The sequence below is a fragment of the Bombina bombina genome, chromosome 6, assembly GCF_027579735.1.
Source record: "Bombina bombina isolate aBomBom1 chromosome 6, aBomBom1.pri, whole genome shotgun sequence".
Classification (NCBI taxonomy): Eukaryota; Metazoa; Chordata; class Amphibia; order Anura; family Bombinatoridae; genus Bombina; species Bombina bombina.
Genome location: NC_069504.1, coordinates 392505122 through 392577210, shown reverse-complemented (window position 1 = coordinate 392577210; position 72089 = coordinate 392505122).

The window sequence follows — 72089 nt, the reverse complement described above, 5'->3', positions numbered from 1 at the left end:
GTGTGTTACATACATAAGAAACAGTTTACTCAAAAAAATGTATTTCCTTAAATTTGTTCCCAATGATCCACTTTACCTGCTGGAGTGTATTAAATGGTTTACAAGTATTTTCTTTACCCTTATATTGGCATTTGAAATAGTTCATTTAGCATGTGGTATCCCCACTGAGTCTGAAAGTTTTTGGCCTCATCATGACCAACTATGAATAAGCTGTGTAAACACAGCCAGCAGAAGACATTACACTCTCAGTTTTATAGAAGAGATAAGGTAATAAAATGTTATTTTTCCAATGTTCTCTACAAGTATTGGTGATTGTTTTACGGACAGATATAAGAGAAAGAAGCATGTATATGTACACAATGTGATAAAGCAATGAGATCTCATTATACCTACAAGCTCAACCCATTTTATTAGGTTGTGGCCTCAAAACACAAAACCAGCTAATTCATATACACAAATAAATCGTAAAAAGCTAATTCTCATACATTTTATACTCTGCAGCTGGTAAAAAAAGTAATTGGAAACACATTAAGGTAAAACATATTTTACAGTATACTGTCCCTTTTAGCCATGCAGTTTTTTGTCTTTACTATAGAGTATCGGGTAAATGAATGGCACTGCAATATTCAATGAAACACCTGCAGAGTTGATTTTCTAGTGGCCAACTAGTTATCAGGCTTTTTACAATATACATATCAATAATTTAACTAACAGGCTTTAAAGAACATTTTTTGCAGGAAAAAAATAATCTATAATAGCATTGACATTTATTAAAGGGAAATTACCAGACACATGGTTTAAAAATACAGAAAAAAATAAAAATGTGTCAACTATTTATAACTGTGTAAAATGTTTCCACAATCACAAAACCAAGTCAGATTGTATTATCAATGTAGAGGATATTTCTGTTAAAACTGAAATTGCTACTAAGGTTTTTTTTTTCTTGACAGATTTAATTTTTATCTAGGCAATAGTAAAGATAATAACAATTAAATAATTAATGCAAAAAAACGAGAGTCAAAAACACAACCACATTTAAGATTATAGAATGTACTTCAAAAAGCAATAAAGGAGCTTATTTTTTTTTTTAAATAAATTAAAACACATTAAATCACCTTTCTTTAAAGTAAACACAAGTTTTAAATAAGAATAAGCATAATGTTTAACATAAAGTGATTATACTTTTCAAAATAAGGAACTGCTATGGTAAATAGTCCATATAACAATACAGCAAACACAATTCTTAAATTAAAGGGACATTTTTTTTTATTCCTGAGAAACTAATCATTTAATTTCTAAAGATCTACACCCAAAATATTGTTTTGCAGCCCAGGACACACCTTGAAAAAAATTTGAATGTTGTTTATTTCCAATGCTGTGACCAATAAGGTAGAATTGTAAACATGTTCCTGCACATGTCATCAGCATACAGCCTTTCTTGAGGGAGTGGAAACACTGCAATTTTCAGAACTAAATTATAGGGAAAGCAGTCAAAATATAAAATGAAAGTGCATTGCAAAGCTATATAAAAATAAGCAACTAACTTTTTATTAGGAGCACAATTTTGAGTTTGTTTCTTTAACTAGAGATGTAAAAAGAGGACTATAGATGGGAAGTGACTAAAGTAAACTAAACATCATATACTCTTACAACAATGATATAAAAAGTTACAAAATAACTGAAACAAGCAGCTGTTACTCATAATCATATATTTATTACTATATTATCCTGAGGTATTTTTTTTAAAAACCGAGAGCATTTTACAACCATAAGTTACATTCTATATGCATTAACAATAAAGCATTCTCATTCTCAGAAGCAGATATATGCTGAGATGGTAACAGTATATGCTGCCCAGCACAATTTTCTAGATGCATTGAAGAAACTATAGCATTCAAATGTACATTTCTAAGTCAGATCCAATACTTACAGTAGGGGACATTCTTCATTAAGAAGAAACATGCATTAATTCTTGCTGGGGGTCTGATCATAATTTAAACTATTTTTTTCATTGTATCCCCATCTGTTCTTTATATTATGTGTATAAAAAAAATGTTACATCAAATAGCCCTCCTATTCCTTAAAGGGACATAAAACTATTTTGTCTTTCATATAAAAGTCCATAGGAATTCTCTAACATGTAGTATATACTTTGTCTCTGGGGAGATTAGGCTTTTTATAATCTGAAATTGCTACTAAGGTTTTTTTTTTCTTGACAGATTTAATTTTTATCTAGGCAATAGTAAAGATAATAACAATTAAATAATTAATGCAAAAAAACGAGAGTCAAAAACACAACCACATTTAAGATTATAGAATGTACTTCAAAAAGCAATAAAGGAGCTTATTTTTTTTTTTAAATAAATTAAAACACATTAAATCACCTTTCTTTAAAGTAAACACAAGTTTTAAATAAGAATAAGCATAATGTTTAACATAAAGTGATTATACTTTTCAAAATAAGGAACTGCTATGGTAAATAGTCCATATAACAATACAGCAAACACAATTCTTAAATTAAAGGGACATTTTTTTTTATTCCTGAGAAACTAATCATTTAATTTCTAAAGATCTACACCCAAAATATTGTTTTTCCAGCCCAGGACACACCTTGAAAAAAATTTGAATGTTGTTTATTTCCAATGCTGTGACCAATAAGGTAGAATTGTAAACATGTTCCTGCACATGTCATCAGCATACAGCCTTTCTTGAGGGAGTGGAAACACTGCAATTTTCAGAACTAAATTATAGGGAAAGCAGTCAAAATATAAAATGAAAGTGCATTGCAAAGCTATATAAAAATAAGCAACTAACTTTTTATTAGGAGCACAATTTTGAGTTTGTTTCTTTAACTAGAGATGTAAAAAGAGGACTATAGATGGGAAGTGACTAAAGTAAACTAAACATCATATACTCTTACAACAATGATATAAAAAGTTACAAAATAACTGAAACAAGCAGCTGTTACTCATAATCATATATTTATTACTATATTATCCTGAGGTATTTTTTTTTAAAAACCGAGAGCATTTTACAACCATAAGTTACATTCTATATGCATTAACAATAAAGCATTCTCATTCTCAGAAGCAGATATATGCTGAGATGGTAACAGTATATGCTGCCCAGCACAATTTTCTAGATGCATTGAAGAAACTATAGCATTCAAATGTACATTTCTAAGTCAGATCCAATACTTACAGTAGGGGACATTCTTCATTAAGAAGAAACATGCATTAATTCTTGCTGGGGGTCTGATCATAATTTAAACTATTTTTTTCATTGTATCCCCATCTGTTCTTTATATTATGTGTATAAAAAAAATGTTACATCAAATAGCCCTCCTATTCCTTAAAGGGACATAAAACTATTTTGTCTTTCATATAAAAGTCCATAGGAATTCTCTAACATGTAGTATATACTTTGTCTCTGGGGAGATTAGGCTTTTTATAATCTGTTAACTTCTGTGTCTGCATTATTTTTAATGTCCCTGCCTGCATAAGATTGTTTTCTGAGGGGGTGAGTACCCCCATAAGAGCTGCAGAGGTGGGTAGGAGCTAAGTGTGACAACATAGCTTAAAGTGAACCTTTCACTGTTTTCTCTCATTGCCTGTTCTTATTTAACCCTGTGTCTGAGGTGTATTTGAAAGTGGCTATAGTAGTATACATGTTTGCTATTTATTTATTAAATAACACTTGCTGTTTGTTAGTCACTTTGTTATAACTGAACAGTTGTGTTATTTTTATGGAGTCTAATATGTATGTTCTCCTTGTGATCATATCAAATGTAATTGAAGGTAGATCTACAAAAAAAGGCCTCTGTGCAGTACCTCTATGTACATTGCAAAAATGCTCCAGTCTCTAAGGTTAACCAGCTATACAATAGTTGTGCTACCTCACATTGTACATGTAAATCAGTCAAAAGGCATTGTCCCTGCAAAGGGGCTCTGTTCTGCTCAAGTGCATATTTCACAAAGACCAACCTCTGATCTAAAATCAATCCTTATTACATGTAACTTAATATACACAATATAGTTTCTGTTCTGACAGAACATACTAATTACATGTCCTGCGCTGGCTATTTACATGTGTTTTTTGTATGTAAGATTGTATGTAAGACTGGGTTTATCCAAAATCCTTACATTAGTATCAACTGTAATGCCCCTTGATTATGTGTATGGTTACACATTTATTTGTATTTGCTTCAGAACATACAATCTCATTACATATACACAAGCACCTTATAGATATTGTTTTGGCAATACATGATGCCTCAGGTGCAACAATGCTCACAATATCTTTCCATTTACTTGATACATTATTATCTATCTTCTGTATAGTAATTTATTGATGGTTTATACACAGTTTATACCATATAGTGACTATATGTATATCTGTTTTCTGTTTTTGACAGAACACTACGTAAGCTGTAATACCATGTGCATAGCTGTGTTTTAAATGATTACTGCATGACCAGTTTGACAGGGAAGGCATAATACATTAAAAAAACAAAAGAAAAGGAATCTGCTCTCACACAGTGATATGCAGAGTCTATTTAACACAGCTCCTTGTGTAAATATATATGAGCTCTGATAGAAGTTAAAGGGACATGAAACCCAAGATTTTTCTTTCATGATTCAGATTGACAATACAATTATAAACAACTTTCTAATTTACTTCTATTATCTAATCTGTTTTGTTCTCTTGGTATCATTTGTTGAAAGAGCAGCAATGCACTAATGGTTTCTAACTGAACACATGGGTGAGCCAATCACTATATATATATGCAGCCACCAATCAACAGCTAGAACCTAGGTTATCTGCTGGCCCTGAGCTTGCCTAGATAAACCTGTCCAAAGGATAACAAGAGAATGAATCAAATTAAATAATAGGAGGGAATTGGAAAGTTGTTTTAAATTGTATTCTGTATCTGAATCATGAAAGAAAATTTTTGTGTTTCATGTCCCTTTAATAGTTAAAATGGTAAGGTGGTCCAAGACAATCATATAGTAGGGACAGGGCGTTAAACTAAAACTTAACTTTTAATATTAACTTAAAAATATATAACTCACATAACAAAAATAAAAAGAGTTAAAATAGCATATGTACAAGCCTGCTGCCCTGCATACACAGACAGTTGCACACTAATAGAGGATGGCAACCACTACTGTGGGTAATTATCTCCATCGGCCAGTGTACTGCGAGTATAAAAGATACCTATTCTCAGTTGCCAAAAAGGTCTAACTGATCTTTCGCAGTACCACTGGCCGATTATATAAGAAGGCTGGGTGTTCCCGTGCTGTATCCTATATAAAAATTCTATTATCGGATTAATGGTTCCCCTTGCCTTATGAGGCTAACAATTACAGAACATTAGATATATGCAGGAGGGCAGTGCGATAATTGCCCACATTGTGTTGATTTTGATCCTTTTGTTTTGGAGTATAGTAGTGGTTGCCATCCTCTATTAGTGTGACACGGTTGGTGTATGCAGGGCGGCAGGCTTGTACATATGCTATTTTAACTCTTTTTATTTTTGTTATGTGAGTTATGTAATTTTAAATTAATATAAAAAGTTACATTTTAGGTTAACGCCTTTTTCCTACTATATGATTGTCTGTAACCACCTCACTATTTTAGTATGAGTGTGCCCCATAATGCTTCTTTCTCTTTCTCTAATCATATGTGTTATGCATGTTTGGCATTAGGCACTACCCCACTGGGGATGCACAGGTTTAACCTCAGGAGGATCCTAAAGGTGGATACTGATCACCACTCCCCTGGATTGGTCTTAGGGTTATTTTGTTGAGCAGTTAATAGCTGTCTGTATAATTAAAAAAAACAGGAATGCATATTATGACCTTGCGGACATTGCTCTACCTAATATTAAGTAGTGATGTCCCGAACTGTTCGCCCGCGAACGGTTCACAGCGAACATAGCTTGTTTGCGTTCGCGTTTGTGGGCGAACACATGGCGATGTTCGATCCGCCCCTATGTGTCATCATTGTGGAAACTTTGACCCTTTATGTCACAGCCGCCTGACACATTAGAGCCAATCAACATCAGACACTCCCTCACAGACACTCCCAGCTACTCGGAATCCGCCATTTTAGACTCATAACGACCTTGCTTTCTTAATGAGAGGACGTGTTGTGTTTTTGCTCCTGACATTAATAGGAAAAACATAGCTAGGCTAGTGTATTTAGTGTCCAGAAGGACTCCACTCATCTCTGCTGCAAGCACAGCACCCCAAAAAGCCCTTTTTAGGGCTATATTTCGTGCCTTTTTTTTTTTTTTTCTTTTTTTTTATTAGCATTTTCCTGGCTTTCAGCTGTGTGTTTAAGGCTCACAGCATATGTTGTGACTACTGCCACCACTGATATCTCCCTAACAACATTAGTTTAAATTTAACTAACCCAAAAAATTAATTATTTTTCTAGTGTAATTTTTTTTCATTTTCTATCAGGCCAGTGTCACACAGCATATACTCTGGTTCATTGCTCTGTGCCAGCCAGCAGCCAGCAGTGTTAATATCCATTTATAACATTATTTTAAATTTAAAAAAAATAAAAAAAAATATTTTGCTAGTGTAATCTAATTACATTTACTATCATGCCTGTGTCTGTCATGCTCACTCAGCATTAATATACCTCCTTTTTTTCAGTATTTTGGTTAATTGGTTTGTGCCAGGCAGCCACCCAGCACTCATATCTATTCTTCTTCACCTTAATTTTAATATATATAAAAAAAAAAAGTTTAAATTTGTTTGCTAGTGTAATCTAATATAATTTTCTATCTGGCCTGTGTGTTTTGCTGACATAGAGAGCCTACTGTGTTTACTTGCTGCCCTCCCTAGTCTATGAGCCACGACTCATATGTGTTTAACCTTTTTTTAATTTCCCCCGCCAAAAAATAATTCCAATCATTTTTCTAGTGTAATCTAATAGTATTTTCTATCAGGCGTGTGTGTATCCGACTTACAGAGCCTACTGTTTTTAATAGCTGCCCTTCCAAGGCTATCAGCCACGACTCATATGTATGTGCTTAACCTTTTTCTTAAAATTTACAACAAAAAGTCTTTAAATCATTATGCTAGTGTAATCTAATTGTATTTTCTATCAGGCCTGTGTCTAACTGTCTATCTGACTTACACAGCATACTGTTGTTATAATTGCTGCCCTACGTAGCAGCCAGCCAGTGCGACCACTCATAGAGTCATATGTGCATTGCACTTCTTAACATAATTTTAATATTAAAATCTAAAATTTTAAAATATTTTGCTAGTGTAATGTAACTTAATTTTCTATTAGTTCTGTGTTTTTGTCACTTACACAGCATACTGTGTTAAATTGCTGCCCTACCTACCATCCACGACTCATATCTGCCAGCCTGTGTGCCAGGCCCAACTAGCCAATTAGTGGCACCAATCATAATTCTTCAAACAGTATATTAAAAAATAAAAATCATTATTTTTTGGACTGCAAATATTCAGTCTCCTAGTGCCATTGAATTGCATTTACCTCCTGCCTGCCACTGCCAGCCTTTTGTGCCAGGCCGTCTAGCCAACTATTTACACCAATCATAATTGTTGTCACAGACAGTATAGTTAGTAATTTAAATAAAAAAATGTTTTTGTGTTGATCTTAATCCTCAGTTTGCTCGTGCCCTAGAATTGCACTTTTCTACTGCCTTCCAAGCCTGTGTGCCAGGCCTACTTGAAAAATATTTACACCAATCATAGTTGTTGTGACAGTATTCTTAATAATTAAAAATTAAAATTGTTGGTAATAGTTGTTGTGAATCCTCAGTTTGCTGGTGCCAGTGAATAGCACTTTCCTCCTGCCTTGCAGCCTGCTGTGTGCCCGGCCCACCTAGCCAATTATTGCCAGCAATCATATTTCTTTTAACAGTATTGCAAAAATTGTCAATCATCACTGTTTTGACTGTCAGTAATCAGTCTCCTAGTGTCCTTGAATTGCATTTACCTCCTGCCTGCCAGCCTTTTGTGCCAGGCCGTCTTTCCAACTATTTACACCAATCATAATTGTTGTCACAGTATAGTTACTAATTAAAATTAAAAAATTCTTGATTGTTGATGATCTTAATTCTCAGTTTGCTCGTGCCCTAGAATTGCACTTTTTTACTTCCTTGCAAGACTGTGTGCCAGGCCTACTTGAAAAATATTTACACCAATCATATTTGTTGTGACAGTATTCTAATAATTAAAAATTAAAATTTTTGGTAATAGTTGTTGTGAATCCTCAGTTTGCTGGTGCCATTGAATAGCACTTTCCTCCTGCCTTGCAGCCTGCTGTGAGCCAGGCCCACCTAGCCAATTGTTGTCAGCAATCATATTTCTGTTAACAGTATTGCAAAAATTGTCAATCATCACTGTTTAGACTGTCAGTAATCAGTCTCAAAGTCCTAGATTTAGAGTTTGGCGGTAGCCGTGAAAACCAGCGTTAGAGGCTCTAACGCTGGTTTTAGGCTACCGCCTGTATTTGAAGTCAGTCAGGAAAGGGTCTAACGCTCACTTTTCAGCCGCAACTTTTCCATACCGCAGATCCCCTTACGTCAATTGCGTATCCTATCTTTTTAATGGGATCTTTCTAACGCCGGTATTTAGAGTCGTGGCTGAAGTGAGCGTTAGAATTCTAACGACAAAACTCCAGACGCAGAAAAAAGTCAGTAGTTAAGAGCTTTCTGGGATAACGCTGGTTTATAAAGCTCTTAACTACTGTGCTTTAAAGTACACTAACACCCATAAACTACCTATGTACCCCTAAACCGAGGTCCCCCCACATCGCCGCCACTCTATTAAATTTTTTTAACCCCTAATCTGCCGACCGCCATCTACGTTATACATATGTACCCCTAATCTGCTGCCCCTAACACCGCCGACCCCTATATTATATTAATTAACCCCTAACCTGCCCCCCACAACGTCACCGCCAGCTACCTACAATAATTAACCACTAATCTGCCGACCGCCACCTACGTTATACTTATGTTCCTCTAATCTGCTGCCCCTAACACCGCCAACCCCTATATTGTATTTATTAACCCCTAATCTGCCCCCTCAATGTCGCCTCCACCTGCCTACACTTATTAACCCCTTATCTGCCGACCTAATCTCACCGCTACTGTAATAAATGGATTAACCCCTAAAGCTAAGTCTAACCCTAACCCTAACACCCCCCTAAGTTAAATATAATTTAAATCTAACGAAATAAATGAACTCTTATTAAATAAATTATTCCTATTTAAAGCTAAATACTTACCTGTAAAATAAACCTTAATATAGCTACAATATAAATTATAATTATATTATAGCTATTTTAGGATTTATATTTATTTTACAGGTAACTTTGTATTTATTTTAACCAGGTACAATAGCTATTAAATAGTTAAGAACTATTTAATAGCTAAAATAGTTAAAATAATTACAAAATTACCTGTAAAATAAATCCTAACCTAAGTTACAATTAAACCTAACATTAGACTGTCAATAAATTAATTAAATACAATACCTTCAATTATCTACAATTAAACCTAACACTACACTATCAATAAATGAATTAAATACAATATCTACAAATAAATACAATTAAATAAACTCACTAAAGTACAAAAAATAAAAAAGAACTAAGTTACAAAAAATAAAAAAATATTTAAAAACATTAGAAAAATATTACAACAATTTTAAACTAATTACACCTACTCTAAGCCCCCCAAAATAAAAAAATGCCCTACCCTATTCTAAATTACAAAAGTTCAAAGCTCTTTTACCTTACCAGCCCTGAACAGGGCCCTTTGCGGGGCATGCCCCAAGAAATTCAGCTCTTTTGCCTGTAAAAAAACACATACAATACCCCCCCCAACATTACAACCCACCACCCACATACCCCTAATCTAACCCAAACCCCCCTTAAATAAACCTAACACTAAGCCCCTGAAGAACTTCCTACCTTATCTTCACCTCACCGGGTATCACCGATGCGTCCTGGCTCCAAAATCTTCATCCAAGCCCAAGCGGGGGCTAGAAATCCATCATCCGATGGCTGAAGAAGTCCAGAAGAGAGTCCAAAGTCTTCATCCTATTCGGGAAGAAGAGTAGATCAGGACCGGCAACCATCTTCTTCCAAGCGGCATCTTCTATCTTCATCCGATGAGGACCGGCTCCATCGTGAAGACCTCCAGCGCGGACCCATCTTCTTCCGACGACGTCCAACTGAAGAATGACGGTTCCTTTAAGGGACTTCATCCAAGATGGTGTCCCTCGAATTCCGATTGGCTGATAGGATTCTATCAGCCAATCGGAATTAAGGTAGGAAAATTCTGATTGGCTGATGGAATCAGCCAATCAGAATCAAGTTCAATCCGATTGGCTGATCCGATCAGCCAATCAGATTGAGCTCGCATTCTATTGGCTGTTCCGATCAGCCAATAGAATGCGAGCTCAATCTGATTGGCTGATTGGATCAGCCAATCGGATTGAACTTGATTCTGATTGGCTGATTCCATCAGCCAATCAGAATTTTCCTACCTTAATTCCGATTGGCTGATAGAATCCTATCAGCCAATCGGAATTCGAGGGACGCCATCTTGAATGACGTCCCTTAAAGGAACCGTCATTCTTCAGTTGGATGTCGTCGGAAGAAGATGGGTCCGCGCTGGAAGTCTTCACGATGGAGCCGGTCCTCATCGGATGAAGATAGAAGATGCCGCTTGGAAGAAGATGGTTGCCGGTCCGGATCTACTCTTCTTCCCGGATAGGATGAAGACTTTGGACTCTCTTCTGGACTTCTTCAGCCATTGGATGATGGATGTCTAGCCCCCGCTTGGGCTTGGATGAAGATTTTGGAGCCAGGGCGCATCGGTGATACCCGGTGAGGTGAAGATAAGGTAGGAAGATCTTCAGGGGCTTAGTGTTAGGTTTATTTAAGGGGGGTTTGGGTTAGATTAGGGGTATGTGGGTGGTGGGTTGTAATGTTGGAGGGGGTATTGTATGTGTTTTTTTACAGGCAAAAGAGCTGAATTTCTTGGGGCATGCCCCGCAAAGGGCCCTGTTCAGGGCTGGTAAGGTAAAAGAGCTTTGAACTTTTGTAATTTAGAATAGGGTAGGGCATTTTTTTATTTTGGGGGGCTTTGTTATTTTATTAGGGGGCTTAGAGTAGGTGTAATTAGTTTAAAATTGCTGTAATATTTTTCTAATGTTTGTAAATATTTTTTTATTTTTTGTAACTTAGTTCTTTTTTATTTTTTGTACTTTAGTTAGTTTATTTTATTGTATTTATTTGTAGACATTATATTTAATTAATTTATTGATAGTGTAATTTTAGGTTTAATTGTAGATAATTGTAGGTATTGTATTTAATTAATTTATTGATAGTCTAGTGTTAGGTTTAATTGTAACTTAGGTTAGGATTTATTTTACAGGTAATTTTGTAATTATTTTACTTGTTACATCCTGTTTGGACCTTGATACTTTTTTTTTTTTTTTTTAAACCAGCTTTATTGAATGATCAGATATCACATTACAGCCATCATCACGCAACAGCATGTCAAAATACATAGTGCTCAACATAATACAAAATAACATTGTGTTGTGGGTATCTTAAAACAGTATGAGCATTACTTAATAACAAGACATCCGATCATTTTTTTAAAATCAGAATATTACTTAACACAGGAATCGGTTTAATCATCCTTAGCCGAGTGTGTCAGCACAACTCTTTTAGATAAAACAAAACTGTTCATAAGCTGAGGATTTGAATTTGCCTTATATCATCAGCTAGTGAATTATTCGGCACACTCAGCCTGGTCAGTTCTTTGTAAGGAGGTTGAGGGAGTGTTAAGTAAAGGTATATAGGGGGAGAAATGAGTAGGAGGGGTATCAGTAGAGGGACAAAGGTATCAATAGAGGGACAAAGAAGTTCAGGTCGGGAGGGGCAGGTGAGGGTTATGGTAGGGGAAAAAAAAAAGGGGGGGGGAATAGTTTCCACCCGTCACGGTCTCGCCTCATTAACTCATGCAAAGTAGGCCTTGCATACCCTGCCAGATCAGCAGTGGCTTATATGTCTCTACCTTCCCAAATTAGAGTCATGTACTCATGCAGTTCTAGTTTCCCAGTTCGCAGGTAGTGATACCTCTCTAGATTCAAGAGGTCCCCTACTTCCTGTCTTCATTCATCCAGACTTGGTGTCTGAGGTGACTTCCAATGTCTCGGAATGAGGCTCTTGGCCCCATTCAACATGAGGAGGAGTAAATGGCGTTTGGCTTCCATAGCCATCTTTGGGAGTTCGTGATAAATCAGGTAATTGGGGTTTAATGGGAGAATTACCCGGAGCAGTCTGCTACTTTCTCCAAGCACTTCCGTCCAATAATGCTGTATCAGTGGACACTGCCACCACACATGCAGTATAGAACCCTCTTCTCCACAACCCCTCCAGCATTCCCCACCAGCGTGGGGATATATTTTCTTCAGTCTCTGAGGGGTGAGGTACCATCTGCTCAAGAACTTAAAGTGCATTTCCTGCAACCTTGCCGACACAGAGGCTTGCTTAGCTCTGTTAAAGATCGTCAACCATGTTTTGGGATCGATCTCCACTCCTAGGTCTCTCTGCCAAGCAACTGCATAAGAAGGCAATGCAACCTCTCCACCTTCTATCAGGAGTTTGTACAGGGTCGAGATCAAATGGTGGGGGTGAGTTTCCGACGTACAGAGTGTTTCGAACAATGTTCTCTGTTTATTTAAGGAGTCTCTGCTCCCCAAGGTGCTGAGGTAATGTTTAAGTTGGGCGACTCAAAACCAAGAGGTGAAGAGCTCTTGATCCCAATCGGCAAGATCCCTCTGTGTTTTCAATTTCCCATTTATTAAAGCGTTAGAGACCATTGTTTCCGACAATGGGTAACATGAGCCTGTAGAATAAATTCTGTTAGCAATGCCATTATCTGGGTTTTCTCGGACGGGTATTAGTGGGGAAACTATTGAGCAGATATGACTCCCCGCTCTGAGTGTTCTATCCCAGTTCTGCAAAACATCTCTAATCAGAGGGTAGTGCGCTATTCGGTCCGGGCGGGAACTAGGACTAATCCAAGCCAGTGCTCCCACGTTCCCCCTCTGCAGGATCTCCCTGTCCAGGGCCAACCACGCCTTATCCGCCGATCCCCGGCACCATTCAACTATGCGCTGCAGTGAGAATGCTGTAGAATAATCACTCAGGCGGGGAACGCCCGCCCCCCCTCTGTTCCTGGGGAGGTACATTGTCCTCTTTTGTATTCTCGGTCTCCTTCCCTTCCAGATATATGTCTCCATTGCCACCTGTATTTGGTGAATTAGATGACCCGCGGAGGCCAAGGGGACCGCCTGCATTACATATAGGACTCTGGGCAGGACATTAATTTTAACAACGTGGATCCTGCCCATCCAGGAGATGGTTTTATTCTCCCACATCCTAAAGTCCCTCTGGATATCGTCTCTGATAGCTTTATAGTTCACGTTGACTATGTCTGAGATCGATGAAGCTAAGATGATGCCCAAATATTTCAAATGTTTGGATGCAACTTTTAAGGGGCAGCAGAAGCCCTGTGTTAAGAAAGCTTCTTGGGGCATTGATATATTCAAAATTTCGCGAGAAATCCGAAACCCGGCCGAATTCCTCAAATTCTTCCAGTGCAGACTGTAGGGACTGGGAGTTGTCTGCCAGTGTCAACAGAACATCATCGGCATACATTGCCAGCTTATGCTCCAGCCCTCCCGTTTGTATGCCTCTGATATTAGGGTTGGCTCGGATGTGACTTGCCAGAACTTTCATAACGAGTGCAAAGAGCAGGGGTGAAAGTGGACACCCCTGTCTCGTGCCGTTGGTGATGGGAAAGGGCTCTGAGAACAAGCCGTTCACTCGGACTCTAGCGCTAGGTTTGGAGTACAGGGAGAGGACAAAATTTATAAAACTTGCTCCCATGCCCATTTTTCTCATGGTATGCTGCATAAAGGTCCAATTTACCCGGTCAAAGGCTTTTTCCGCATCCGTCGATACAAGTACCAACGGTGCGGAATCAGCCCGTGCATAGGAAATCAGCTGGATAACTCTAAGAATATTGTCACGTGCCTCACGGGCTGGGATAAATCCCGCCTGATCAGTATTAACCAGCTGGGGGAGGAGTTTTTTTAGACGATTCGCTAGTACTTTAGCCAGGATTTTAATGTCGCAGTTAAGCAGGGAGATGGGTCTGTAACTGCTAGGCTGATTCTCTGGTTTACCCGGTTTCGGGATCACTGAAATAAATGCTTCAAGCATTGAGTGTGGCAACTCTGGTGTTTCAGATAACTGGTTGAATAGGCGGAGCATGTGGGAGACTAAAAGACCCACGAATTTCTTATAGTAACGTGTCCCAAATCCGTCAGGGCCAGGACTTTTGCCTACTGGGAGGTCTCTAATGTCCGACATGAGCTCCTCGCTGCTTCTTCCCCAGATAAGCGTGGGAGATCTGCCTTCGAGATGTAATCTAGGATTTCCCGTACAGGGGTCTGCTCATCCCCCAGAACTCCTTGTCCGGCAACACAATCACGTATATTATATAAGGACTTGTAATATTGTCCGAATATATTGGCAATAGATTGCCCGTAATTGTGTTTCTCGTCCCGTTTGTTGACCACCTCATAAACATAGGAGCGCAGTCTCTTCCTAGCCAGTGCACGAGCCAGAAGTTTATCCGCTTTATTACTATGCTCAAAGAACTGTTGGCGAAAAATAAATGCCTTCCTATGTTGTTCTTCCTGTAGATGTTTCAGTAGAGCGGATCTGGCTTCAGACAAGCTCTCCTGTCTTTCCCGGTTGTTTGGTTGTTCCTTGTGAGCCAACTCCTTTTGGCTCACTTGGACTAGCAAGGTGTTATAGGCATCTCTCTTTGCTCTGCGCAACATTGCGCTGTGCCTCATCAGTATACCTCTGACTACGCACTTGTGTGCCTCCCATACCACAGAGTCAGCTAGAGTCTCATCTGCATTAAGACGAAAGTATTCGTTAATCCCATCTTGTAGTTTTTGCGTTAAGGATTTGTCATCCAATAGGTATTCGTCCAATCTCCAAAGATATGGTATTATCGGGGTATTGGGCCAGTCTATCGTACATCTGACTGGAGCATGGTCTGACCACGTTATTGGATCGATAAAGCAATCCGTCGTGACCGCAAGTCCCGCAGAGTCAGTGAGGAGATAGTCTATCCTCGTGTATTTTTTGTGAGGGAACGAGTAAAAAGTGAAATTCCTATCTCTCGGATGCAGGGTCCGCCAGATGTCATGCAGGACCAGGTCCCTTAAAGATCGTGTCAGGTGTTTAACTACTCTACGCGGGGCACTAGAGAGACCGTCCGAGGTATCCATGGCCGGGTCTAGGGAGACGTTAAAATCTCCTCCCACATAAAGTGTACCTTTCTGTATTTCAAGGATCTTGAGCGCAACTGTCTTAAAGAATAAGTCTTGGGCTGTGTTTGGGAAGTAGAGGTTGACCAAAGTCATATGTCTACCATATAGCGTGCCTACTAAAATTAAGTACCTTCCATTGGAGTCTTTTAATGTCTGTTCAGTCTGGAATGGTATGGTGTGGTGAAACAAGATCCCCACTCCATTCTTTTTGGAAGGTCCAGATGCGAAATGGGCGGCCGGGTAGTGTCTATTGAACCATTTAGGTTCTCTGATCTTAGAGAAGTGCATTTCTTGAATGAAAATCACATCCCCTCCCTGCCTATTCAGGTCTCTGGTGACGACCGACCGTTTCTCTGGGCTATTAAAGCCCTTAACATTGATTGTGACAAGGTCTAAAGTATGGACCCTGGCCTGCGGGTGCATGCTGATTGAAGGGGCGGAGAGGAAAAAAAAAATGGGAGGGGGGGAGAGGGTATAGAGGTAGGGAGGGAGTGAGGGAATAGGGTGAGGGTTGTTAAAATAAATGAGCAATTGAGGTTGTCGAGGAAGAAGAAAGAGGCAACGATGAAAGAGAGAGGGGGTCTTAAAAAGGAGTATAGTAGGGGGTTAGAGGGGGGGTTGTCTGGTAGTCAAAGAAGCAATAATCAAAGGTCTCCGCTACCAGCTTAGTCAGAACTTGGGGTAGAGAGTGGTAGGGAAAAAGGGGGAACAATCTGTAAAACAAGAGTAGTTAAACAGTAGGAGGTATTAGCCTCAGAACACCTATGCAAATTATAATTATGGTGATAAACTTTGTAGATAAAGTAACCCTAAATCATCTAAAAGGTAATTGTCAGAACATGTGCATGAACCAATTGCGGATAACTTATTATTAACTGAAAACGAGGTGAAGGGACCCTAAATTATAATCCCCACTGTCAGTCATTTGATCAAAGCAGAGTTCCAGACCCCTGCCCCTGCAGCAAGCCCAATATTATGGGCTCCATGTACTAAGCAGTCAATTCATCCGTCATTGTAGACGCGGATAAACTCGCCGTTACTCGCCGCGGGCGAAATGGTGTCCGCTGTCGCTATGTACTAATATTCCCCCAATAAATAGACAAGTCTAGCCCGCCGCGAGCAGTTGCGGATTGTTGATAAATTTGACGCCTGGCTCGCCGCGACTAAGCTGATGTACTTAACTTTCAGTTGAATTGTCTGGCCAATTATTAACACGTGACATGCAAGGTGTCACGAACATCATAGTAGTCGCGGGAATAGAATTTTGCTCCTATAAAAGTTCAACTTATCTAAACAACTTTATTATTGTTCAAAATTTTTTGAAGAGTGATAACAGAGCGTTATTTTTGTAATATTTATTTACAATTTTGATATGGCTTCATCTGGATCTGATAATATATAAATATTAATATAAAAATAATTATAAAGATTGACAACTATACAATACAAATTTAAATAGATTACTCTTTAATTACAGTCGACAAATTGGGCGCAATTTATGTACATGGAAATGAGAGACAAATTAGACGCCAGTTATGCTGTAAGTACAATGCTGATATTACTGCCTTTTATATATGTCTAGACTGGCGTCTAGATTGACTTTCCTATTGTTTTGTACCTTGCCCGCCACCTAAAAGGTGGCGAGGCAAAAATAACGAGGTGGGAGCGGAAATTGTAGCGAGCGGACAAATAGATTTTTTAGTACATTCGTTTTTGGCGAGTTGGTGGTCAAATGTGTCTAATTACAGTGAAAAATGGAGCGGTAGCGAGGTTTGGCGGATAAGTACGCTCGCAATTTTAAAGATGCGAGTTTTAACATAATTGACGGCTTTGTACATATCAGTTTGCGAATTTTGACGCGAGATTTGTTGCGGGTAGCTCGCTGACTGCTTAGTACATGGAGCCCTATAACTGGAAAATGATCGTTCAGATCCCAACCCTACCTCGCAGAATCTTGGACAAACAACTGAGCGTTCAGATGTAATTTCTATGTATATATTTTTTTTCCCTTTTTCTTTTTATATATTTAAATGTATTATTGTGAGCTTAAACTATCAACAGAACATGGCATCTCATAGACTCAATTCCCTTTAGTGTAAATAATGAATTAACCTGTTGTTGTTTCTAGGATAACAGAGAATAAATGCATTATGACCTTGTTACTATAAATATGTTGGCTATGACAAGTTAGTTACAATATAAACAAACTTCAGAAACAAAAATATCCAATCTGTCACAATGTTCAATAAAAAGTGCAAGAACAGCTCCAGGACTGGGCTCTTTGTACAGTCCAAGCATCAGTCCATCCCGCCTGTAGCTGCCTCATCATATTAGAGAAAATAACATAATTCCCTGTGTTTAGATTACGTGAGCCAAGGGTCAGTAAGCGCCAAGGGTCAGTAAGCTAAAGGGAGAGCATGAACACGTTCAGATATAACTTCTATGTATATATATATATATATATATATATATATATATATATATATATATATATATATATATATATATATATATATATATATTTTTTTTTTTTTTAATTGTATTATTGTGATTTAAACTATTAATATAACATGGCATCTCATAGACTCAATTCCCTTTAGTGTAAATAATTAATTAACCCGTTGTTGTTTCTAGGATAACAGAAAATAATTGCATTATGACACTGTTACTATAAACGTGTTGGCTATGACAAGTTAGTGACAATATAAACAAACTTCAGAAACCAAAACACCCAATCAGTCTCAATGTCCAAGAAAGTGCAAGTACAGCTCCAGGACTGGGTTCTTTATACAGTCCAAACATCAGTCCGTCCCGCCTGCAGCTGCCTTATCATATTAGAGAAAATAACATAATTCCCTGTATTTAGATTAAATGAGCTAAGGGTAAGTAAGCTAAAGGAAAAGCATTAACACTACAATGATGCTAGAAAGGGGTGGAAGGCATTTTACTTATCTGTCTAGAAGTTCAGCTAGGCTGCAGTTTCAAGTGGAGAGAACTTCCCATTCCTGGGGTCTTTCAGGTGGGGAAAAGTGTGACAGTGGGACAGGTCCCTTTGTAGTATGGGTCCAGATTGAGATCAGTGACCATCCGCACCTCGAGCCATCCCTAGTCCAGGGTGTGCACGGGCAGCTGCCCCCCCTGGGGGCCTAATCTGCAGGCCGAATGCCTGATTGAAGGTGCCAAGATCATACAGCGACCTGAAGATAGCGGAAGTGCCTTCTTTGGACGCAATTATGCATGTGGGGAAACCCCACCTGTACTGAATTTGCTGCTCTTTAAGGATGGAAGTAATATAGCGTAGATCCCGCCTCTTCTGGAGTGTAGCAGGACATAAGTCTGTATAAATTTGAATCTCTGTGCCCTCAAATATAAGGGGGTGTTTGTTCCTGGAGTGTCTCAGAATGTCTTCCTTATCCTTGTAGGATAGTAATTTAATAATGATATCCCTAGGTGGGGCTCTGGCTGGAGGCTTGGGTCTGAGCGCCCTGTGTGCTCTTTCAACTGGAACCTCAGCTGCGTTAGGAGTGTTTTTCAGATATTTAAACAGTTCTTGTATATATTGGCTTAAGTCAGGCGGATTAATTGTCTCAGGTACTCCACGGAGCCTCAGGTTATTACGCCTGCTCCTGTTTTCTAAATCCTCTATTCTGTCTGTGAGGCTTTGTACCGTTGTATCTTGAGACTGTATACTGCTGGCTTGTTGTTGTCAGATCTAAACTCTTCCTGTATCTCCTCCATATGTGTCACTCTGCGATCTACTGCGGCTATATCTTTTTTCAATTCCCCAAATAGCATTTTCACATCCATCATTGCCTCTTTGATGTAATTTTTGGAAGATAGGTGCCTAATATCTTCTTTGGTGACATAACTAGAAAAAATGTGGTCTGTGCTGGAAGTTTGCACAGCTGCAGTCTGTTTACTGGAATCAGAGGTCTCCCTGTTGTCATTTGATTGGGTTTCAGCTGCAATGAGATAGCTCTCCAGACTAGAGGACTGAGAGCCCTTAGTGGATTTAGCAAGTCGTTTCTGGGCCATATTGATAGTAAAAAGATAGTCACACTCTGCTCCTCACAGCCTGATAAGCCTCCTATGTGAGAAAGGCAGGCTTTGTGAATGATCTATTTCTGCTTAATATTTTCTTCCCCCACCCTAGGGGCCTATTCTCTCAATAGGTTAATAAAGCAGCCTTGCAGTCGAGATTCCAGTCTCCCTTAAGCCTAATGCTAATTGCGAGGAGTGCTCACTTAAGCCGCCCCACTCCTCCTAGGCCCCGTTACTATTTTGGTGCTCTCACATGCTCTGTTATAGTGCGACTCCACTTAGACTCAGCGGCTCCTCGAGATTCACCTCCAGGGCTCTGAACCCCTCCGCCACACTTGGCTTATGTTCAGGCTGATCTTCAAAGCCTGTCTATGGCCAGCTATGTCTCCACCGGCATCCGGGTTGATATGCGTGTGGACAGGGAGGACCGCCGCACCACGTGGTGAGCCGCGGCACAATAGGCCTGTGTTTCAATTGCAGATGTGGGGTTCCCGTCACTAAACGGTCTCCGGCAGGGAGCAGAGCAGTCCAGGGATCCGGGTGATATGTGCACCACAGGTAGGCAGCAATGAAGTTTCGTCGCGGCAAAACACCGCGCACCAGGCCTCACAGCTTGTCTCCACCAAGGGGGAGTTTTTCTGACAGTAAGCCGTCTTCCTTTACAAATATTAGCATCCGCTTGGTATCTAGAGTTGTTGTGTAGCTGAATTGGAGTTCTGACAAGCTTTGGGTTACTTTAGCTTCTTACATAGGTGCACTGAGGCTTCAGAGCTAACTCAGCAAGCGGCCATCAGCAAGTGCGGCCAAGTTCCGCCCCCCATTTTGTAATTATTTTAACTATTTTAGCTATTAAATAGTTCTTAACTATTTAGTAGCTATTGTACCTGGTTAAAATAAATACAAAGTTACCTGTAAAATAAATATAAATCCTAAAATAGCTATAATATAATTATAATTTATATTGTAGCTATATTAGGATTTATTTTACAGGTAAGTATTTAGCTTTAAATAGGAATAATTTATTTAATAAGAGTTAATTTATTTCATTAGATTTAAATTATATTTAACTTAGGGGGGTGTTAGGGTTAGGGTTAGACTTAGCTTTAGGGGTTAATACATTTGTTAGAATAGCGGTGAGCTCCAGTCGGCAGATTAGGGGTTAATGTTTGAAGTTAGGTGTCGGCGATGTTAGGGAGGGCAGATTAGGGGTTAATACTATTTATTATAGGGTTAGTGAGGCGGATTAGGGGTTAATAACTTTATTATAATAGCGGTGCGGTCCGCTCGGCAGATTAGGGGTTAATAAGTGTAGGCAGGTGGAGGCGACGTTGTGGGGGGCAGATTAGGGGTTAATAAATATAATATAGGGGTCGGCGATGTTAGTGCAGCAGATTAGGGGTACATAGGGATAATGTAAGTAGCGGCGGTTTACGAAGCGGCAGATTAGGGGTTAATAATAATTTGCAGGGGTCAGCGATAGCGGGGGCGGCAGATTAGGGGTTAATAAGTGTAAGGTTAGGGGTGTTTAGACTCGGGGTACATGTTAGAGTGTTAGGTGCAGACGTAGGAAGTGTTTCCCCATAGCAAACAATGGGGCTGCGTTAGGAGCTGAACGCGGCTTTTTTGCAGGTGTTAGGTTTTTTCAGCTCAAACAGCCCCATTGTTTTCTATGGGGGAATCGTGCACGAGCACGTTTTTGAAGCTGGTCGCTTCCGTAAGCAACTCTGGTATCGAGAGTTGCAGTGGCGTTAAATATGCCTGTTCGCTCCCTTTTTGGAGCCTAACGCAGCCATTCTGTGAACTCTCAATACCAGAGGTATTTAAAAGGTGCGGCCAGAAAAAAGCCAGCGTTAGCTACGCGGGTGGTTACCGACAAAACTCTAAATCTAGGCCCTAGTGTCCTTGAATTGCATCTACCTCCTGCCTGCCAGCCTTTTGTGCCAGGCCATCTTGCCAAATATTTACACCAATCCTAATTTTTTGTCACAGTATAGTTACTAATTAAAATTAAAAAAATATTGATTGTTGATGATCTTAACCCTCAGTTTGCTCGTGCCCTAGAATTGCACTTTTCTACAGCCTTCCAAGCCTGTGTGCCAGGCCTACTTAAAAATATTTACACCAATCATATTTGTTGTGACAGTATTCTAAAAATTAAAAATTAAAATTTTTGGTAATAGTTGTTGTGAATCCTCAGTTTGCTGGTGCCATTGAATAGCACTTTCCTCCTGCCTTGCAGCCTGCTGTGAGCCAGGCCCACCTAGCCAATTGTTGCCAGCAATCATATTTCTGTTAACAGTATTGCAAAAATTGTCAATCATCACTGTTTTGACTGTCAGTAATCAGTCTCCTAGTGTCCTTGAATTGCATTTACCTCCTGCCTGCCAGCCTTTTGTGCCAGGCCGTCTTGCCAACTATTTACACCAATCATAATTGTTGTCACAGTATAGATACAAATTAAAATTTAAAAATTCTTGATTGTTGATGATCTTAATCCTCAGTTTGCTTGTGCCCTAGAATTGCACTTTTCTACAGCCTTCCAAGCCTGTGTGCCAGGCCTACTTAAAAAATATTTACACCAATCATATTTGTTGTGACAGTATTCTAATAATTAAAAATTAAAATTTTTGGTAATAGTTGTTGTGAATCCTCAGTTTGCTGGTGCCATTGAATAGCACTTTCCTCCTGCCTTGCAGCCTGCTGTGAGCCAGGCCCACCTAGCCATTTGTTGCCAGCAATCATATTTCTTTTAACAGTATTGCAAAAATTGTCAATCATCACTGTTTTGACTGTCAGTAATCAGTCTCCTAGTGTCCTTGAATTGCATTTACCTCCTGCCTGCCATCCTTTTGTGCCAGGCCGTCTTGCCAACTATTTACAACAATCATAATTTTTGGTCACAGTATATTTACTAATTTCAATTTAAAAATTCTTGATTGTTGATGATCTTAATCCTCAGTTTGCTCGTGCCCTAGAATTGCACTTTTCTACTGCCTTCCAAGCCTGTGTTCCAGGCCTACTTGAAAAATATTTACACCAGTCATAGTTGTTGTGACAGTATTCTTAATAATTAAAAATTAAAATTTTTGGTAATAGTTGTTGTGAATCCTCAGTTTGCTGGTGCCATTGAATAGCACTTTCCTGCTGCCTTGCAGCCTGTTGTGAGCCAGGCCCACCTAGCCAATTGTTGCCAGCAATCATATTTCTTTTAACAGTATTGCAAAAATTGTCAATCATCACTGTTTTGACTGTCAGTAATCAGTCTCCTAGTGTCCTTGAATTGCATCTACCTCCTGCCTGCCAGCCTTTTGTGCCAGGCCGTCTTGACAACTATTTACACCAATCATAATTGTTGTCACAGTATAGTTACTAATTAAAATTAAAAACATTTTGATTGTTGATCTTAATCCTCAGTTTGCTTGTGCCATTGAATTGCACTTTTCTACTGCCTGCCAGCCTGTGTGCCAGGCCCAACTATCCAATTAGTGCCAGCAATCATATTTCTTTTAACAGTATTGCAAAATTTGTCAATCATCACTGTTTTGACTGTCAATCTGCAGTCTACTAGTGCCCTTGAATTGCATTTTCCTCCTGCCTGCCTGCCTGTGTGCCAGTCCCAACTAGCCAATTAGTGCCACCACTCATATTTATTGTAACAGGATTGGAATTTTTGTCAATCATCACTGTTTTGACTGTCAATCTGCAGTCTACTAGTGCCCTTGAATTGCATTTTCCTCCTGCCTGCCTGCCTGTGTGCCAGTCCCAACTAGCCAATTAGTGCCACCACTCATATTTATTGTAACAGGATTGGAATTTTTGTTAATCATAACTGTTTTGACTGAGATTCTTCAGTCTCCTAGTGCCATTGAATTGCAGTTTCCTTTCTCCCAGCGTGTGTGCCAGACAGGCCCATTTGCCAAATAGTGCCAAACAATCATATTTGTTGCCACCGTACTTGTAAGTTGTAATATTTTAAAAAATTAACAATTTGTGATTTTTAAAACATCTGTCTTTTTTGTTGTTGTCAGTCTCACAGCGTATACTGTGCCCACTTTCACAGTGCCACCACTCAATTGGTGTAATAGTATTGTTAGTGTCCATTTAAAAAAAAATGACAGGCAGAGGCAGGCCACCCCGCAGGTTCCGTGGTCGTGGTCGTGGTGCTGTGATTCCTTTAGACCCTACAAATATGCACATTGTTCAGACGCCGGGTGCCAGGGAGGACGCAAAAACTTCAGAGGAGGACCTAGTTGAATGGCTAACACAGGACACCCAATCTTCTTCAGCTTCCGCTGCTAGTCCTCCTAACCTTGAAGCACCATCTAAGTCCAGCTGTGCTTTGGGCAGGTCTCAAGTGACCAGTGCCACTCCGCCGCCTGTTGCCACCACCAACACTAGCACCACAGCCGCTTCACTTGATCTGTCACATGAGTTATTGACACATCATTTGGAAGAAATGAGTGATGCGCAACCATCATTGACAGAGGATGTAGATAATAGTGATCAGTCTCAGTCAGGCAGCATTACCGACATGGAGGTACGATGTGATGATGATGATGATGATGATGTTGTACCCGCTGCTAGTGGCACAGTCAGACAGCATGCATCGTCACCAGGGGTCAGTCAGACAGCACGCCGACGCCCATCAACGCATGCTGTTGCCACCACCAGAATGCTGTCATCGCAGAGCACAGCAGTGTGGCATTTTTTTGTGTGTCTGCCTCTGACAACAGCGATGCCATTTGCAACCTGTGCCAAAAGAAACTGAGTCGTGGGAAGTCCAATAGCCACCTAGGTACAACTGCTTTGCGAAGGCACATGGTCTCCCATCACAAAGGCCGATGGGAAGAACACATAAGTAGAAGCAGCACACAAAGTGAAAGCCGCCCTCCTCCTCCTGCTCCAGCATCTTCAGCCACGTCAACCAGTGCTGTCCTCCTTGCCCCCTCTCAACCATCCTCCACTCAGTCTCTCTTACGTAGCAGTTCCTGGTCATCTGCCCACAGACAGGTGTCTGTCAAGGACATGTTTGAGCGTAAGAAGCCAATTTCTCAAAGTCACCCCCTTGCCCGGCGTCTGACAGCTGGCTTGTCTGAACTCTTAGCCCGCCAGCTTTTACCATACAAGCTGGTGGAGTCTGATGCTTTCAAAAAATTTGTATCTATTGGGACACCGCAGTGGAAGGTACCTGGCAGAAATTTCTTTTCACAAAAGGCAATCCCAAACCTGTACTCTGTTGTGAGAAAGGAAGTTATGGCATGTCTGGCACACAGCGTTGGGGCAAGGGTCCGTATGACCAAGGATAGCTGGTCTGCAAAGCATGGTCAGGGCAGGTATATCACCTACACTGCACATTGGGTAAACCTGCTGACTTCTGACAAGCATGGAATGCGTGGCTCTGCAGAAGAGTTGGTGACACCACCACGACTTGCAGGCAGGCCTGCTGCTACCTCCTCTACTCCTCCTACTCCATCCTCTTCCATAACCTCTTCCTCGGCTGAGTCCTCTTCAACTTCTGTGTCTTGCTCCACATCTATGGCACCCCCCCAGCTCCCCAGGTACTATGCTACATCCCGGGTACGGCAGTGTCACGCCGTCTTGGGGTTGACTTGCCTGAAAGCGGAGAGACACACCGCACCAGCACTCCTGACCACCCTGAACGCACAGGTGGATCAGTGGCTGACTCCGCACCAACTGGAGATTGGCAAGGTTGTTTCTGACAATGGAAGTAATTTGGTGGCGGCATTGAAATTGGGCAAGTTGACACATGTGCGTCGAAACAACCTGCCAGTTAGGCGCTTGATTTGCGACAGCCCGACACGGTGGAATTCAACACTCCTAATGTTTGACCGCCTGCTCCAACAAGAAAAAGCTGTTAATGAGTATTTGTATGACCGGGGTGCTAGACCAGCCTCTGGGGAGCTGGGGATATTTTTTCCAAATTACTGGACGCTCATGCGCAATGCCTGTAGGCTCATGCGTCCTTTTGAGGAGGTGACAAACCTTGTCAGTCACACTGAAGGCACCATCAGCGACATCATACCATTTGTTTTCTTCCTGGAGCGTGCCCTGCGAAGAGTGCTGGATCAGGCAGTAGATGAGCGTGAAGAGGAAGCGGGAGAGTTGTGGTGTCCATCACCCCTGCAAACAGCCGAATCAGCATTGCTTGCTGGACCTGCGGCAACGCAGGAAGAGGATTGTGAGGAAGAGGAGTCAGAGGAGGAATGTGGCTTTGAGGAGGATGAGGAGGAGGAAGACCAAGCACAACAGTCATCCCAGGGTGCTCGTTGTTGTCACCTCTCTGGTACCCGTGTTGTTGTACGTGGCTGGGGGGAAGAAGATACCATCAGTGAGATCAGTGAGGAGGAGGAACGCGACATGATTAGCTCAGCATCCAACCTTGTTCAAATGGGTTCTTTCATGCTGTCGTGCCTGTTGAGGGACCCTCGTATAAAAAAGCTGAAGGAGAACGACTTGTACTGGGTGTCCACGCTCCTCGACCCCCGGTATAAGCATAAAGTGCCTGAAATGTTACAAAATTCCCGCAAGTCGGAAAGGATGGAGCATTTTCATAATAAATTAAAAACTATGCTTTACACAGCGAATAAGGGTGATGTCACAGCACCACGGGAATGTAACAGGGGAAGAGATGAAATGAATCCTCCTCCTCCCACGACCATGGCGGCAAGGACCGGGCGCTTTCCTGACGTCTTGTTGATGGAGGACATGCGTACCTTTTAAACTCCCATGCACCATCAGAGCCTTTCGGGATCCAGCCTTAGAGAAAGACTCAACTGACAGGTAGCAGACTACCTAGCTTTAACTGCGGATCTCGACACTCTCAGGAGCGATGGACCCCTTGACTACTGGGTGTGCAGGCTGGACTTGTGGCCTGAGCTATCCCAATTTGCAATGGAACTTCTGGCCTGCCCCGCTTCAAGTGTCCTGTCCGAAAGGACTTTTAGTGCAGCAGGAGGTTTTGTCACTGAAAGAGAAGTCGCCTAGGTCAAAAAAGCCTTGACTATCTCACTTTTATAAAAATGAATGAGGGCTGGATCCTGAAGGGACTGACATTGGGCGATACATTTGAATAAAAAAGTCCTGATGATGAGATGAGCTGGCTTGGGCTACAACTGGTACACAGGCTGGCCTTTTTTTTTTGTTATAAAGCCGGAGGACTTGCTTGACTTATCCGCCAACAAGTAGTGTTCAAGCCACAAGCTTTTAGGGCACTTTATAAATGTTTTACAAACATCGATTTTTCTGGCCGCTGCTACAGCAGTTGCTACAACAATACCGCAATTTTTCAGTCATTTGTACATTCCGAATTTTTCTGGCCTCTGCTGCAGCTCTGTGGGTACAAAACTCAAATAAAAAAAATAAGGCACATAACACTAGTGATTAAACTGTTACGAATTGTACAACTTAACACACCACTCATATCTGGTGGACCATTAAATTGAACGCAAAATGCCACAAATTTGAAAGAGTAGGACCGACCAAGCATCTTTATCCATCTCTTGGTTGCTCTAAATTATCTCCTTGTTCCATCTATGCCATACCTGTACTCTATTGTGCAAAAGGGTGGCATATGTGGTGTTTCATGCTGTTGTGCCTGTTGCGGGTCGTGGCCCATGATATAAAAAGGCTGAAGGAGAACGACCTGTAATGGGTGCCCCATTCAGTTTTTAGAAAAATGTTCCTGGTTCCTCTCAATTATCTCTGGGTTTCTAAAATGGATGCCATACCTGTACTCGCTTGTGCAAAAGGATGGCATATGTGGTGGTGTTTCCTGCAGTTGTTTCTGTTGAGGGTGCTGGACCCTCTTATAAAAAAAGCTGAAGGAGAACAACCTGGAGTGGGAGTCCAAGCATGGTTTTTGGGGCTATTTCACATTTACAAACAATTATCTGTGGGTTTCACAAATCAATGCCGTACCAGTACTCTATTGTGCCAAAGTATGCCATATGTTCTCTTTCCTGCTGGTATTTTGTTTGAGTGTCCTGGACCCTCTTATAAAAATGCCTAAGGAGAAAGAGGTGTACTGTGTGTCCACTCATTTTTTTTTTCTATTTCACATTTGACCAAAATTATCTCTGGGTTTGTAAAATTAATGCTGTACCTGTACTCTATTGTTCAAAAGGATGCCATACTTCCTCTTTCCTGCTGGTGTTTTTTTTGAGGGTCCAGGACCCTCTTATAAAAAGGCCTAAGTAATGAGAAAGAGGTGTACTGGGTGTCCACTCATTTTTTTTTCTATTTAACAATTGACCAAAATGATCTCTGGCTTTGTAAAATCAATGCTGTACCTGTACTCTATTGTTCAAAAGGATGCCATACGTCCTCTTTCCTGCTGGTGTTTTTTTTGAGGGTCCAGGACCCTCTTATAAAAAGGCCTAAGTAAGGAGAAAGAGGTGTACTGGGTGTCCACTCATTTTTTTTTCTATTTAACAATTGACCAAAATGATCTCTGGTTTTGTAAAATCAATACTGTACCTGTACTCTATTGTTCAAAAGGATGCCATACGTCCTCTTTCCTGCTGGTGTTTTTTTTTTGAGGGTCCAGGACCCTCTTATAAAAAGGCCTAAGGAGAAAGAGGTGTACTGGGTGTCCACTCATTTTTTTTTCTATTTAACAAATGACCAAAATGATCTCTGGTTTTGTAAAATCAATGCTGTACCTGTACTCTATTGTTCAAAAGGATGCCATACGTCCTCTTTCCTGCTGGTGTTTTTTTTTTTGAGGGTCCAGGACCCTCTTATAAAAAGGCCTAAGTAAGGAGAAAGAAGTGCACTGGGTGTCCATTGAATCATTTTTTTTATTCAAATTTCCATTTGCAAAAAATTATCTCTGGGTTTCTAAAATCAATGCCTTTCCTGTACTCTATTGTTCAAAAGGATGCCATATGTCCTCTTTCCTGCTGGTGTTTTGTTTGAGGGTCCTGGACCCTCTTATAAAAAGGCCTAAGGAGAAAGAATTGTACTGGGTGTCAATCCAATCATTTTTTTGATTCAAATTCATGGCTGCAACAAATTATCCCCGGGTTTCTAAAATCAAAGCCTTTCCTATAATCTTTTTTTCACAAAGGATTCCATATGTCCTCTTTCCTACTGCTGGTTTTGTTGAGTGTCCTGGAGCCTCTGCTAAAAAGGCCTAAGGATAAATAAGTGTACTGGGTGTCTATTCAATGTTTTTTTAGATTTCCCGGTTGTAACAAATTTTCTCTGTGTTTCTAAAATCAATGCCTTTCCTGTAATCTATTTTTCAAAAGGATGCCATATATCCTCTTTCATGCTGTTGTTTCTGTTGAGGCTCCGGGACACTCTTATAAAAAGGCCTAAGGATAAAGAAGTGTACTGGGTGTCCAATCAATGTTTTTTTCTATTTCCCGGGTCATATAACTGATCTCTGTGTTTCTAAAATCAATGCCTTTCCTGTAATCTAATTTACAAAAGTATGCCATATGTCCTCTTTCCTGCTGCTGGTTTTGTTGAGGGTCCTGGAGCCTCTGCTTAAAAGGCCTAAGGATAAAGAAGTGTACTGGGTGTCTAATCTATGTTTTTTTAGATTTCACGGTTGGAACAAATTATCCCCGGGTTTCTAAAATCAATGCCTTTCCTGTAATCTATTAGTCACAAGGATGCCATATGTCCTCTTTCATGCTATTGTTTCTGTTGATGCTCCGGGAGCCTCTTCTAAAAAGGCCTAAGGATAAAGAAGTGTACTGGGTGTATAATCTATGTTTTTTTAGATTTCACGGTTGCAACTAATGATCTCTGTGTTTCTAAAATCAATGCCTTTCATGTAATCTAATTTTCTAAAGGATGCCATATGTCCTCTTTCATGCTGCTGGTTTTGTGGAGGGTCCTGGAGCCTCTGCTAAAAAGGCCTAAGGATAAAGAAGTGTACTTGGTGTATAATCTAAGTTTTTTGAGATTTCACGGTTGCAACTAATGATCTCTGTGTTTCTAAAATCAATGCCTTTCCAGAAATCTATTTTTCTAAAGGATGCCATATGTCCTCTTTCCTGCTGCTGGTTTTGTTGAGGGTCCTGGAGCCTCTGCTAATAAGGGCTAAGGATAAATAAGTGTACTGGGTGTCTAATCCAGTTTTTTTAGATTTCACGATTGCAACAAATTATCTCTGGGTTTCTCAAATCAATGCCTTAAATGTAATCTATTAGTCACAAGGATGCCATATGTCCTCTTTCATGCTGTTGTTTCTGTTGAGGCTCCGGGAGCCTCTTCTAAAAAGGCCTAAGGATAAAGAAGTGTACTGGGTGTATAATCTATCTTTTTTTAGATTTCACGGTTGCAACTAATGATCTCTGTGTTTCTAAAATCAATATCTTTCATGTAATCTAATTTTCTAAAGGATGCCATATGTCCTCTTTCATGCTGCTGGTTTTGTGGAGGGTCCTGGAGCTTCTGCTAAAAAGGCCTAAGGATAAAGAAGTGTACTGGGTGTCCAATCAATGTTTTTTTCTATTTCCCGGGTCATATAACTGATCTCTGTGTTTCTAAAATCAATGCCTTTCCTGTAATCTAATTTACAAAAGTATGCCATATGTCCTCTTTCCTGCTGCTGGTTTTGTTGAGGGTCCTGGAGCCTCTGCTAAAAAGGCCTAAGGATAAAGAAGTGTACTGGGTGTCTAATCTATGTTTTTTTAGATTTCACAGTTGGAACAAATTATCCCTGGGTTTCTAAAAATCAATGCCTTTCCTGTAATCTATTAGTCACAAGGATGCCATATGTCCTCTTTCATGCTGTTGTTTCTGTTGATGCTCCGGGAGCCTCTTCTAAAAAGGCCTAAGGATAAAGAAGTGTACTGGGTGTATAATCTATGTTTTTTTAGATTTCACGGTTGCAACTAATGATCTCTGTGTTTCTAAAATCAATGCCTTTCATGTAATCTAATTTTCTAAAGGATGCCATATGTCCTCTTTCATGCTGCTGGTTTTGTGGAGGGTCCTGGAGCCTCTGCTAAAAAGGCCTAAGGATAAAGAAGTGTACTTGGTGTATAATCTACGTTTTTTGAGATTTCACGGTTGCAATTAATGATATCTGTGTTTCTAAAATCAATGCCTTTCCAGAAATCTATTTTTCTAAAGGATGCCATATGTCCTCTTTCCTGCTGCTGGTTTTGTTGAGGGTCCTGGAGCCTCTGCTAATAAGGCCTAAGGATAAATAAGTGTACTTGGTGTCTAATCCAGTTTTTTTTAGATTTCACGGTTGCAACAAATTATCTCTGGGTTTCTCAAATCAATGCCTTAAATGTAATCTATTAGTCACAAGGATGCCATATGTCCTCTTTCATGCTGTTGTTTCTGTTGAGGCTCCAGGAGCCTCTTCTAAAAATGCCTAAGGATAAAGAAGTGTACTGGGTGTATAATCCAGTTTTTTTTAGATTTCACGGTTGCAACTAATGATCTCTGTGTTTCCAAAATCAATGCCTTTCATGTAATCTAATTTTCTAAAGGATGCCATATGTCCTCTTTCATGCTGCTGGTTTTGTGGAGGGTCCTGGAGCCTCTGCTAAAAAGGCCTAAGGATAAATAAGTGTACTCGGTGTATAATCCAAGTGTTTTGAAATTTCACGGTTGCAACTAATGATCTCTGTGTTTCTAAAATCAATGCCTTTCCAGAAATCTATTTTTCTAAAGGATGCCATATGTCCTCTTTACTGCTGCTGGTTTTGTTGAGGGTCCTGGAGCCTCTGCTAATAAGGCCTAAGTATAAATAAGTGTACTGGGTGTCTAATCCAGTTTTTTTTAGATTTCACGGTTGCAACAAATTATCTCTGGGTTTCTCAAATCAATGCCTTAAATGTAATCTATTAGTCACAAGGATGCCATATGTCCTCTTTCATGCTGTTGTTTCTGTTGAGGCTCTGGGAGCCTCTTCTAAAAAGGCCTAAGGATAAAGAAGTGTACTGGGTGTATAATCTATCTTTTTTTAGATTTCACGGTTGCAACTAATGATCTCTGTGTTTCTAAAATCAATGCTTTCATGTAATCTAATTTTCTAAAGGATGCCATATGTCCTCTTTCATGCTGCTGGTTTTGTGGAGGGTCCTGGAGCCTCGGCTAAAAAAGCCTAAGGATAAATAAGTGTACTTGGTGTATAATCCAAGTTTTTTGAGATTTCACAGTTGCAACTAATGATCTCTGTGTTTCTAAAATCAATGCCTTTCCAGAAATCTATTTTTCTAAAGGATGCCATATGTCCTCTTTACTGCTGCTGGTTTTGTTGAGGGTCCTGGAGCCTCTGCTAATAAGGCCTAAGGATAAATAAGTGTACTGGGTGTCTAATCCAGTTTTTTTTAGATTTCACGGTTGCAACAAATTATCTCTGGGTTTCTCAAATCAATGCCTTAAATGTAATCTATTAGTCACAAGGATGCCATATGTCCTCTTTCATGCTGTTGTTTCTGTTGAGGCTCCGGGAGACTTTTCTAAAAAGGCCTAAGGATAAAGAAGTGTACTGGGTGTATAATCTATGTTTTTTTAGATTTCACGGTTGCAACTAATGATCTCTGTGTTTCTAAAATCAATGCCTTTCATGTAATCTAATTTTCTAAAGGATGCCATATGTCCTCTTTCATGCTGCTGATTTTGTGGAGGGTCCTGGAGCCTCTGCTAAAAAGGCCTAAGGATAAATAAGTGTACTTGGTGTATAATCCAAGTTTTTTGAGATTTCACGGTTGCAACTAATGATCTCTGTGTTTCTAAAATCAATGCCTTTCCAGAAATCTATTTTTCTAAAGTATGCCATATGTCCTCTTTACTGCTGCTGGTTTTTTTGAGGGTCCTGGAGCCTCTGCTAATAAGGCCTAAGGATAAATAAGTGTACTGGGTGTCTAATCCATTTTTTTTTAGATTTCACGGTTGCAACAAATTATCTCTGGGTTTCTCAAATCAATGCCTTAAATGTAATCTATTAGTCATAAGGATGCCATATGTCCTCTTTCATGCTGTTGTTTCTGTTGAGGCTCCGGGAGCCTCTTCTAAAAAGGCCTAAGGATAAAGAAGTGTACTGGGTGTATAATCTATCTTTTTTTAGATTTCACGGTTGCAACTAATGATCTCTGTGTTTCTAAAATCAATGCCTTTCATGTAATCTAATTTTCTAAAGGATGCCATATGTCCTCTTTCATGCTGCTGGTTTTGTGGAGGGTCCTGGGGCCTCTGCTAAAAAGGCCTAAGGATAAATAAGTGTACTCGGTGTATAATCCAAGTTTTTTGAAATTTCACGGTTGCAACTAATGATCTCTGTGTTTCTAAAATCAATGCCTTTCCAGAAATCTATTTTTCTAAAGGATGCCATATGTCCTCTTTACTGCTGCTGGTTTTGTTGAGGGTCCTGGAGCCTCTGCTAATAAGGCCTAAGGATAAATAAGTGTACTGGGTGTCTAATCCATTTTTTTTTTATTTCCCGGTTGCAACAATTTATCTCTGGGTTTCTCAAATCAATGCCTTAAATGTAATCTATTAGTCACAAGGATGCCATATGTCCTCTTTCCTTTTTTTTTTTTTCTCTGTATTTCTGTTTATTTTAGAAAATGTAATGCACTTATAGGTTCACTAAGATTATGACTTTGCACACTGCCATTTTCCATGCAGCATTTTGACATGTCGTGTGATATGACTAGAAGATTGAAGAATGGTATGTTTTGAATCTGCTGAGCATAATAATAAAAAAAAAAATTGATTTAACTTGAGTTAATAACTGAAGCATGACTTCAGGAGTCAGGTGTGGTCGTAGGTAGTGGTTGTTGTTAGCAGGTTATTTTTATTGCCACAGCGTGCATAAAATGTGTGTCACTAGTCCAAATCTTACCTTTTTTTTTCATTCAGGATCAGTTTGGGGTCCGGCGCAATATTGGAAACGCAAAAAACAGGTCTCCGTACCCGTTGATATAAGGGGTGACTACTAGTGCTTTTACCAGGCTCCTCTTGGATAGCCCCATAAAGTGTGACTATGAATCCCAAAAAGAAAATTAAATTAAGGTTGAAAACTAACTCCTAAGTAAATTGTAAGACCTGGAGCTCCTCAAAAACACGTCCTACCGCAACAGCTATATGCTCCGCCCACCCAAATCTTACCTTTTTAATGCCAATTGATATTGCCACAGCTGGAACAACAGTAAATAACATGTGCATCACCACAGTCTCCGAAGCTGTTGTTGGATGTATTCAAAAACACTGATAAAGTATTCCTTTCGGGGCGCAAAGAGATGGCTACCGGAACACTCCAGGAACTTCCCAAGACTAAGAGTCGCTGTCTTGTGTTTCTGGTGATGTTGGAGACATCTGGGTAGTGTACAGGGAGGGCAAAAATCCTCTCCATCTCTGTGCACCACAGGACAGGACGTCCTTGTCATCCATAAGCACATTAAATTGCTGGCATTTTCGTTGCTTCAGGAAGTTCAGTTTTTGTGGTGATAGTACATAATTAAATAAACTTTGGTTTCCTACCATACTCAAGACAATCTTGTAGTTCAAGATTCGGACTTGCTGTGGGAAACAGTGGCCTGTCCATACCAGGAAGATGATTTAGACAGAAGTAACGGGCTCTGATTGCAGGTGACACATGTTTATCGTCAATCATCAAAGGGGTTGCGTGCAGAATATGGCTGATGGCCCCTTATTCACATGTTTGTCCAGAGCAACAACATTTGCAAACATCCAGAAGAAAGGTCGGTTCTCACCAGCCTTAAGTTGAGCTTCAATTACCAAATGCTGATATTCAAAAAATAGACAAACAGTGCCTTAAAAACACATTTGCAATATGGATTCACCAGAGCAAGGTCATTGCAAGTATTTCCCACAATAACAAAATTAAAATGACACAACTCCACAATCTTCCCCTTCACATTATTATTGTCACACTCCATTGTACTCCTATGCCCACCTCCCTGCTCTTGTTTTTGTTAAGGGTCCTGGAGCCTCTGCTAAAAAGGCCTATGGATAAATAAGTGTACTGGGTGTCTAATCAATGTTTTTTTCTATTTCCCGGGTCATATAAATGATCTCTGGGATTCTAAAATCAATGCCTTTCCTGTAATCTATTATTCAAAAGGATGACATATGTCCTCTTTCATGCTGTTGCTTCGGTTGAGGCTCCGGGACCCTCTTATTAAAAAGGCCTGAGGATAAATAAGTGTACTGGGTATCTAATCAATGTTTTTTTCTATTTCCCGGGTCATATAAATGATCTCTTGGATTCTAAAGTCAATGCCTTTCCTGTAATCTATTATTCAAAAGGATGACATATCTCCTCTTTCATGCTGTTGTTTTGGTTGAGGCTCCGGGACCCTCTTATTAAAAAGGCCTAAGAATAAATAAGTGTACTGGGTGTCTAATCAATGTTTTTTTCTATTTCCCGGGTCATATAAATGATCGCTGGGATTCTAAAAGCAATGCCTTTCCTGTAATCTATTATTCAAAAGGATGACATATCTCCTCTTTCATGCTGTTGTTTCGGTTGAGGCTCCGGGACCCTCGTATTAAAAAGGCCTGAGGATAAATAAGTGTAACGGGTGTCTAATCAATGTTTTTTTCTATTTCCCGGGTCATATAAATGATCTCTGGGATTCTAAAATCAATGCCTTTCCTGTAATCTATTATTCAAAAGGATGACATATCTCCTCTTTCATGCTGTTGTTTCGGTTGAGGCTCCGGGACCCTCTTATTAAAAATGCCTGAGGATAAATAAGTGTAACGGGTGTCTAATGAATGTTTTTTTCTATTTCAAGGGTCATATAAATGATCTCTGGGATTCTAAAATCAATGCCTTTCCTGTAATCTATTATTCAAAAGGATGACATATCTCCTCTTTCATGCTGTTGTTTTTGTTGGGGGTCCGGAACACTATTCTAAAAAGGCAGAAGAAGAATGACCTGTACTGTACTGGGTGTCCAATCATGGTTTTGTTTTCTATTTCACGGTTCATAATAAATATCGCTGTGTAACTAAAATCAATGCCATACCTGTACTCGGTTGTTCAAAAGGATGGCATATGTGGTGTTTCATTCTGTTGTGGTTGTTGAGGGTCGTGGGCGTGGGACAGCGTATAAAACGGCTGAAGGAGAACAACCTGTACAGCCTTGTTCCTCTTTTTAGGCAGGCCAGCTCTTTGCATACATGCCCACAGACTCTGTAACGCATGCCTCTTTTAGGGAGAGGTGCAGCCATAATGCAGGGTCAGAAACTCTGCCTGCAACTGTTATACTCGATTTTGCGAAAGGAAGTAAGCTTACCATGGTTCCCTGCACGCACGTATTGTTGTTATATTTTGGTGAGGGTAATCATGATGGCCATGTAGACCACCACCACTGAGAGTCCTGGAAGTAACAGGGATGAGATGAAAGAGCTAAGAATAGTAGAACTTGAAACAACAGAGTTAGCCATGGGTGTTAGTGCAAAACCGCTTGGCTTTTTTTTGGCTTTGGGTGCGGCTATTCATGCAGGCCATATAGAGCTGCCACCATTCAGTGTCGTATAAGCTATTAAACTAATAAGAACAGTACTACCAAAATACAGCCAATGAAGGGCCTTAGGAAGACTGAGCCAAGGTTGGATTGTAGTATTTGGTTAGGCTAATCATGATGGCCATGTAGACCACCACGAGAGTCCTGGAAGTAACAGGGATGAGATGAAAGAGCTAAGAATAGTAGAACTTGAAACAACAGAGTTAGCCATGGGTGTTAGTGCAAAACCGCTTGGCTTTTTTTTGGCTTTGGGTGCGGCTATTCATGCAGGCCATATAGAGCTGCCACCATTCGGTGTCATATCAGCTATTAAACTAATAAGAACAGTACTACCAAAATACAGCCAATGAAGGGCCTTAGGAAGACTGAGCCAAGGTTGGATTGTAGTATTTGGTTAGGCTAATCATGATGGCCATGTAGACCACCACCGAGAGTCCTGGAAGTAACAGGGATGAGATGAAAGAGCTAAGAATAGTAGAACTTGAAACAACAGAGTTAGCCATGGGTGTTAGTGCAAAACCGCTTGGCTTTTTTTTGGCTTTGGGTGCGGCTATTCATGCAGGCCATATAGAGCTGCCACCATTCAGTGTCGTATCAGCTATTAAACTAATAAGAACAGTACTACCAAAATACAGCCAATGAAGGGCCTTAGGAAGACTGAGCCAAGGTTGGATTGTAGTATTTGGTTAGGCTAATCATGATGGCCATGTAGACCACCACCGAGAGTCCTGGAAGTAACAGGGATGAGATGAAAGAGCTAAGAATAGTAGAACTTGAAACAACAGAGTTAGCCATGGGTGTTAGTGCAAAACCGCTTGGCTTTTTTTTGGCTTTGGGTGCGGCTATTCATGCAGGCCATATAGAGCTGCCACCATTCGGTGTTGTATCAGCTATTAAACTAATAAGAACAGTACTACCAAAATACAGCCAATGAAGGGCCTTAGGAAGACTGAGCCAAGGTTGGATTGTAGTATTTGGTTAGGCTAATCATGATGGCCATGTAGACCACCACCGAGAGTCCTGGAAGTAACAGGGATGAGATGAAAGAGCTAAGAATAGTAGAACTTGAAACAACAGAGTTAGCCATGGGTGTTAGTGCAAAACCGCTTGGCTTTTTTTTGGCTTTGGGTGCGGCTATTCATGCAGGCCATATAGAGCTGCCACCATTCGGTGTCGTATCAGCTATTAAACTAATAATAACAGTACTACCAAAATACACCCAACGAAGGGCCTTAGGAAGACTGAGCCAAGGTTGGATTGTAGTATTTGGTTAGGCTAATCATGATGGCCATGTAGACCACCACCGAGAGTCCTGGAAGTAACAGGGATGAGATGAAAGAGCTAAGAATAGTAGAACTTGAAACAACAGAGTTAGCCATGGGTGTTAGTGCAAAACGCTTGGCTTTTTTTTTGCTTTGGGTGTGGCTATTCATGCAGGCCATATAGAGCTGCCACCATTCGGTGTCGTATCAGCTATTAAACTAATAAGAACAGTACTACCAAAATACAGCCAATGAAGGGCCTTAGGAAGACTGAGCCAAGGTTGGATTGTAGTATTTGGTTAGGCTAATCATGATGGCCATGTAGACCACCATGTAGTAATAAGAACAGTACTACCAAAATACAGCCAATGAAGGGCCTTAGGAAGACTGAGCCAAGGTTGGATTGTAGTATTTGGTTAGGCTAATCATGATGGCCATGTAGACCACCACCGAGAGTCCTGGAAGTAACAGGGATGATGAGATGAAAGTGCTAAGAATAGTACTACTTGAAACAACAGAGTTAGCCATGGGTGGTAATCCAAGACCGCTTGGATTTATTTTTGTATTGGGTGCGGCTAATCATGCAGGCCATATAGAGCTGCCACCATTCAGTGTTGTATCAGCTATAAAAATAATAAGAACTGTACTATCAAAATACAGACAATGAAGGGCCTATGAGCAAAGGTTGGATTGTATTATTTTGTTCGGCTAATCATGATGGCCATGTAGACCACCCGTAACAGGGATGAAAGTGCTAAGAATAGTACTAATTGAAACAACCGAGTTAGCCATGGGTCTTAGTCTAAGACCACTCGGCTTTTTTTTGGGTTTGGGTGCAGCTAATCATGAAGGCCAGAAAAACCTGCCACCATTTGGTGTTGTAACAGGTATTAAACTGCAAAGAACAGTACTACTTAACACAACCGACTTACCATGGGTCCCAGAGCATATGTTTGGTTGTTATATTTTGTAAGGGTAATCATGCAGTCCATATAGACCTCCACCAATAGGGTGAGTATGAGTAACAGCTATTAAAATGCGAAGGACATTACTAATTAACACAACATAGTTACCATCGGTCGCATACCAAGAGCAGATGTCTTATTATATTTTGTATGGGTAATCATTCAGGCCGTATAGACCTCACCAAATAGGGGGAGTTACAGAGATTAAAGTGCTAAGAATGGTGGTACTTAAAACACAACCTAGTTAAAATAGGTAGCAGACCGCATGTGTTATTATTATAATTTTTCAGGGTAATCTGGCAGGCCATATAGAATACCCCCGATAGGGGGGGGGAACAGGGATTAAAGTGCTAAGAAAAGTACTAATTAACACAAGCTAGTTGGGTCCAAGAACGCATGTTTAATTATTAGACTTTATTAGGGTAATTATATATCTAACAAATATATCTATTTCTCTTCTATCGATTCTAATTAACTATCAATCTATGTATATCTATCCTATCTATCAATCTATCTTCTGTCCGGGATGTTTTGAGACAGCCACTTTGGGAATGTTAGTTGATTTAGACCCATTATGGCTTAAAAGCAGACTCTGCATAAACTATGTAATTTTCCATGGGAGTTTTGCCAGGGATCTCCCTCCAGCATGAGACAGTCCAGGTGTTAGTACCCTTGAAACAACTTTTCCATCACTATTGTGGCCAGAAAGAGTCCTTGTAGGTTTTAAAGTTCACCTGCCTATTGAATTCAATGGCGGTTCGCGCGGTTCGCGGGTTCGCGAACAATACCGGAAGTTTGAGTCCGCCGATCGCGAACCGAAAATTTTAGGTTCGGGACATCACTAATATTAAGCAAAGGGATATGATAACTTGCATGATCCGCTTAAACACAATAGTATTCTATATGCACAGCCTGAGGTTTCTGTAGATTTATGTCACAGTACATATGTGCTGCTATATTTGTCAGCCATTCCATTCAGTGTATGCTTAGAGTTATTCTATAGAAACTTTATTTGCTTTATAGATGTATTACAGTTTTGTTTCTGTTTGTAACAGAGCATACTATTTACATATACTTTAATACTACTTCATAGTACCTTATTGTATGCACTGCAAATTCTGTAGACACAGCTCATACTTCTTACCTGTTCCTTATTTGCTAAGACAGTCTTAGTTACATGTATTTTATTTGTTAATTGCATGTATCTTTTTATGCAGTATAGATTCTGTATTTTCAGAACATGCTAATCGTATGTACTTTATTTGCTAATTACATGTTCTTTTTTATCTGCATTATAAAGTCTGTATAAACAGAACATGCTAATTATATGTACTTTTATTTATTAAATAAATGTACCTTATTATGTACACTTTATATCTGTATTGATTACTTGTACTGTATTAACTAATTAGATGCTTTTTATTGTATGCCCTGGAGATTCTGTGTACTCAACAGGCTACTTACTTTACATTATTTGCTATCCACGTACATTTTGGTACATAGCATAGATTCTTTATAAGCAGAACATACTAAGTACATGTATCTTTTTGTAGGGAATATCGATCTGTCTTGACAGACCATACTAATCACATGTACTTTATCTGCTAATTATGTATTCCTTTAATCTGCATCGTAGATTTTGTATAAACAAAATATGTTAATTATATGTTCTTTATTTGTTAAATATATGTACACCATATGCACTGTCATATGCCAACAATGTATGTCTACAAGCATAATAATCATTCCATGTTTTTAATATATGCATCAGTTCATATTTATGCAGATTTGATTTTTCTAAAATGTATCCTATAACACATATATCTGTGCACAAGACATACACCTTGTACACATGTAGCAAGGACTGCACAGGTGTAGGTAGTCACTGTATGCAGACTAGGATGAGCTTAACCCAGTCTTGTAAACAAAGGGTTAGAGTTTGAAAACAGATGTGAGTGCTGTTTTTTCTCACTTTTAAGCTAGCCCTTTATATATTTGTACAACATTCTTTTTTCTTATGCGGAACCTACTTTAAAAGTCTAAATATCAATCATTTAAGGCAAGCTCCTCAATACAGGTGTCAGTTTTCTGGATTGGAATGCTGACTGGGAGTCGTGAGGAGAGCTAGAAGTTTGGAAAGGCAAGGTTTCCTATTATCTTCTTGGATCTTTGTGTCTTCAGTCATGGCTCCTCCTAAAGAAAGAAATTATCATTATGGGCAGACTCACAGTCACATGGCTATACTAGTGTGATATACCTTTAAGGTATCTCCCTTCATGCACCTTACTCCTTTAAAAGGGAGCCTCCTACAATCAATCTTTGCCTGATTATTGAAGTTCAACAGCCTGGAGGCTGTTTCCCTTTGTTACTATTCAGGTCACTTCGTTTCCTTTCAAATTTATGTTTGGGAATTATACCTTAAGTTGTTAAACTTTGAACTGAATATCCACAGCTACCTCTGTGTTATTAACCAGTTACTAAATTTCTGTGATTACCGCTCTGCACAAAAATCCCTTTTCAGGTCTCCCTCTGCAGCTCCTGTCAGTTATTTTTTCACATCGCGGAACCTCCGCAACTTTCCGACGCTGGATCCTCAAACCGGAAGTGAGTCACACATTCACCGCAAGCGGTTCTCTCCTGCAACAGGCAAGCTCTCTCTGACTCCTTGGTCACAGGTAACCTCTGTTTGTTACTATTTCTGGATATCGTTTGCATCGGTTATTCCTCTTGTTGCCACATATATTCAAGTTGACTCTCTCTAAATATGTTGCTATACACATGGGATGTGAATCACTATACCGGTGCATATTAATTCCACAACAAATACTGCTTACAAGTTACATATTTGGATAAACCTAAAGTTGTAATAAGCAATTCGTGTGAGTGACTTTGTATATATTTTATTGGGTGAATGTGTGTGAAGTATACGGGACACTGAATCAAGGTTTACAGAAGTTATACGATTCATCCACAAATCAACCCTTTATCTAACTCCTGATTCTGGGCTATCAGAGTTAGAGTTCTAAAACCTATACTACTGGCTATTAATTGCTCACTGTTACCATTTCTGTTCAAACTAAGTCTGTGTTTGCAGAGATAGATATACAAAAGAGCTACAAATATTCTATTTCTGGTTTGTGTGTGAGTGGATTCGTTACATAATAATCAGGCCTAAAACTGATCCTGTTAAATTACTAAAACATGGATCCCACAGAAGTAAAAAATGAATTCACTAATGTGTACCAGAAATTAGATTATTTAGGCCATGCTATACAAGAATTACAGACTGACAATGTAGCCATAAAAGCAATGTTAAAGGATTTCATTACACCTAAACCTATGGATATACCTGAACCCCAAGTACATACACCAACACCATTTTCTGGAAAACGATCTGAGTTTCGTGATTTCAAAAACGCATGTAACTTGCTATTTTCTTTGAAACCACGCACCTATCATTCAGACAGGATTAAAGTTTGCACCACAATTTCATATATGACAGGAGAGCCACGTACCTGGGCTAACAGATATTTTGAACAGAACAACCCTATTCTAGATTCATTAACTGATTTCTTTTCAGCAATGACAAGTTTGTATGAGGATTCAAACAGCCAAATACTAGCTGAGACCAAATTACGGTCATTAAAACAAGGCAAAAGGACTATAGAGGAATATACAACAGACTTTCAGATGTGGGCCTCAGACTCATTGTGGAATGAGGTAAGCTTACGTAATCAGTTTCGCCTAGGTTTGTCTGAATCTCTAAAAGATGAACTCTCACGATTGGAAATGCCTGAAACACTCACCGGCTTAATCAAGCTAAGCACCACATTAGATAGACGTCTGAGGGAAAGGAAAGCTGAAAAAAGCATGTATGACCCCTCTATCAGACGCTTTCATCCATCCACAGTCTCTCAAGACAGAAATCAGACTTTTAGCACCCCAATGGAGATTGGGACAATCAAAGGACCTCTGACTCAAGAGGAAAAAACAAGAAGGAAATTAGGAAATTTATGTCTTTACTGTGCTCACAAGGAGCATACAGTTGCAACCTGCCCCCTCTTATCAAAACAGAAGAAGGGTAAGGAAAAAAATATAGTATCAATATACAATTTATCTACTGCAACCCAGCTCACTGTCTCTCTTTCTTTACAGTGGGACCGTCTCCACATCCAGAGTGATGCGTTAATAGATTCTGGTGCTTCAGGGATATATATTGATGATACATTTGTTAAAAAGAATAAAATACCCACAGTGTGTAAACAGCAACCAATTTTTGTGAAGTTAATAGATGGTACTCTGATCCAGAATGGTCCTATCACACATCACACTATACCTTTACTTACTACCACAAAAAATGGTCACACAGAATACCTTACATACGATATCATTCCTATTGATAGACATTCTATTTTTTAGGATATCTGTGGTTAAAGACACATAATCCTAGCATTGATTGGTTAAAGGGTGAGATAAATTTAACATCTAGATATTGCACTAATACGTGTTATCCACACTGTTCTATATCTTCTATTGAGAATGGTATACCAGCGGCATATTCTGATTTGGTAGATGTATTCGATTTAAAAGAGGCTGAATCATTGCCGCCACACCGTGAATTTGACTGCCCCATCGAATTAATACCCGGGTCTCAAATACCCTATGGCAAAATATATCCTCTGTCCCAAGATGAGTTAACCCATTTACGCACTTACCTGGATGAAAACCTTAAAAAAGGTTTTATATCACATTCAACTTCACCCGCAGCAGCTGGTATTTTTTTTTGTTAAAAATAAAGATCTAAGTCTAAGACCCATAATAGATTACCGAGCCTTAAATGCAATAACAGTAAAAAACCGTTACCCATTGCCTTTAATACCAGAATTACTGGAAAGACTCACTAATGCTACCATATATACCAAACTGGATTTGAAGGGGGCGTATAATTTGATTCGCATTAGAAGTGGAGACGAATGGAAGACAGCTTTTCGCACACGATACGGGTTATTTCAGTACAATGTCATGCCTTTCGGGTTGAGTAACGCACCAGCTACTTTCCAACATTTCATCAACGAGATATTCCGAGATTTAACTGACATATGTGTTGTAATTTATCTAGATGATATTCTAATATATTCCACAAATTTACAAGACCATGAAAGGCATGTACGATGGGTACTCACCCGACTAAGACAACATAGATTGTTTGCCAAACTGGAAAAATGCAATTTCCATGTTAAACAGATTAAGTTCCTTGGTTATATCTTATCTCCTCAAAAGATCCAAATGGATCCTGAAAAGATAAACACAATCCAGGAATGGACCATACCACGCACGGTTCGAGCACTACAGAGGTTTTTGGGTTTCTCAAATTTTTACAGAAAATTTATCAGAGATTTCTCTACTATTGTAAGACCATTAACCCAACTCACAAGGAAATCCCAAAGATTTCATTGGAATGAAGAAGCTCAAACTGCTTTTAACAAGTTAAAGCACTGTTTTTCCACTGCCCCAGTGCTAACGCTGCCAGACTATCAATCTCAATTCATTTTAGAGGTTGATGCCTCCAACACTGGTATAGGAGCAGTTCTTTCACAAAAAATCAAGGAAAACCAAGATATACATCCTGTAGCTTTTTATTCCAGAACCTTGCTCCCAGCCGAAATAAATTATAGCATTGGAGACAAAGAGCTTTTAGCAATTAAAAGTTCCTTAGAGCACTGGAGGCATCTATTAGAAGGGTCAAAAGAACCTTTTCTCATTTTTACTGATCACAAAAACCTTGAATATTTAAGAAAAAGTAAAACTCTTTCTGCACGCCAAGTCAGATGGTCTTTGTTTTTAGATCGCTTTAATTTTTTGATTACTTACAGACCAGGACATTCTAACACTAAAGCTGATGCCCTCTCCAGAATGTATGATTCTACGAATATCTCCGAGACCCTCAATCCAATCATACCAGAAGAGAAATTTATATACTCACTTTCTAACTTAGAAAGGGACATTCTACTGGAAACTCAAAAAGAAAAAGTCTGCCCTCCAAATTGTGAGAAAGATTCCACATCAGGGTTGTTGTACCACAAAGATAGTTTATATGTACCTAAGGCTCTTAGAATGATGATATTAAAACATTATCATGACAATGTTATGTCAGGCCACAAAGGTGTACAAAAGACCACCAACTTGATCAAAAGACACTTTTGGTGGCCACAGCTAAATCAAGATGTTATCCATCATTTGAAAAAATGTGATATATGTGCAAGAAACAAAGTGGCACACAAAAAACCTATTGGTTTATTAACTACTTTACCAATACCAGATATGCCATGGTCCACCATATCAATGGATTTTATTGTTGATCTTCCAGTCTCACAAAAGTACACCACTATTCTAGTGGTTGTAGATCACTTAACTAAATTAGGTCATTTTATTCCACTAACAAGTTTACCCACAGCCATTACTACAGCAAAAGTCTTTTTGGATAATATAGTCAAATTACATGGATTACCGACTACAGTGATCACAGATAGAGGTACTCAGTTCACCTCAGCATTCTGGAGGTCTCTGTGCAAACTGTTACAAATAGATACTCGTTATACCACAGCCTTTCATCCTCAGTCAAATGGATTGACTGAACGTCTGAATCAGACGCTAGAACAATTCCTACGATGTTATCTAAGCCATCTTCAGGATGATTGGGTAGATTACCTCCCAATGGCAGAGTTCTCATACAACAACTCGATTTCTACCTCAACCAAAGTATCACCATTCTTCGCCACATATGGTTTCCATCCAACCACTATCACATTATCACATACTACAGTGAATTGCCCCGGAGCAATGGATTTTAGTAATTCCTTACAAGATAGACTTTTGTTGCTTAAGACTCACTTGCAGGATGCTCAAGAACACCAAAAGAAGTACTATGACTTACATCATTCCCCTAGTCCCACTTATGCAGTAGGAGATTTGGTTCTATTGTCCACCAAGTATCTGAAACTTCGTGTGCCATGTAAAAAATTGGCCAATCAATTTATTGGTCCGTTTCCGATTGCAGCAATAGTCAACTCGAACGCTGTTCGGTTGACTCTGCCCAAAGATCTCACCGTTCATCCTACATTTCATGTATCTCTGATTAAGCCTTACGTAGGAAACCCTTCATTACAACTGGCAGATCCTCCTCCACCCATTTATCACCAAGATCAGTTGGAATATGAAGTGGAGTCCATCTTAGATTCCCGGATACGTCGCGGTCATGTACAATACTTGATACAATGGAAAGGCTATGGTCCTGAAAGCAATTCATGGGAATCTCATGAGGATGTTCACGCACCTGATCTACTCTCCGCTTTTCATCGGCGGTATCCTGGGAAGCCATATCTCCGCACCCCTGTTGACTGCCCTTGAGGAGGGGGGTATGTGATATACCTTTAAGGTATCTCCCTTCATGCACCTTACTCCTTTAAAAGGGAGCCTCCTACAATCAATCTTTGCCTGATTATTGAAGTTCAACAGCCTGGAGGCTGTTTCCCTTTGTTACTATTCAGGTCACTTCGTTTCCTTTCAAATTTATGTTTGGGAATTATACCTTAAGTTGTTAAACTTTGAACTGAATATCCACAGCTACCTCTGTGTTATTAACCAGTTACTAAATTTCTGTGATTACCGCTCTGCACAAAAATCCCTTTTCAGGTCTCCCTCTGCAGCTCCTGTCAGTTATTTTTTCACATCGCGGAACCTCCGCAACTTTCCGACGCTGGATCCTCAAACCGGAAGTGAGTCACACATTCACCGCAAGCGGTTCTCTCCTGCAACAGGCAAGCTCTCTCTGACTCCTTGGTCACAGGTAACCTCTGTTTGTTACTATTTCTGGATATCGTTTGCATCGGTTATTCCTCTTGTTGCCACATATATTCAAGTTGACTCTCTCTAAATATGTTGCTATACACATGGGATGTGAATCACTATACCGGTGCATATTAATTCCACAACAAATACTGCTTACAAGTTACATATTTGGATAAACCTAAAGTTGTAATAAGCAATTCGTGTGAGTGACTTTGTATATATTTTATTGGGTGAATGTGTGTGAAGTATACGGGACACTGAATCAAGGTTTACAGAAGTTATACGATTCATCCACAAATCAACCCTTTATCTAACTCCTGATTCTGGGCTATCAGAGTTAGAGTTCTAAAACCTATACTACTGGCTATTAATTGCTCACTGTTACCATTTCTGTTCAAACTAAGTCTGTGTTTGCAGAGATAGATATACAAAAGAGCTACAAATATTCTATTTCTGGTTTGTGTGTGAGTGGATTCGTTACAACTAGAGGTATTCTAAACAGGTTTTGGGTAGAGCAGATTCAATGTTCTCTTTCAGATATTCTCTTTCTTGAAGTGTAGAACTGGGAAGTGGATTTATCAGCAGTCCTCTGTTATTCAAGTGGAGGAGTCTCTCAGGGATTTGCCGGATATATTCAAATGTTTTTCCACTTGAACTGTGACCTTCCAAGTACTGTGCCAGATCCAGCTACCTAAAAGCACAATTGATAGATGCCTTAAAATGTGAATTTAATAGTCCAATGTCCCTTTAGGGAATACATTTAAATACTATTTATGTGCAAAATCGGTGATAATTAAGATTATAGAAAAATATCTACGTACATATATATAAATACAGTATTACAAAGTGAAATATCAAAGTGAAATGCAATATATAAAAGTGCAATAATCCGGTGACAATGTTTTGTAAAACACAAATGTGATATTTAATAAATCAATATATAAAACGTTGACACATAAAATCCATATAGATCTTGAGAAAGACCTAGAAGGGGTTGAAACGCGTAGAGGGCTTACCTGCTACTGTTTGTGATTATTTGGAGGACCGAAGCTGAAGTGAACTCTGTGTACCCTGGCGTACAGAGGGCATCCTGTGGATACATTCGTGGAAACAAACACTTGCGCAAGTGGTCACCTAGGATCCAGAACCGGGTGACGTCACTCACCAGATTATCGCTGAGCAGACATCTAGAGGAGAAGCCGGAGTGTCGGGCCAGGTAAGGAGATCACTGGCAGACACTTGTGGGAAGGTAGGGGAGCCTCCCGGCTATGCTATAAGTAATTGATTACCTATTAACTAAGAGAGCATTAAGGAAGGAGCTCTACACCATCGTGGGCTTTAATTGTGACTAAAGAGAGACTGGGGATATAATGGCATCATTCAGAAACATTGATATTTATATCTTTGGATTTACAATAATTAACACCAACCCGCATTGTCATTACGGATCATCCTTTCTTTGGGGGATCCCCTTGAAATACTAACACTAAGATTAGAACACAGACGATATAGGTGTTCTCCGCCAGCCTCAATTTATTTGGGGAATCTGAGAGGTTGTTTGTAGTGTGTATGTTTTAAACCGGTTATATTTTATGTATGATTGAAAGCTATATGGATTTTATGTGTCAACGTTTTATATATTGATTTATTAAATATCACATTTGTGTTTTACAAAACATTGTCACCGGATTATTGCACTTTTATATATTGCATTTCACTTTGATATTTCACTTTGTAATACTGTATTTATATATATGTACGTAGATATTTTTCTATAATCTTAGGCCTAGATTTGGAGTTTTGTCGGTAACGACCCGAAAAACTAACGCCGGCTTTTTTCTGGCCGCACCATAAAAATAACTCTGGTATCGTAAGTTACAAATAAACCTAACACTAGACTATCAATAAATTAATTAAATAAACTACCTACAATTACCTACAATTAACCTAACACTACACTATCAATAAATTAATTAAATACAATTGCTACAAATAAATACAATTAAATAAACTAGCTAAAGTACAAAAAATAAAAAAGAACTAAGTTACAAAAAATAAAAAAATATTTACAAACATAAGAAAAATATTACAACAATTTTAAACTAAATACACCTACTCTAAGCCCCCTAATAAAATAACAAAGCCCCCCAAAATAAAAAAATGCCCTACCCTATTCTAAATTACTAAAGTTCAAAGCTCTTTTACCTTACCAGCCCTGAACAGGGCCCTTTGCGGGGCATGCCCCAAGAAATTCAGCTCTTTTGCCTGTAAAAAAAAACATACAATACCCCCCCCAACATTACAACCCACCACCCACATACCCCTAATCTAACCCAAACCCCCCTTAAATAAACCTAACACTAAGCCCCTGAAGATCATCCTACCTTGTCTTCACCATACCAGGTTCACCGATCGGTCCAGAAGAGCTCCTCCGATGTCCTGATCCAAGCCCAAGCGGGGGGCTGAAGAGGTCCATGATCTGGCTGAAGTCTTCATCCAAGCGGGCCAGAAGAGGTCTTCCATCCGATTGAAGTCTTCATCCAAGCGGCATCCATCCGGAGCGAAGCGGCAGCATCCTGAAGACCTCCACCGCGGAACATCCATCCTGGCCGACGACTGAACGACGAATGACGGTTCCTTTAAATGACGTCATCCAAGATGGCGTCCCTCGAATTCCGATTGGCTGATAGGATTCTATCAGCCAATCGGAATTAAGGTAGGAATATTCTGATTGGCTGATGGAATCAGCCAATCAGAATCAAGTTCAATCCGATTGGCTGATCCAATCAGCCAATCAGATTGAGCTTGCATTCTATTGGCTGATCGGAACAGCCAATTCTATTGGCTGATCGGAACAGTCGTTAGATATCTAACGCTCACTTCAGAAACGACTCTAAATACCGGAGTTAGAAAAATCCCATTGAAAAGATAGGATACGCAATTTACGTAAGGGGATCTGCGGTATGGAAAAGTCGCGGCTGAAAAGTGAGCGTTACACCCTATTTTGAGTGACTCCAAATACCGGCGGTAGCCTAAAACCAGCGTTAGGAGCCTCTAACGCTGGTTTTCACGGCTAACGCCAAACTCTAAATCTAGGCCATAATTATCACCGATTTTGCACATAAATAGTATTTAAACGTATTCCCTAAAGGGACATTGGACTATTAAGTTTGGGATTGTTTCAACTTGTAACGATACAGTGAATTTTATATTTATATTTATATCTATATATCCTACGGCTCTACAGCGCCTCCTATATCCACTGATTTTACATTCTAATTTCTTTATTGTCTAGGGAGGAGACAATAACCTTTAGTGAGGCTAAGTAGGTTTTTGGTCTAGCGCTATACCCTATCCGTGTCTGTTTTAAAATGCGAATTACATTTTTTGTCTAAATCATCCATTTTGCTTTCATTTGGTTTTCTTCCATTCATTTTTGCTCAAATTCAAGAGTCTGCTTCAGTAATCCTGAAAGCTACAGCTTGGAACTGAATAGGACCTGATATACAGACCTGATTCAGATGATCAGTTTTTGCCTTAATTTATTCAGGCTAACTTGTGTGTTTAAGGGGTGACACACTGCAATTCAAGATTTTGGGTTCAATACCCAAGTAGGCTGTATTTATATATATATATATATATATATATATATATATATATATATATATATATATATATATATATATATATAATATTACCAACATGAAGATTGAATTCCTAATTATGAGACATAGAGTTTTCTTGGATTGGGTTATGTCTCTCTCTTGAACTAGGAAACCAGTTTGCAAAGAATTTTTCACAAGTTTGAAAGTTTCTTCTTTGAGTGGTGCTCTTCAGGGTTTTTTTTCCCTGGCATTTCTTTAGGATCTGTTAGATTCTTCAGTTTCTTCTTGGGGGTCTTGAAAAAGGCTAAGTTTATGGCTTTTTTCACTTCTTTTAATTAAGAATTTAGCCAGTCTTTTTAATGTTTATATCTTTGTTGAAGATTTGGAGAGAATCAGTTCAGTTGTTAGACCTATTCCTCCTCCATGGAATTGCATGCACGTCTTGTCTAAGGACCTCCCTTGCATCTATGTTTAACATATTTTCTAATATTTTATCATGGCGTTTCTTTTATTTTGTTTATCACAGCTAGAAGAATTTCCTAATTCTCTACTTTCTTGTGAATCTCCCTTTTTTCTGGGTTTTCATAAGGATAAGACAGTTCTTCTTACCCAGTAGGTTTGTTTTCTCTAAAATTGTTTCTGCAGAAAATTTCAAACAAGAGTTGTTATAGCTTTTTTTTTTAATCCCCTAGAGCATTAAATAACCATATTTCTTTAAAGGGACAGGAAACCCAAATTTTGTCTTTCATGATTCAGATAAAGAATACAATTTTAAACAACATTCCAATTTGATTCTATTATCTAATTTGCTTCATTCTTTGGATATCCGTTGTTAAAGACGTAGCAATTCACATGGGTGAGCCAATCACACAAATAATCTATGTGCAGCCACCAATGAGCAGCTAATGAACCTATTTAGATATGCTTTTCAACAAAGGATTTGAAGAGAATGAATAAATATAGATAATAGAAGTAAATTAGAAAGTTGTTTAAAATTTCATGTTTTTAGCGTTCGATTCTGTTCATCATGATCATATACTATATTCCTTATCTCAATTTGGGTTTAAAGGCCAATTCCCTAAATTTATTGAGCATGTACAGGGAGTGCAGAATTATTAGGCAAGTTGTATTTTTGAGGATTAATTTTATTATTGAACAACAACCATGTTCTCAATGAACCCAAATAACTCATTAATATCAAAGCTAAATAGTTTTGGAAGTAGTTTTTAGTTTGTTTTTAGTTGTAGCTATTTTAGGGGGATATCTGTGAGTGCAGGTGACTATTACTGTGCATAATTATTAGGCAACTTAACAAAAAACAAATATATACCCATTTCAATTATTTATTTTTACCAGTGAAACCAATATAACATCTCAACATTCACAAATATACATTTCTGACATTCAAAAACAAAACAAAAACAAATCAGTGACCAATATAGCCACCTTTCTTTGCAAGGACGCTCAAAAGCCTGCCATCCATGGATTCTGTCAGTGTTTTGATCTGTTCACCATCAACATTGCGTGCAGCAGCAACCACAGCCTCCCAGACACTGTTCAGAGAGGTGTACTGTTTTCCCTCCTTGTAAATCTCACATTTGATGATGGACCACAGGTTCTCAATGGGGTTCAGATCAGGTGAACAAGGAGGCCATGTCATAAGATTTTCTTCTTTTATACCCTTTCTTGCCAGCCACGCTGTGGAGTACTTGGACGCATGTGATGGAGCATTGTCCTGCATGAAAATCATGTTTTTCTTGAAGGATGCAGACTTCTTCCTGTACCACTGCTTGAAGAAGGTGTCTTCCAGAAACTGGCAGTAGGACTGGGAGTTGAGCTTGACTCCATCCTCAACCCGAAAAGGCCCCACAAGCTCATCTTTGATGATACCAGCCCAAACCAGTATTCCACCTCCACCTTGCTGGCGTCTGAGTTGGACTGGAGCTCTCTGCCCTTTACCAATCCAGCCACGGGCCCATCCATCTGGCCCATCAAGACTCACTCTCATTTCATCAGTCCATAAAACCTTAGAAAAATCAGTCTTGAGATATTTCTTGGTCCAGTCTTGATGTTTCAGCTTGTGTGTCTTGTTCAGTGGTGGTCGTCTTTCAGCCTTTCTTACCTTGGCCATGTCTCTGAGTATTGCACACCTTGTGCTTTTGGGCACTCCAGTGATGTTGCAGCTCTGAAATATGGCCAAACTGGTGGCAAGTGGCATCTTGGCAGCTGCACGCTTGACTTTTCTCAGTTCATGGGCAGTTATTTTGCGCCTTGGTTTTTCCACACGCTTCTTGCGACCCTGTTGACTATTTTGAATGAAACGCTTGATTGTTCGATGATCACGCTTCAGAAGCTTTGCAATTTTAAGAGAGCTGCATCCCTCTGCAAGATATCTCACTATTTTTTATTTTTCTGAGCCTGTCAAGTCCTTCTTTTGACCCATTTTGCCAAAGGAAAGGAAGTTGCCTAATAATTATGCACACCTGATATAGGGTGTTGATGTCATTAGACCACACCCCTTCTCATTACAGAGATGCACATCACCTAATATGCTTAATTGGTAGTAGGCTTTCGAGCCTATACAGCTTGGAGTAAGACAACATGCATAAAGAGGATGATGTGGTCAAAATACTAATTTGCCTAATAATTCTGCACTCCCTGTATATAATAGAGCCTATACAAGGCTGATAGTTAATAGCAGATTGTCATCAGACATAAAGCTAGCTAGAGGCCCGAGACAGGGATGTCATCTATCTCCCTTGCTTTTTAATATTGCAATCGAACCTCTTGTGATCTTGATTAGACAAAATATGGAAGGTATTAAAATAAGGAAAAGGGAGCTCAAGATAGCTGTTTATGCCAATGATATTTTAATCTATATGAGTAATACCTAAATGAATATTCCAAAGTTATTGCAAATTATTATTCAATTTAGCTCATTTTCATGTTACAAAATAAATATTAATAAATCTGAATTATTATGGATAAAATAAAATAAACAATCTAGGGAAAATATACCTTTTAAAATAGTTCAGGACACATTTAAATATTTGGGTATTGTAATCTCACTGAAACCAGATCTATGGTACAGTCTTAATATGCCCCTGATAATTGAATTAATAATTAGCGCAATGAAAAATTGGCAAAATCTAACTCTCTCACTTTCAAGCCGTATAGCAATATATAAAATGATATTATCTCCGAAAATTCTCTATTTGTGTCAAAATATTCCAATATTTATAAAAGGGAAAAATATTAAGATATTAAATTCGGCCTTAAGAAAATTCATCTGGCAAGGTAAAAAATCTAGAATATCACTTGCAAAGTTATGCCTACCTAAAAAATATGGGGGCTGCGCTCTGCCGGATCTAAATTTATATAATTTGGCATTCCTAGCCCGTATAGTAACGGATTGGTTTTGTGCTAAGGATTATGTGACCGATAATGAGTTAGAAAATAACATAGCATTCCCATATTCTCCCACATAAAGTCCACATAAGAGCTGAAGAAATTCCACTAGAAATAAAAAAAACTAAAAACTATACTTAACCCAATAAAGGCATGGCTTAAGATTTGTAAAATTTTAGAAATAGATGGAAGAGTGTCTAAATATTTGCCTTTAAATGGGAATTTTCATTTCCAAGCAAGTTTACAATCCCCACTTTTTCAAAGGTGGCAAGAATTAGGGTTAGAAAAGGTGATTCAATTATTGGACTTACCAGAACAAATAATTAAAACATTTAGTGATCTTAGAGGGGAATATGATCTTCCCCAGAAAGATTTTTATGCTTATCTGCAAGCAAAACGCTATATTTGGAAATTAATACTTATCTCGGGTTGGAATTGGTCATTGGGATTCTTAGACAATTGGTTGACTTTAGTTAAAAATGGCCAGATGTCAATTTATCCCTGTTATCAAAAACTGATCTCAATAAAAGGCCTCGATAATATAACAAAGATAGAATCTAAGTGGATGGCAGTCTCAGTTCTGTCTCCGGAACAAGACGGTATGATACAAGCATCTATCTTGGAAGTTAATCACACTACTTTATCAGCTACATGGAGAGAATCCCCATCTTAAACTTCTTTATATGTCATATTTTACGCCCGAGAAGGGTCACAAATGGGGGAATCCCCATTTTAATAAATGCTCATTAAATGCGGCCAACCTCAAGCTTATGCTATGGGACTGTCTAAAGATCAAAATGGTCTGGAATAAATTAGAATATTGGCTGTTTAGGAAGATGGAAATCTCCCGTCTGGTTCTGTCATATGCAAAAATACTCGGCGAGATTACGAGTTTTGCGTTAGCCTTAAAAAGCAGCATTGAGAGGTCCCAATGCTGCTTTTTTTCTAACGCTGGTATTACAAGTTTGGCAGATAGAGGCTCATCGCTCACTTTTCTTCCGTGACTCGAGGCTACCACAAATCCACTTACGTCAATTGCGCATCCTATCTTTTTAATGGGATTTGGCTAACGCTGGTATTACAAGTCTTGGAGAAAGTGAGCGGTAGAGCCTCTACCTCCAAGACACCTAATGCATATAAAAGTCAGTAGTTAAGAGTTTTATGGGCTAACGCCGGAACATAAAACTCTTAACTACAGTGCTACAAAGTACTCTAACACCCATAAACTACCTATGAACCCCTAAACCGAGACCCCCCCCACAAACACTAAAATAAAATTATTTAACCCCTAATCTTCCGACCGGGCACCGCCACCTTCATTATCCCTATGAACCCCTAATCTGCTGCCCCTAACATCGCCGACACCTACATTATATTTATTAACCCCTAATCTGCCGCCCCAAATTCGCCGCCACCTAACTACACTTATTAACCCCTAATCTGCCGACCGGACATCACCGCTACTATAATAAATGTATTAACCCCTAAACCACCGCACTCCCGCCTCGCAAACACTATAGTAAATTTTATTAACCCCTAATCTGCCCCCCCCAACGTCGCCGCCACCTACCTACAATTATTAACCCCTAATCTCCCGCCCCCAACGTCACCACTACTATAATAAAGTTATTAACCCCTAAACCTAAGTCTAACCCTAATCCTAACACCCCCCTTAGTTAAAAATAATTTAAATAAATCTAAATAAAATTACTATCATTAAATAAATTATTCCTATTTAAAACGAAATACTTACCTATAAAATAAACCATAATATAGCTACAATAGTATTTAATAATTATATTGTAGTTATTTTAGGATTTATATTTATTTTACAGGCAAATTTGTATTTATTTTAACTAGGTACAATAGCTATTAAATAGGTAATAACTATTGAATAGCTACCTAGTTAAAATAATTACAAATTTACCTGTAAAATAAATCCTAACCTAAGTTACAAATACACCTAACACTACACTATCAATAAATTAATTAAATAAATTCACTACAATTATCTTACATAAAATACAAATAAATAAACTAAACTATATTACAAAAACAAACAAACACTAAATTACAAAAAATAAAAAAATATTACAAAAATTTTAATCTAATTACACCTAATCTAAGCCCCCTAATAAAATAAAAAGCCCCCCAAAATAATAAAATTCCCTACCCTAAACTAAATTACAAAGTAATCAGCTCTTTTACCAGCCCTTAAAAGGGCTTTTTGTGGGGCATTGCCCCAAAGTAATCAGCTCTTTTACCTGTGAAAAAAACAAATACAATACCCCCCAACATTACAACCCACCACCCACACACCCCTACTCTAAAACCCACCCAATCCTCCCTTAAATAAACCTAACACTACCCAATTGAAGATCACCCTACCTTGAGCCGTGTTCACCCAGCCGGGCACCGATGGGCCAGAAGAGGACATCCGGACCGGCAGAAGTCTTCATCCGATCGGGGCAGAAGAGGTCCTCCATCCAGCAAAAGTCTTCATCCAAGCGGCATCTTCTATCTTCAATCTTTGTTAGGACATCAGAAGAAGAGGATGGCTCCGCGTCGGATGGATAGAAGATGGACCCACTCTGCTCCGATTGATTGAAGATAGAAGATGCCGCTTGGATGAAGACTTCTGCTGGATGGAGGACCTCTTCTGCCCCGATTGGATGAAGACTTCTGCCGGTCCGGATGTCCTCTTCTGGCCCATCGGTGCCCAGCTGGGTGAACACGGCTCAAGGTAGGGTGATCTTCAATGGGGTAGTGTTAGGTTTATTTAAGGGGGGATCGGGTGGGTTTTAGAGTAGGGGTGTGCGGGTGGTGGGTTGTAATGTTGGGGGGGTATTGTATTTGTTTTTTTTACAGGTAAACTACTTTGGGGCAATGCCTCACAAAAAGCCCTTTTAAGGGCTGGTAAAAGAGCTGATTACTTTGTAATTTAATTTAGGGTAGGGAATTTTATTATTTTGGGGGGCTTTTTTATTTTATTAGGGGGCTTAGATTAGATGTAATTAGATTAAAATTCTTGTAATTTTTTTTTATTTTTTGTAATTTAGTGTTTGTTTTTTTTGTAATATAGTTTAGTTTATTTATTTGTATTTTATGTAAGATAATTGTAGTGGATTTATTTAATGAATTTATTGATAGTGTAGTGTTAGGTGTATTTGTAACTTAGGTTAGGATTTATTTTACAGGTAATTTTGTAATTATTTTAACTAGGTAGCTATTAAATAGTTATTAACTATTTAATAGCTATTGTACTTAGTTAAAATAAATACAAAGTTGCCTGTAAAATAAATTTAAATCCTTAAATAGCTACAATGTAATTATTAAATTATATTGTAGCTATATTAGGGTTTATTTTATATGTAAGTATTTAGTTTCAAATAGGAATAATTTTTTAATGATAGTAATTTTATTTAGATGTATTTAAATTATATTTAAATTAGGGGGGTGTTAGGGTTAGGATTAAACTTAGGTTTAGGGGTTAATAACTTTATTATAGTAGCGGCGATGTTGGGGGCGGGAGATTAGGGGTTAATAATTGTAGGTAGGTGGCAGCGACGTGGGGGGGTAGATTAGGGGTTAATACAATTTACTATAGTGTTTGTGAGGTGGGAGTGCGGCAGTTTAGGGGTTAATACATTTATTAAAGTGGCGGAGATGTCCGGTCGGCAGATTAGGGGTTAATAAGTGTAGTTAGGTTTCGGCGACATTGGGGGTGGCAGATTAGGGGTTTATAACTATAATATAGGTGGCGGCGACGTTGGGATTGGCAGATTAGGGGTTCATAGGGATAATGTAGGTGGCGGCGGTGTCCGGAGCAGCAGATTAGGGGTTAATAATATAATGTAGGTGTCAGCGATAGCGGGAGCAGCAGATTAGGGGTTATTAAGTGTAAGATTACGGGTGTTTAGACTCGGGGTTCATGTTAGGGTGTTAGGTGCAGAAATAACTTTTTTCCCCATAGGAAACAATGGGGCTGCGTTAGAAGCTGGACGCTGCTTTTTTGCAGGTGTTAGGTTTTTTTCCAGCCAGCTCAGCCCCATTGTTTCCTATGGGGAAATCGCGCACAAGCATGTTTTAGCCAGCTTACCGCTGACTTAAGCAACACTGGTATTACAGTGAGAAGTGGAGCTAAATTTGCTCCATGCTCACTTTTCTGAGGCTAACGCAGTCATTCAGAAAACTTGTAATACCAGCGTCGGCTTAAGTGAGCGCTGGAAAAAAAGGCCTGTTAGCCCTGCAGGTCTTTACCGACAAAACTCTTAATCTAGGCGAGTATTTCTTAAAGTAGAAGAAAGAATTCCTCCCAATAAGAAAAAAATTGTCAATGGGGCTATTTTAGCAACCAGATACCTCATATTTAAAAAATGGAAATAATCCTCAACACCTAGTTTAACAGAGAACAACAAATGTATGAAAAAACAATGTATATTGGAACAACACAACACAAAACTACAGGATAATCGAGATGTCAGTAATTTCTTTCAGAAATGGTCATTATTTATAAAAATTCTTCCAAAAAAGGAAATAGATTATTTAATATATCCATTTAGAAATTCAGAAATGGTGGCATTAGGGATATGGTAAAAGTAATAAGCCTATCATTTAATTCCATCTAAGGGAAGGGAATAGAAAGGGAAATATCTTCCTGGGTGGTTTTTTTCCCCCTCCCCCTCCCCCACTCTTTTATCTTTTGTTATACTGCCATATAGGAAAGCTCAAGGTTATATAGTTTATATGATATGGAAACTTCCCTTGGGACTTTAGAATAAAATAAAGCGATTATTGATCTTAATTGCAATGGGAAAACATCATGCAATGTTTTTGTTTGTTATTTTTAGCAAAATGCTTTAAGAATTGAAAGATAATAGTGCAAGTGGACTTATTAGTTCCTTATTTTGTTTATTTATTGAGATATTAATCATGAACAGTGTTTAGGAAGCATGATGTATCTATGCATGTATTTTGAATTGGTTGTCACAATTTGGATATTGAATAAAAATAAAGAATAAACAAAAAAATGCATGCTTTTTCTAAATTATTAAAGAAAAAATAATGTACCTGTAAGTTACTAAGGATGCCAAGCAAAGTTCAGTTTCTTTGTCCCCTATTCTGGTTTCCATAAAGGAAAAAATTCTACTGGTAGCTCTAGCTTGTGATTCAAAAAAGTTATTTTAGAACTTCTTGGTGGCAGGGAAGTCTCATCCGAGGCATATCTCTTTCTAAGCTGTCATAAATTATTCATCCATTAAAGTGGATTTGTAAATCTGCAACATGTCTTCTTTGCACACATCTCACAGAATTTCTGTTTTGATGTTTTGCTTTTTAGGAAACGTTTTTTGACTGGAACTCATTCAGGCCGCAGGTTCTGGAAAAATAGGAACTGCCTTATTCTGTCCCTCACTTTCCTTAATGTGGATCTTGGGTATTAAATCCCACATGTTATGGACTCTTATGATCATACGAAAGAAAACAGGCCCCGCCTGTTTCAACTTTTGGATGACAGTTCTAATTTGCACCTCTGTAGTCCCTGCTTTTGTCCTTCCTACCAATCTGTTTCCTTTTCTCTGCTTGGTTATATGTTAAATTGAGGAGAGAGGAGAGGTGGGAAGGGATTAAAGCTCTTGTGTGGGCTCTCTGCCTTCTCCTAGTGGCGGAAAGCATATCCCACATGTTATGGAATTCCTATGGACTCTTATCATCCCGAAAGAAAATAATTTATCACGTAAGCATACATTTATTTATTTATTATATCATGATATGGATAGAGCATACAATTGTATCTCGTTTGCTTTGTTCTCTTATAATCATTTGTTGAAAATCATACCTAGATAGTCTCAGGAGCTGCAAGGCACTACTATCAGCTCACTGCTGATTGGTACCTACACCTATATGCTCAACCGATTTAGCCAGCTACCTCCCAGTAGTGCATTTCTGCACCTTCAACAAAGGATACCAAGGGAATGAAGCAAATCTGGTAATAGAGGTAAATTGGAAAGTTGTTTAAAACTGGATGCTCTATCCAAATTGTGAAAGGAAATTTGGGGGTTTATGTTTCTTAATGCATCAGCAGAAAAGTCTGTACATATGTTCACCATTAAATAAACTGGTTTAAATCTGGAACAATAGATCCTGTAGCAGAAAGCTTCTCCTGATAAATGTGAGAGCACAAAAGCACACCAAAATTACTGTCATCAGTATTAATATAGTGCTAAGTAATGTCCGTGTAATTTTAAGTTAAGGTAATAGAGACATCAAAAATTGTGGCTAAGATAAATTGACCCCTAGCATTGTAATAGAGACATCCCAAAGTCTAATAAAAACACTTTCAACGTATCTAAGTTAATGGTTTAAGGGATTTCACATATACCAGAAGGCTATTCCTTTTGGTGAACTAAATAGAACAAGCCTGTTTGAGAAAAACTGCTCTGTGAAGAAATGAAGAGAAAAATACCCAAAATTCAAGTTCTAGACAACAATGGGTGGATACTCATACACCTACTACCAATAGATTTGAACATCTGAAACACATGGATGACACGAACAGCCCCACCCCCATTAATATAAGACACAGAAATAATACACCACCAGGGACCACAATTTGTATTGTAATTTTAAATAAGGAAGACTACAACAAAGAGTCAGACAGAATTCTAGGAGATCTTGAAACATACAAAGTTCTAGATTCTGACCCCATGGAGGATTTTAAGAAACAATTAGACTCCATGATTCAATCAGCCAGAAGGAGGGGTATACTCAACCACCAAGAATACAGGTATATATACACTAAACATCCGAGAATACCTGTATTCTACTACCTCCCGAAAATACACAAAAGACTGATGGATCCCCCAGGGAGGCCCATAATATCAGGTATTGGTTCCATCACCTGTAACCTATCTGAATATATAGATAGAAGACTCCAAAAATATGTAGAAAAGCTCCCCTCCTATCTAAAGGACTCAACGGAAGTTCTGAACATACTGAACGGTCTAGAATGAGAGGAGGATTATATTCTAGCCACCTGCGACATCACTGCTCTCTACACGAGCATTCCACACAACTTAGGTGTGGAAGCAGTAGAATATTTTTTGGAGAAAGACAGTTAACTAAGTCCCGCTCAAAGGGAGTTTATTTTGGAAAGCATACTATACATTCTCATCCATAACTATTTCCATGACAGAGGGAAATTCTACAACCAAACCTGTGGAACAGCTATGGGGACCAGGTTTGCACCCAGTTATGCCAATTTATACATGGGCAAATGGGAAAACATATTTTGGGACTCCTGCCCCGCGGGCGCAGACCTGGTCCTCTACAAAAGATTCATAGATGATATTCTTATAATATGGAAGGGGTCTCTTGAAGACCTGGAACACACCATAAATGTGATGAATAGAAACTCCATGAATTTGAATTTCATGTATGAAGTAAGCAAAAACAATATTCATTTCTTAGATTTAAACATCACTGTAGAAAAAGGATGGCTCTCGACCTCTACATACTTTAAAGATGTAGATTGCAGCAACTACATTCATCAAACCAGCTGTCACCACCAAAGATGGAAGTCAAACATTCCTAAGGGACAGCTCATGAGAATCAGGAAGAATTGTTCCGACATCACAAAATGGAAAGAACAATCAGCAATCCTAAAAGAGAGATTCCTAGACAGGGGATATAACGAAAAGAACATAGATGACACAATGAAGGAAGTGGACGCAATGGACAGAGAGTCCATGTTGAAATATAAAGATAAAAACACAAAAGAAGATAAAACAATACAGGTACCCTTCATCACTGAGTACAGGGAAAACAGATTCTTAATAGAGAGAATCATAAGGAAACACTGGCATTTCCTCAAAGAGGACAGCGTAATTGGGAAAGACCTGAACGAAACCCCCAAGTTTATATATCGGAGAACAAAAAAACGGAAAACGATAAATGCACCCAGTGTCCCTATGAATCCCAAAAACAAAATAAAAGATGTATTTGGTAAACCACTCAAAGGGTTCTTCCCATGTTATACATGCAGATCATGTAAACATGGTAGGAAAGGACATAATTTTAAATCTAAGGTTATACATGAATCCTTTGAGATGAAAGAAGTAATAAGGTGCCATGATACAGGCATCATATATTTGATAGAATGTGGATGTGGCCTGCAGTATATAGGGCAGACATCACGAAAACTGAAAGATAGGATCCGCGAACATCTTCTCTAGATTAAATGGGGAAAAGAAGACTTCCCACTTTACAAGCACTTTAAAGAAGTCCACAGTAGAAATAATAAAACCTTTAAATGTATGGGTATTAGTAAACCAATGAAAAATTGGAGGGGGGGGGACTTTGAAAAGCAACTCCTAAAAGTGGAGTCTAAATGGATTTTCCTCCTAGACTGCAATTACCCAATTGGTTTCAAAAGCAGCATGGAGATATTCAATTTACTCTAGGAATGCTGGAAATAATCCCAATTTTTTCACCCCCATTAGAAGAAAAAAAGATACCGAAAGATACCAACCATCTTAATCGAATCTTAATTGAAACAATAAGGAGGCAAAAGTGGATTTTGATGAGGAGGCAATCCTTTCTCAGAGTACCACATATTGGTCTAAATTTGATATAAAAATACAAAATTTATAGAGGTCTTTATAGACTAAAAGTATCACCTGCTATATACCGTATATTTATATAAAACCACTACAATATATCTAAGGTGTTCTAGGAGTGCACAACTTGCATTCCTATTTTTATTAAATTTAAATTAGCATTTTTAAAGGAATTTTTTTAAAATACCTTTTAATATCGCTTACATATAGATTAATAAGCCTCTTACTGTATATTTTTTAAACAATGGCTCAACAGAAAACAACATTGCATTTTATTCCAACATCCATTTTAACTTTAATTTTAATTTATATTTGGCATAAAATATGCATTATGGATTCCAAACAATGGCTCGACAAATATAATAATATATTGCATTGTATTTTTAACATTTTATCTTAACATCAACTGTAACTCTAGTCCTAATTTTAATATGTACCTGGCATATAATGTATATATATTATGTACAAATTCCCCAGATTGAAATTATGTAAATTATGATCAGTTTAAGTTGCACATTGTGTAAAGATCTTTATACAAGGGAGTATATAATTGTACAAATATCATATGTATAACTATATGTACAAGTTCACTCGGCTTAACATTGAATATTAGTGTTATCCTGCAAATACCTATATAATTCTGAGATCGCAATACCATTTTAAGAATTATTGTATCTTTAATCCTCATTGACTCATCAATATGTCTTCCTGCCACCAAGAACATATGTTCTTTAACCGCCAAGAAATTACCGGAGCCTCAACAAGTTAATAGCGCATGACCGAAAGTGCGTAACGCAACTTCCGGTTCAGAGCGTAACGCAACTTCCGGTTCAGAGCGTTTCTGGATATTCCGGACTAGAGATGACGAACAAAGGACAAGTAAACTCATGTAAATACCCTAAGGGAAACTATAAACATCCGGAGTAGAATAATAGCTATATACATACAGGAAGCCAAAGGTTAATAAACTGGCATGAATTTTAGGCGCACATTTTTGGCGCAATTTGTGCGAAAGTCCCATTGGACAACACATTCTATTTAAAGCAGCAACAAAATACAGCCGATACCAGTCTTGAGAAAGGTCCTTACAGACCGAAACGCGTAGATTGTACTGGTATTGCGGCTCAGACACACACAGTAAGCAGGATACTTATTTTGTTTAAAATATAGAGGCAATATTGCACTATATTCCTTTTATTTTTTATGTAGGAATCCAATGTCAGATTTAGGACTATTACAACCACTTCTGAAAGAAGATTTAAAGTAAAATGCTACACCACCATCACCTTCACATTTAGGATATAACACCAAATTGATTACTCAGGACCTCATTTATAAGGACAATAGAGGAATAGATTTTTGAGGGTAATTCCTCCACCTAATTATATTAGGACTACACTATAACGTATTTTTTAAGGTGTACACCTTTTTTGTCATTGCAATTCTATTTTTATTTTTTCCACAAACTCACGGATCTTGATTTTTTTTTAATTTATTTTTTTACACATATTATTGTGAATCATATATATTCATTCTATTGGATTATTTTGTATACACACAATTTTGGACGCATTTTTACTATTTTTTAAATTTTTTATATATTTTTATATTTTTTTAATATATTTTTTGACACCATTTTTATATTCCACCTTTTTTATATACCACACTTTTATTAACACCTGGACACTTTGGATTTTCCCTCACACTCTGGACTATCACTCATAGTTTGGACATCTTACAGATCAGACATCTTGGATTTTAACTTATTTTTCACACTTGGTATTACAACATCCAGATATTGGAATCATACCGACTGTGCTTTATCTTGTAACTAAGACATTGCCATATATTGCCATGTACTAATCTAATATTTTTTAACTGTACTGCCTTAAACCGTTCTAAAGATATAGAAATCATAATGTTTTTCAACTTTTTAATTTATGCCATTGTATATTTATTGATTGTATTTTAGAATATATAGATATCATAACGTTTTTCAACTTTTTAATTTATGCCATTGTATATTTATTGATTGTATTCTAGATCACCCGTTCAATGCATATCTATCAATTGTATTTTAGAGGATATCTATTTGTACCACTTTAGAATTACACATCAAGTAGTTGTTCATTTGTTGTTTTAAATTCGTCTATTAAACAACATTTTTATACACATCCCAAATTCGTATAGACAATCATATTTAAAACATCCTTCTCTACAATCTGTACTATAGCTGTCCACACATTTTGTATTATATTTCATAGTAGCATTTCAACATATATCGTGGACACCACCTTAAGCCATATATACCTTATCAGGGATATTTTAGCGCTCTTTCCATAGCATATTATTTTTGACTTTCCTTTTGAGGTCTGGTTGGGAGACCTCGCTCGTTTGAGGAAGAGCTTGTGTGGTTATCTTTGACGCTTTATGGTACACATATTTAAACTTTATCATTCATTTCATATTCCTTTTTAAAAGTTTTGAAATCATAATAAATTATAGATGCAGTTGAGGCCTTCTCTATGTTCCTTTTAGGAAATGCAAAAGCATGTTGCAGATTCTTTCTTAAGTTTTGATGTGTAGTAGCAGCATTTATTAAGTTCTGGTCATATGTATGGTACAGTAAATGTTGAGGTAGAACCATTCTTCTACCAGTCATCAATTCAAAATGTGATATCTTAGTAGCACTACTTGGAGTTGCTCTTAATGCCATTAGGACTAGAGGTAATTTTACATCCCAGTTCTTAACTGTTTCACTCACAAACTTTTTTAGGATTTTCACAATGGACTGGTTGTAACGCTCTACACCACCACTAGAGGCAGCTCTGTATGCTATATGGAGCTTTCTTTTAACCCCTAGTATTTTCCACATTTTTGTCATCACTTTGCTAGTCAAGTGGATCTCCCGATCGGATTCGATTCACTGGGGCAAACCAAATCTGGAAAACACGTGGTTGATGAGAAATGCTGCGCATATTTCAGCACTATTTTTAGGTGCACTAATGCGCTCTACCCATTTAGTGAACAGGCATGTTACTGTCAACATGTATCTGTTACCTCTTGATGACCTAGTTACTGGACCAATAAAATCAATTTGTATATCTGACCATGGCATTACCATCCCCCTTTTCTGCAATGGCGCTATATGCGTTAGTGCAGTGGGTTCGAACTGTGGACAGATTAAACAACCTTGACAGTAGGTTTGAACATCTTTCAACATATGTGGCCAAAAGGCGTAGTATCGCAATATTTCATATGTTAATTTGGCACTACGATGACCAGATGTAGGAGCATCATGGGCATGTTGAAGCATGAGACCCCTGAACTGGGTAGGTACCACCTATTGTTGAATACCTGCTTTGGAGGTTCTAATTAACAAACCATCCTGTAATTTGAATTGTGATTTGGACTTCATTAAGATTCTAAGATCTTCCTTACCAATACAGTCCTATTTTGAGATGGGGTTGTTTTCAGGATTTCCTATATGTTTATAGAAAATACCTATAATGGGGTCTTCTCTCTGACTAGTGATCAGGTCCTCACTAGGAGAATCCTGACTACATTGTACCAGGTTAGGCTCATTTTGTTGTTTAGCCTGTTTTCTGGTAATGACTTTTACCCGAATTGCACCCATTAAGTGGTCAATATTAAGGAGCTCTCCAGTTATAGCTCCTTGTTTGGCTAATGAATCTGCAAGATCATTGCCTTCCTTATCAGGACCTAGAATCCTGGAATGACCCTTGGTCTTTTTCCAGTGTATGGTTAAACCATTGGACACCACTAATTTATCAATCTTGCAGAACAACTTACCATGTTTAACTGGTTTGTTGTTAGTTTTCTGCATGCCATTTATTTTCCAAGTTGGCAGGTATTCAACAAAACTGTCACGCACATAATTTGAGTCAGTAATGATCACAATTTTTTTTAATACCTTGTTCAATAGCCATCTCAATGGTTTTTAGAACAGCAGTTAGTTCTGCAACTTGACTGGATCTTGGTCTAATGTTGAAACCTACAGAAATATTTGGGAATCCATTTGTCCAAGCTATACCAGGCATATATATAGGCAACCAATTTCAGCGACTAATCTGCGCTCATTATCAATAGTGGCATGGTAAGAACAACCATCAACCTATACCCAAGGTAATGTTTGACAGTGGTCCTCATTGTATATTTTATATGGGGAAAGCAATTGTTCCTCCAGGAAATCATCTTCTATTAACTCTTCCCCATGATCTTTAGCAGTACAGTCATGGAGCTCAGCAAACCCCTGTGCAACTGGATTCTTTTTATTTTGCTTATAGGAAATTTCTAAAGGCCAGCCTTGTAAGAAAAGAGTCCAAGCTGTTATGCGGCTATTGGACAGGTTCCCATCTCTTATTCTCTCACTTTTCAGATATATCAAAGGCTGGTGGGCCGTTTCTACAATAATTTTATCGCCCTGTATATACCTGCGAAAATATTGTAGAGCCCATACAGTAGATAAGAGGGCTTTTTCACAATCACTAAATTTTATTTCTACTGGGGATAAAGTTTTGCTTGAATTATCATGTTTTTTGTATAAAACAGCACTCATGCTTATATCTGTGTAACCTGTTTCTAAGTAGAAAGGTTTACCACCTTCAGAATAAGCTAAGCAAGGTGCTTAAGTGAGTTTTCTCTTAAGCTATCTTATGGCTGTCTCTTGAGCCTCACTCCAGTGCCATACTACATCCTTCTTTAGAAGGTGTAGCAGTGGTTTAGTTAATTCTACATAATTATCAATAAATTTCTGAGAATAATTTGTCATACCCAGGAATGATCTTAATTGTTTTAAGTTAGTTTAATTTTTAGAATTTATTATAGCTTCCACCTTTTTCTTCTGAGGAAGTAACCTCATGTCTCAAGAAGTTGACACAAGTGCTTTTGATTAACACATCATCAACTTAAGATAGCGTCCCCCTTTCCAGTGTATCAGGCATAGTGTGACGACCAAGGTTATCTAACCCTGTGCCAGTTACTTGTTTGGCACAGAAAGGGTTATCAGACCCCTTCTACTGTCACTAATCTGTCACAATCTAGCCACGCCAGGCAAGCTTGTAACTTAGTGCAGTGGGTGCAAGGGTTAACAACACTCTCTAGTCTGTACTAGATGTACAAAAAATGCCAAAAACTCCCCTTTAATGCCAGCCACACTAAACTAAACATATAAGTAGCTGCCACTTTTTAAGATTATATGGGAAATCTTAAAGAAATCCCAGATTACAATTTAGCAAAAAAATAACATAAAATCACAGTACTATTCCTACCACTCTTAATACTACCAGTCTCTTTCAGTAAAGTGGTTCAAATATTAGACAAAGGCCAAAGCTTAATAAATGAATTGTTTATTATGCCAAAAATATTATGCACAATGCATTTTTAATAAAAAGTTGTTACAAGTAAAATTACACACAAGCAAACAGTTTTAAAATAAAAGGGAGAAATAACAGATTCTATACTTTACTAGTCTTAATATCTGTGCCATGGAGATGGGATGAAGCAATGGGTTTTTACTCTGTTCATAACAGCTTCCTTTGTAAGAATGACCCATTTCAGTGTTAAAACACAAGACTCTTATACATTTTTTCAATAGATTAGGTTGCCTGACCTCACCCCCCTGGCAGGGGCTGGCTGGGAAACCCCCTATATTTTACATCAGTCATTATACTTTAAGTACCTTTTGATGAAATCAGAGAACACATTATAATTTCTGCTAGATTCATCCATTTTCATATAGACAGAAAGGCAATTTCTTATTTACATTGAGGCCTATTTATCAAGCCATCAACTGTGCTGCATTCGCCGGCACCAATACGTTCGTCTGACATCACCTAACATCGCTGCCGAGGACCTGAATACGCTCTCCATATTTAACAAAAAGCCACGCACCAAGTACTTAATTAACCTATTAAACCCTAAACATAACAACCCACTAACTTTATATTAAATATTAACTCATCCCTATCTTATAATAATTTTAAACTTACCTTTAAAATTACATTAAACTATATTAAACTAATAATTATTCTACCCTAACTTTTATACTAAAATTACAATAAACTATATTAAATTAATAATTATTCTACCCTAACTTTTATACTAAAATTACAATAAACTATATTAAATTAATAATTACCTACCCTAACTTTTATACTAAAATTACAATAAACTACAAATTAAATTAACTATATTATATATTTAAACACCTAACCCTACTCAAATAATTAAAATCTACACTAAAAAAAATTACTAAGTTACAAAATTTATACAAAATAAAAAAGAAATTATCAAAGATTTAAACTAATTACACCTAATCTAAGGGCCCTATGAAAATAAAAAAGCCCCCCCAAAATAAAAAAAACCTAACCTACAATAAAGTACAAATAGCCCTTAAAAGGGCCTTTTGCGGGGCATTGCCCCAAAGAAATCAGCTCTTTTACCTGTAAATAAAAAATACAAATACCCCCTAACAGTAAAACCCACCACCCACACAACCAACCCCCCAAATAAAATCCTAATCTAAAAAAACCTAAGCTCCCCATTGCCCTGAAAAGGGCATTTGGATGGGCATTGCCCTTAAAAGGGCATTTAGCGCTATTTCTGCCCAAAGTCCTAACCTAAAAATAAAACCCACACAATACACCCTTAAAAATCCTAACACTAACCATTGAAGATTCACTTACAGTTTTGAAGATCCGACATCTTCATCCATCCGGCATGGAGCAGCTCCATCTTCAAGACATCCAACGCGGAGCATCCTCTTCAATCAACGGCTTCTTCGGAATGAAGGTTCCTTTAAATGATGTCATCCAAGATGGCGTCCCTTTGGAATCGAAATAAGGGTTGAAAAAATTCTATTGGCTGTTACAATCAGCCAATAGGATTGAACTTCAATCCTATTGGCTGATTGCAACAGCCAATAGGATTTTTTCAACCTTTATTCCGATTGGCTGGTAGAATTCTATCAGCCAATCGGAATCTAAGGGACGCCATCTTGGATGATGTCATTTAAAGGAAACTTCATTCCGAAGAAGCCGTTAATTGAAGAGGATGCTCCGCGTCGGATGTCTTGAAGATGGAGCAGAGCTGCTCCGTGCCGGATGGATGAAGATAGAAGATGCCGTCTGGGTGAAGACTTCTGCAGGCTTGGAGGAAGACTTTGGCCGCTTGGATGAAGACTTCTGCCGGCTTCTTGGAGGATGGATGTCGGATCTTCAAAACTGTAAGTAAATCTTCTGGGGTTAGTGTTAGGATTTTTTAAGCGTGTATTGGGTGGGTTTTATTTTTAGGTTAGGGCTTTGGGCAGTAATAGAGCTAAATGCCCTTTTAAGGGCAATGCCCATCCAAATGCCCTTTTCATGGCAATGGGGAGCTTAGTTTTTTTTAGATTAGGATTTTATTTGGGGGGTTGGTTTTGTGGGTGGTGGGTTTTACTGTTAGGGGGTATTTGTATTTTTTATTTACAGGTAAAAGAGCTCATTTCTTTGGAGCAATGCCCCCCAAAAAGCCCTTTTAAGGGCTATTTGTAGTTTATTGTAGGTTAGGGTTTTTTATTTTGGGGGGGCTTTTTTATTTTCATAGGGCCCTTAGATTAGGTGTAATTAGTTTAAATCTTTGATAATTTCTTTTTTAGTTTTTTGTAATTTAGTGTTTATTTTTTTGTGTAACTTAGTGTTTGTTATTTTTGTATTTTAGTTGTTAATTTTTTGTATCTCAGTAATTTTTTAGTGTAGATTTACATTATTGTAGGGTTAGGTGTTTAAATATATAATATAGTTAATTTAATTTGTAGTTTAATGTAATTTTAGTATAAAAGTTAGGGTAGATTAATTAATAGTTTAATATAGTTTAATGTAATTTTAGTAAAAAAGTTAGGGTAGGTTAATTATTAATTTAATATAGTTTAATGAAATTTAGTATAATAGTTAGGGTAGATTAAATTAATTATTAGTTTAATATAGTTTAATTTAAATCTAAAGGTAAGTTTAAATTTATTATAAGATAGGGATGAGTTAATAATTAATATAAAGTTAGCGTGTTGTTAGGTTTAGGGGTTAATAGGTTAATTTAGTTTATGGCAATGTGGGGGGCTGGCGGTTTAGGGGTTAATAGGTTTAGTAAGTGCTAGTGATGTGGGAGGCCAGGGGTTTAGGGGTTAATACATTTATTTAGTTGCGGTGGGGTCCAGGTGCGGCGGGATAGGAGTTAATAACTTTATGTAGGTGGCAGCAGTGTAGGGGGTGGCAGATTAGGGGCTAATAAGTATAATGTAGGTGGAGGCGGTGTTGGGGTGGCAGATTAGGGGTTAATTAGTATAATGTAGGTGGTGGCTGTGTTGGGGTGGCAGATTAGGGGTTAATAAGTATAATGTAGGTGGCGGCGATGTAGGGGGCAGCAGATTAGGGGTGTTTAGACTCGGGGCATATGTTAGGGTGTTAGGTGTAAATTTAAATTTTATTCTCCCATAGGAATCAATGGGATATCTGGCAGCATCGAACATAAGATTTCGCTGCTTTCAGACTCCCATTGATTCCTATGGCATCCACCGCCTCCAGGGCGGCGGATTGAAAACCAGGTACGCTGGGCCGGAATAGTGGTGATCGTACCTGGTAGGTATTTGATAACTTGCAATAGTAGTCAGATAGTGCCAAATTTGCATTCGGAAAATCTGTAGTGACGTAAGCATCGATCTGTGTCAGACTGAAACCGGCAGATCGTATGTTACATCATAAAATTCTACTTTTGCCGGTCTGTAGGCTTTTATTAATAAGGCCATTAGCTAAGGAGATTTGCTCCTCGACTATTTGCTGATATCCTGGAAAGATTTCAGGCTTTCCTATCTCATAGGCTTCTTAAAGCCTAGATGTGAAGTCCCCTTGATTATAATTTGCATTACCCCTAGGAGTCTGGGTATTGGGGTATTCTTGTTCTCTGATCGGTTGATCAAATTCCAGGGAGGCTTCTTCAATTTTACATATGCCTTCCTCTGAGCTGAAAGGGTAAATAGACTGAAGTGTGACTAATCCTTCTGGCATGGATGCAGGGGATTGTTTTATTAACTGTTCTTCAGTTAAGTAACTTTCAGGTATTACCCCGATTACATTATTTTGGAATCCGAAAGTATAACAACTGTATTACAGAGCATATCCTATAGTAGTTCCCTTGGATAAGGTGATATTCTGTGGGGTCATATTATGCACAATAACATGTATTGGAATATTTCCAATATTTGCCATGGGAGAATGTGTCATTGTTATGCCCCTATTTTGCATTCTCTGGGAAATACAAATTACTGCTTCAGAAGTTTTTAACTTCTGACCCCTTTTTACCTGTAGGGTAAGAGAAATTTATCAGCCCCAGCAGAGATTACTATATCAATAGACACCTGCATATTCACAGCATATGGCATTTGCTGGTTCGATTTCAGGAATGCATTTTCATCCTGAAATATTTCAGGGTCCCTTTCAACCTACACCAGTGGCAAAGGTTAATCAAATCTATTTTTATGGCATATCTTTGCAAGAGATCATTGCCAATGTATCTTTGATTATAGGGATTATTTTAAACTAAAAACAGATGTTTTGCTGATTTATTACCTATGGAGATAGATAATAAACATTTAGCTGTAATGTTATAGCTTTCAGAGTTATCATCTAGGTCAGTGTTTCCCAACTGCAGTCCTCAAGTATCCCCAACAGTCTTGGTTTTCATTACAGCTGAACTAGAGCACAGGTGAAATAATCAGCTGATTACTTCACTTGGTTACAGCTGGTTGGTTACTAATCAGCTGATTACTTCACCTGTGCACTAGTACAGCTATAATGAAAGACAGGCCTGTTGGGAGTACTTGAGGACCACGGTTGAGAAATAATGATCTAGGTCATGGGCACAGTGATCTTGGGGAGAAAGTTATTTAATTACTTTAGGTTTAGCTACCTGCGCCAATAAGCCTTCACTTATATAGCTAGCTTCCTGATTTACGTTTAATTTAGCATTCATGGTTTTTTCCAGGTCATGCACTTGGAATTGGGATAAATAAATCATCCTCAATTTTCTCAATTTCTGCAAGGAATTGAAAATGATTGCCCCCTTTAGGGAATTTATGATCTCCTTCATGTAGAGATATGGTTAATACATCGCCATCTAGGGAAATATTGGCTATTTTCCCAGGTGAAAATTTAATGGTATGACCACTAGAGCCACTCAAGGGAGTCTTTTCATCTATTTGAAGGACCGTTATTTCAGGTACAGAACTATTCCTGTAATGAATTTTGACAGCATCTGGCTTCTCTTCCACCACATGACAGTTATATCTAATGTGAGGTATGCTGGACCGCTCATAATTAATAGGTCTTTTAACGTGACCAAATACTATTATTTATGCAATCAATTATGGT